Source organism: Caloenas nicobarica, chromosome 1 (genome assembly GCF_036013445.1).
Source record: "Caloenas nicobarica isolate bCalNic1 chromosome 1, bCalNic1.hap1, whole genome shotgun sequence".
Taxonomy (NCBI): Eukaryota; Metazoa; Chordata; class Aves; order Columbiformes; family Columbidae; genus Caloenas; species Caloenas nicobarica.
Genome location: NC_088245.1, coordinates 182,722,579 through 182,794,667, shown reverse-complemented (window position 1 = coordinate 182,794,667; position 72,089 = coordinate 182,722,579). Strand labels below are relative to the sequence as shown.

The following is a 72,089-nucleotide window of genomic DNA, read 5'->3' as shown; positions in this document are numbered from 1 at the left end:
TTCTGTGAGATTCCATTGATCATTTCAGTAGCCCTTATATTTTCTTCCATTTGTCTTGAATATGGTTAACTGCAATTAAAACAGAAATGGCTGCGAAACCTTGTAAAATAATATTAGCACTTTACCCCCACAAAGAACATTTTGTGCAGAATACTCTAGGGTGTATTTGTCTTTTCCATAGCCATATCATAGTTCTGACTGATGGGATGCAGGTCCAGAATTGGACTGCAAAATATAGGTGTCTGTATATGTGTGTCATATTATAGCCAATAGCATCTAGACAGCTATTCATCTCATCCTTAAATGAGTCTCTGCAGACTCCATTTTCTGTAACGACTTGATCTTTGTTGGTTATATTGGGGCCTCAGCAATCCAGCTCACATTGAGGCACATACATTGTAGATGCTTAGATTTAGGTGTCTGAATCCACACTCCCATTTTACACCACATAACTGGCTAATATATCAAGGTCTTTTCTTTCATGAAATCATAGAATCGTACAAATTAGAAAATAATTTGGGTTGGAAGGGACCTTGTGAGATCTTTTGTCCATCTTTCTGTTCAAAATCAGGTCTAATTTGTACTATTTCAGCCATTAGAGCAGTCCAGGCTGCCCAGGGCTTTATCTGGTCATATTTTCTTCATTTCTAACCAATGAGCTTCATTTTACAACAGAAATTCCTGCTAATAGTACCGAAGCAGTGACCTTCACTTTTGTACTGTCAAAACCCATTCCGTTTCTATTTCTCAGTTTCTATCTCCTTGTACGCATTCTGGAAGGCATCCCAGTATTTCCTTCTGTTATGCATGCCCAGCTTCAATTTATCTTCAAAATAAAATACAATTTTAAAAATAAAAATAATATCTTCACCTCCAAATATCCAATTATTAATTCACTGCAAATCTTGGTCAGTTACTTGTTCCTTTTTTAAATTAACTGAGTTTCAGCTTCCAACCCTGTATCTTACCATTTCTTCAACTGAAGGACAGAGGAGCCTTCAAGAAGCAACTTTGCATTCGCTTTTTGAAAACAGGTGTAAATATACTCTATTATGTTACGTTTTTCAAGCAGAACCTCAGTTCACCATTATATTGCCACTCACTGGGAAGCAGCTTCATCAGGTAGGGATGGTGGGTAAAGCACATCCAGGGGGCTATAGCTGAAGAGCAGTAACTCAGCAAGGCATTTCTGGAGCTCTCATTCACACTTAATGAACTTCTGAACAAATTCCTGGAACACAGATGTCACTGCTGTGTATATCACTGCCAAAAATGTCAACAATGGGTGAGCATCCAGGCAAAAAGTACCAGGATGATGAATGATCTGAAGACAAAGATTCGTAGGACAAGTCAGAAGGACTAAACGCAGATGTATAGTTTGGCTAAGTGATATCTAACAGAGGTTGATCGATGACTTCATCTGGCTTCTTCTGGTTATAGCGGTTGAACGGCCTTTCTGTGGCAGGTTTGGATGAAAATAGCCTTTCATATAATGACATTTCTGCTTCTCTGGCAAATATTGACGTATGTGAGAATAAAGTATGTATGTGGGTAGTGACTGGGAGAGGTACAAGAAGTACTACATTTTCCTATTACTGCTTTTGCTTAAATCTCTGCCAGGGCCCTGGGGGCACTGATGGGCTTGGGTGTCCCTGCTCACACCCCTGGGACTCCCCTCACCCTGCCCAGGACCCCATGTCAGCCCCCTGGGGCCATCAGCCCCTGCCCCAGCAATGCCACAGCAGGGCCGGTCTCCAGCTCCCCACAGCCTTGCCCAGCCATGGGCCCAACCAAGCCAGACCCACCCGTGGTCGCACAATCTAGCCCAGTCTCAGCCTGTCCCAGTCCCCGTGGAGGTGCCTGATGCCCAGGGCTGGAGCTGCCCCGGTGCTACCCAGCTGTCCTGCTGCTGGCTGGGGTCGTAGGACAGGACAGGCTGCCAGGCCCTGCCCTGATGGGGAAGCCCCTATGGCGCTCAGCCCCAGGGAGCCACCAGGCTCCACTGCACCCTAGCAACTATACTTCTGCTCCACATATTTAATAAGACAGCCTTCTTCAAAGTCCTCTTTCACTAACATGTATAAAAATCTCTTTAAGACTGGAAGTTCCAGTTCTAATTTCTAAAAATCACACCAAATCGCCTTCTACATTGAAAGGTTTTTTGGTAGAATAAACAGCTGAAGCTTTGAAAACAACAGCTAAAATAATGGGAATAGCCTGATGGAATAAGATAAGGAGCTTGTTATCCCATATACTCATTTGAATTTTATGTATCATACTAATTTTTATCAACAATAGTTATGCTATATTTTTCCTGGTATAATCATCCCAACTTGGCTGTTTCAACTTTCAGGCTGTCACAATAATTTAACAGAGAAATACCTTGCTTAGTTATTCTTAGCTAAGCTGTGGTTCCCTTCAAAACAACCTTTTTTTTTTTTTTTTTTTTAATAAGCTAATTCTACTGGATTCTGCTCTCCCAGGATGGGTGAGGGGGCACTAAGCCATACCCAGGTGACAATACTACACAGCAGCGGTGTGGTCACGAGTCCCACATGGCATGTGGACATGATGTCTTCTTACGTGGTGTTGCATATTCACCCAAGGGGATCCACTCCATGGCAGATTCATTGCAAGGCACACACTCCAAGGATGCCCTATGTAGGTCCCATTAGTTTGAAGTTTTTATCACACATGGTCCTTGAAACAGTTCTTCCATTGCAAGGAAAATCTTGTGTCTTTGGAATAAACTGTGATCAACTGCACTGCAGGGCTTAGCCACCCCGTCACTGATCTTTATTTTGACACTTCAGATAAATATGACAAGGTGTTTTGCCTTCCATCTGAAGCATCTCATTTCTCATCTAATAAGCAATTTGCTGCCAAATTTTTAACTAGGCCTCCATCAGAAAACATTCTCCTTTGTCAGCAAATCATGCAACATCTGCCTAGCAATAGACTTTCCACTGCTCCCTAACACAGATCAACAAATAAAGCTTTTTCTTTTTTTAATCATCCATTTCCTGACTACTCAGAAAAAAATACAACCCTTCTCCAGTCTTGGATTGTCAGATGCATCAGTCCTTCCACTGTCATCCACCTCTTCTGTATGGAGGCTAACAGAGCTTTCCTGAGCAGTAGGTGGCCTGGGAGGAGACCTTCTTTGCTTGGAAGAGTAAAGAGTGTTAAAATTGGCTCTGGTTGCCACGTGGGGCTGGAAAGCCCAGTGGGTAAGAACCTCCCATACGGCACAGGGATGGCAAAGAGGACAGTGTTGTGCAGTGAGGGCATCCACCGTTCCCAATGGACAGGAGCCCATCCAGCTGCACTGCTCTTCCCTGTGACCCCAAGAGCCAGGCACGTCCCCATTTGTATGGCTGGTGTGGGTCCCATCATGGGGAAAGAAGATGCCAAAACCGCAGTTGCTGTCTTGTATGCACTTGAAGCAGCTGGACTAGCAGGGGGATTCAGGGATTCTGCAATAGTCTCATTTTCTCTCCATAAAAACATGCTGTTGGGAACATAACTACGGAAATTCCCGCATATGAGTTCTTGTTGGTATGCATGGAGATCAGAGTGTATCCACAGATGGGTTTATACACATTAAGAAGACTTGTAGCAGCTTCTAAAAATGTATTTTTTTCCTGTCTATGACTGTGAGACCTCAGAGAGGAACAGACTGCCTAGGCTATCAGGCCACCCCGCTGTAAGAGGCAGCTCTGCCTTAACACTGTGCTATGCACAAAGCTGGCCAATGATTCATGTGAGTGAGAAGTTTTACACAGAGGATCCATCAGGAACCCCACATCCTAAGCTCTGCTGATTTATCTTCCAGGAGCAGCATGGGTGTTTGGAGGAATTCTTTGGTCCTTTCTCATCTCTGCCTACAGAAACACAGCACAGCTGTGCATTCATCTTAATTACAGCATTTGCCTTGCAGTGGTTTGTATTTCCAAAGCTGTCTTCCCAAGACAAAGGTGATAGTCTTCTCTATTTTCTTCTAATCAAGAGCTGAGTCACACCATTACAAAGCCTATAGGCCAGATATATTACTAATGCAGTTGCCCAAGTCCCTACAGCTTCACCAAACTAGTTCTGAGAAGCAGATGACTGTTGAATGCTTCTATTTAAATTAACTTGAACATCTTAAAATAATACTGAAAGAAGCTAAACTCTTTTCTTTCTTCTTTGCTTTCCTCATGTTCCTTTAATGTCCAGCATTACCTCCCTGTGACTTTAGCAAATTTTTATTGATCCTAGAAACTGGGCTGCTTTAGCCATATTCAGACAGTTTCCCTATACCTGCCCACTTTGGGTATTGCAGCTTCTTTTCTCACATTAGGATGGTCCTTGAAAACAAGTAGATATTGGTCCCTTTTTTCAGATGCCACAATATTTATGGTGCATAATTTACATGCGCAGATAGGTAGGTCTAGTCCGGATCCTCAGAAATATGCAGGCGATTAGGGAGAATTACATTCCCACACACCTTCAAACAAATGAATTTCCATCCCTGAAAAGTGGTGTTTGCAAGCGAATTCCACATTGCGTAAGTGTTACTGTTAAGTCAATGGTATTTGCTAAAAGCAAAGGCATTGACTTCAGTGGAAACAGGGGTAGAGCTACAAAACACCCATTTGAAAACTGAACCCCAAATACACAAACAGTTAATGTTCACTCACCCAGAGAATCCTGCCTTCTAACTTCGCCTGGAAAATAGGCTGAGATAGAGAATAAATCTCTTTTTATTGCATCAATAATTTTCATTTGGGTATTTCTTTGCCCTAGCATCAATTCCAAACACTACTTAAAAGCAATCTATTCCTTGTCCTGATTTCAGAAAAAGCTGGTTTACTACTGTTTATATAGCAGTGAAATCAAGTTTATATCCCAATGCTATCAATGTTTCTTTTATATCACACATGTACATAGAAAAAACTTCCTGGCAAACTACCATTTCTAAAAGGTTCATTACTGAAAATTCAGTCTCGAATATTGCTTCTTCTCACAATCACCAAGTCCATTCCACTTGGGCAGCATTAATCTGCTATGTAGACAGAGACAAGATGTGTCCATTATTCAGTAAGATAACTAGTTCCTCAGTTTCTGCTGACAAGGTTGTTTTCCAGCTACTCCGATCCAAAAAGCTGGCAAGAGTTTATTAGGAATATGCAGACACAACCCTCAGGATTAGTTACTTCATCCATACAAAATGTTAAGTCTTTTTATTTCTGTTCCTATAGACCTGGAAATATGGTAGATGGTAAAACTGCAGCTTCTATATTTTATACTTGATATAAAAAAAAGCAGTAAGGTTGTGTATGATCAGTTTTCTCCTGCAGGTTGCATGTTCACAAACTGACAAATCCTAGCCCTTTTTTTGCTTAGAGTAATACGTGCTTTGTACCAAATTTTCAGGCCGTTTTAAGATAGTCTCTATAATTAGTGGTCTAATTTTGTCATGCACAAATGACTTTACCCACCCAAGTAAGAACACAAAACTCATATTTGTGAACTCAAATCGGCTGAATGTGTGTCCTCAAACAAATGTACTGTGAGTTTGCTGCATACCTAATATTAAGTATGGTAGGCTCTGAAACTGCAGTCAACAAACTAATATAAAACACTGTAAAATTATTTTGGTGGAAAACAGGTGAAGCTAGGAAACAGTCCAGAAGGAAAACCTTGACTTCCCTAAACTGTCTCCTGTCCAGATCCCCCAAACACAAGCAAATTCTCCCGAGAGACCTGGGAGCACTCAGAAGATTTCGCAGTGTCGACGTGCTGCCCTATAAGGGTGTTAACATTCGTTATTGTGATCTCACCATTGCTTCAGCCTAGCAGGACCTATGACACCATTGCCGGACCTTGTCCTTCAGGATCACATTGAGGCCATGCATGAAGAAGGTCTATAAGCCCCTGTGAACCAGGGGCTTTATAAAACACCAGACAGAATAGATTACTGATAATTCCATTCACAGTCCCAAAATATACTTGCACCACACATGTTCTGCACAGTCTTGGTCTTCATACTGTGCTTGTTTCTATGCTTTATAAGCTGCCTACCAGTACAGCTCAAGTGCTCTACTTTCAGCTTGATCTTTCTTTAACAATTTTGCATTCCTGTTTCAAAGCTTCTCTCTCCCGTTGAAATATCCAAATACGACTAAAGGAATGAATAGTGGCAAAAGCACCAGCTAGTGCAGAGAGTGCTCCAAATCTTCAGGAAAAACAATGAGAAATCATTCTGGCAAATAATGTGTGAACCACCATGGCTTGATTCCATATATGTTTCTTGCAATGTTCTACAGGGAAGGATAGCACAGCAGGAACAATTAATCTTATTCATCTACCAAATATGTGGGGGTTATACACCCTTCTGAGTATATGATTTTATTTTATTCTTTCTGCACCCTTTAGTGCTATCTTTTCTGTATAAGTAGAAATTGTAATAATAGCTATTATTATTATTATATCTAATAGCATATTTTTTAAATTGAGGCTATTTTGAGTTAAACACAAAAAGCTTGAAACAGGTGGAATGATTTTCCTTAAAAATCACAAAATACATAGCAAATTACTCTTTTTTTTAAGTTTGCTTTCGAGCTAAAAACATTGTCAAGTTTCACCCTAGAGCAAATTTCTGTGGATGAGTTATAAATCTCTAAATAATGAGGTTTTTAATGAAAACAAGGCTAACTCAGTGTGAACTGTAGCAGAGCAAATTGTGTATCTATAACTGTAACTTAATGGAAAACTACAGAATATTGAAAATGTTTTCTGATTATTGCTTAATTTATCAAAATCATCATTTACAGCACACTCTAAATGAGGCAAAAGCATATTCAAGGATGTGACAAATATAATTATAAAAAGCACCAAGCAGCCAAGTAATATGTACATAGAAGAGTAAGTCACATGAGAGGAGAAAGTATTATTAAGTCTAATGTAAATCTGGGATTTCAGTGGTTATATCAGGTATACGTATGGGAGATGGTGGGAAGAAGTGAGGATGGGGGATGACTAGACAGAGGGAGGGATACAGAACATGAGCAGAAATGGCTTTGTGACCAGTGAGATAATAACGTTGTCTGTAATGTTTTCTTCCTGGGGTATGGTATAACTGCTGTATATGTAGGCATTTTTAAGTGGAAGCTTGAGGTGCAATTAAGCAAATGAACAGGGTCCCAAAATAAAGGAAAGGTTAGCAAATTAGTTCTGAAGTAAATAGCACTTATCATTTGTGCAGCATTTTATGTTTTTGAGGCATTGTACAAACATTGACTAATGAAGGGGCTTTTTTTGTTGTTGTTCTCCCTGGAGTTCACAGGAATTTATGGCATCTACAAATAAGCAGAAACAAGCCCAGAATGAAGTAGTGCACACTCCGAAGGTAACAGGGGAGAGGATACCAAGCAATAACTGACTATTAGCTAAACACAAACCAGCCATTAATGGTGCAGTGCAGAGCTGCTACAGAGCAAGCTGTCCTGTTACCTGGTGCATTAACTTTGTGCATCTGCATTGTGCTGGAACCAGTTATTGCTCCATGAGCCTCGCCTCTGAGCCTCAGCACCTCTGTGCCTCTGAGCCACACTTCATCACACATGAAAGATGTGCCTGAAGCATCACATAGTGCACCAAGAGGACTACAGACCTAGGACTTGCATCTAACAGAAGCTCATGCCGACTGCAGGGAGAGCCCACAAGCACCACTCTGACAGAATTGCTCTTTCCTCTCTTGAAACTCATCCACCATCCAGGCAAGAATGGAAAATTCATAGAACGGAAAACACTCTAAAGCATAACGCTTGTGGAGTTCACTTGCTAAGGGAACAGCCTGGGCATTAATTTTATGTTACTAACTCTTACAATAAAAATACATAAACTATTGTGGGAACAGGGGAAGAAACACTTGCCAGTGAATGCCCTTATCATAAGATGACTTTGCAAGAGCTCCCTCCAGTCTCACAAATCTTTCAGTTTCAGTTGCAAAAGATCCAGATTTCATCTTTCTCCTGTTCTCCTCCTTGGATTGTGGAAGAAGAAGGTATAACCCCTTTTAGCTGAGGACACCAGAAACTCGGTTTTACCAACTCAGCCAATATTCCAGGAGCCAGCTATTTTACAGAAGGTGGATGCCTCCTTCTTTTATCTGAACAAAAACAGCTTTGATGGCTCACTATCCTGCAAGCTCAATAAATGAAAATGTAGCAGTGGTTCCTCTGCTTCGAACTGAGACCAATCCCCCAATGTGAATTAGGTGTGCTATGAACAAACCTACCAAACCTGACTGCTCAGGCTTTTAGACCCGGGCAGGCTTTTTGGATCCCACAGGGACTTCAGATTAACCCCACACTCAGATGAGAAGGTAGCAGCTCTGAAAACAGATACTAGCAGAACTGTCAAGGCCAGGCAAAAGTGCAAGCACTTGAGTATTCACTTCTACTGAAGGGTTACACACATTACGTGTGCCTCAGTTCCACCTACAGAGTGTCTGAAGGACCTAGGTGTTTTTTTGGATCTGGGCATGAGTGTTAGAGATTATGCTAAAAGCACATAAACAGGAGCCCTACATGTCCTGGAGTGCTAAACATTGAGTCCTTAGCAACAAATATCTTCTGAGCCATGAAAGCTGGATTACAGAAAGAGATGCTGAGAGCGTACAAGTCATTTTGTGACTCTGTAGTGGCTGCTGGTGCAAAGCACATATTTTCAAGTGTTTCCAGGACTACAGGAGCCTTGCAGCTGGTTCTGAGTCATTCTGAGCACCAGAAAAGGTGATGAACATTATAGGAAATGATCTCCAGTTACTTCAAAATATTATTCTGGAATGGAAACTTGTGTGAGCTATTTGCTCCAGGAGGTATTTTGTGGTTATTAGGCTCATTTCTGTTCTGTTTTTACAGAAACGCACTGCCTAGTCCTGCCTAGGACTTTGCAATGATAGGCACAGCTGCATCCCATGAAGACTATCCAAACCATCATTTAAAGAAAGCCAGTAAACAAAACAACGAATTATAGCTCAGTCAGCAGATGCTGAAGATAATGTCTCATGCTGGCACACAGTGGGGTTCTTACTCCTTATGCCACTAGAGTGAGTATTCACCAAAGGTCTCACACATCAGAGACCACATCACCTAAGAGGACCAGCTGCAACTATCATGAACTGAGCCAGCAGATCCCCTTAGCAGCATCACCACCATTCTGCTGGTGGCTGCCAGTTTTCCTCTCTGTCTCCATGTCTGCAGGATGATGATCTGTTCCTTCCTGGTGTAATTTGTCGCCTCAGCTGTTCAGCCAAGGTTCGATATGACACAGACACATGAGGTCCTACTGGAGATGGGGATTGCTCTCAGGTCTAGGAGCTGAGACATACAAGCCAGCAGCTGGGGCTACCTGCTAGAAGTACATGCAGTAAAGACAAAAAACACCAATCTTGCACATTTTCAGAGGAAATTTTCCCAACACTGACTTCTATTCTACCACGGTCTAATATCTCAAAGAAAATGGTAGAAGCTTCCTGACTTTAGGCATTTAAGACTCAACTGCTCGATAAAACTTAATGAAATAGACTGCAGACAGCAGCTTTTCTTTGGCACAAAGACGGCCTCAGCATAAGTGCTTGCCCTCTTACACATCTGTGATTTCTGACAGATTATAGTTAGCCTAGTAATTAAGGTAAAGAAAGTAGTTTAAATGGGAATCTAAAAGGAGAATGATTATAAACAGTGCAGACTATATTAAGGGATTATAGCAAAAAGAAAAAAAAAAAGCCTCAGGAGGATTAAAGTGTTAAATAGTAGTTAAATAGCAGAGAGAGAGAGAACACAGTCTAATGCCTCTTTTTCTTATTTTTTTCTTTCTTTTTTTTTTCTTTTTCTTTGTAATCCATATTTAGCAGCAATTTTCAGATGCCTGATGCCCTGGTGTGTGAAAATTGGATGCATTTTTGTGAGATTAATTTCCTCAACAGGAATGGGGTCAGGTGAGGGAGTTTTGTCACTTCTTATTGCCAGCCAGCCACTAGGACATTGGTGGAGGTCTTGATGCAGGTCTTACGCCTTGTTCTTCCCTTTGCTGAGAAAAAATGGTTGCAGGAGGGAATGGTTGTGCTATCTGGCTCAAGCTGAGCAGCACTGTGAGTACCCCACTTCATTTCAAGGGGGCACGAATTAGTCCTTTTAGCATCTGATATCAACAAAGAAAGTCTTAAAAGAAAGAAACAGAGAGCACTTGTCTGAAAGTGAAGTATAGAGGGCACCTTATATGCCCCTATGGCATGGTAACCCAAAAAAAAAGACAAGACGGATTTCATCAGAAAGCCGTCTACGACCACAGCTGATTTACGAGGTGAGTCACTGAAGCACATACTCTAAAAGAAGGCTGTGCCCAGAAAAATTGGCTACATGTGGCAAACCACACGCCGGCCCTGCCTCAAACTCATCCGTGCTGCCCATGCTCCTGTGTCCAGTCTATGTCCCAAACCTCTCCCAGGGCAAGCCAACTCTCGTCTCAGGCTTGGCAACACCTTTGACAAGATTTTAGCTTAGATTCAGCTAATATATACCAAGCTATTAGCACTCTGTGCGTTTGCCAGTTGAGTGAGGAAAAGAGACCAGCTGAGAATCTGTGTTTAAATATAATTTAGCCTGTCAAGCAAGAGTGCTCCTCAGTCGGGGGTGTTTAAATGGGAATGGAGGCGCTTGTTGTGAAACAGCAAGGTCAAAGACACCCCCGCCCCGCTGCTGTTGGAGCCCGGCTTCCATCTCCAGGCCCTGGAGCGACAAGTGAGCAGCCTCTGAGAGGAGCAGGCCGCAGCTGGGAGAGCGGAGGAAGGCCTGCTGCCGGGGCAGATGCCAGCTCCTGGGGCTTGCGTTTCCCCAGGCCAACATCCCTTCTTGTTTTTCCTTTGCTGCTACCCACCACCAGTGAGCCTTTCTGCCTGTGCGTGTCTGTAGCTCCAAAATCAGCCGCCTCCCGCGGTTTACCCCATCCTCAACTCCCAGGTCTGCCTTGCAGGCGCGGGGATGGGGGCAGCACCAGAGCACCCACCACCTTCGCACACCCTGCTCTGTACACAGCCAGCTTGCAGCAACCTAGCTACGCTAACCCTTAAAAAAATAATTCCAAGAAAAAATAGCAGTGATTTGGGTGATTTTAAAATGCCACCACGCTGCTGCACAGATCTGCTCTCTGTGGCTGAAGTTTACAGTGCTGCCATTCACTTCCCAATAGTACTGAATCTTGCTGCTCCAGCTCCATGTATTACTTTGAAAATTTGCCCATATGTATCTTCCAAGATCCATCAGCTCAGTTTACTGACACAATCAAATGTTTACTGCTTTCAGCACTGCAGAGCCAATATAGCTGAACAGCAAGCTATATCTGCTTCTTGCAGCATCATCAAAATTGCCAGCTAAATTTTGATTTCTGATGCCTTATTATTGCAATGAAGATGTATGGAGAGGGAAAAAAAAAAAAAAAAGTTTCATTTCCAGATACTCATCTCATTCTTGAAACCGTCATTGAAACAAAAATTACCCACCTCTGCCATCCCAAAAAAGGGAATATATTTTTCCTGAGCAGTAAACCAGCATCTAAACACAAGTATAAATTAAATAAGGAATAACTAATAAGTCTTTTTTTATTTTAACTGCATGTGAAACTAAATTCTCAAAAACGACTGTCAGTATTGTGAGCACAAATTTTGGCACACATGACTGTAGGCAGTTAATAACTGAACATCCCGAGGTTACCCATAGTTCGTCTCTTTAGGCATCCTCTATGCATTTAATTGAAAGTACAAATAAGCACGATCACAACTGTTCTTTGCAAAAGCAAGGCAACCCAACAACAGGCACCTCATGTTGAAAAGCAAGGCCCACCCCAATGAAGCAATGACCAGGGCACAACCCAGCACTGTGTTCACACACTGCTGCAAATGTGGCTGGTTTTAAGCAGCAAAGTGTCTTAGTCCTGCACATCTGAGCCCACCGCACTTCCTTCAGATCCACGTTCACGTGGCCCTGAGCAGTAGCAGAGCCAGAAGGGAAGGCGAGCGGGAAATATTATGGACAGGAGGTGAGCAGAAGGGGATGCGGATGGAGGAGAAATAAATTTAGGACAGGGAGGTTGCTGCTAGTGATGAAACCCCATGGAGGTCTGAGGGATCAGAAAGATGTGTATGCAATTGTAGCTATTACCAACTTAGACCTGTGAAGTCTCAAGCTTTATGTCTGAGGGTTATTTGTTCTGCTGCCTCCTGTACTGGCCTTTTGTTTGTCTTTACCTTCATTGACCAGCTATAACCAGTACAAGAGGTACTAGGCCTAGAGAAGGTTCTGGCAAGAGATAGAGGCAATGGAGTTTGTATTGCCATTGGGTCCTCACTGGCTTGCATGTTCTGGTTTCATGTAGTAGTCACTAGTAACATAATGTAGAGCTGGATGGGGAAAATGTGGAGTTAAAACCACTGTATTCAGGTATTCTGATACCTGAAGTTTGTTACCTTGGAAATGGCTGGATGTCAGTGCTAGGTGAAGCGAATCCCATGTTGAGACTGTAAAAAGCTTTAATTTGATAAAATGAGGCACTATCTTTGTTATTATTAGTATTACTAGTGTTATTATTATTACTAGTTATTACTAGTGTTGTTATTATTACTAGTGTTATTATTATTATTGCTTACTTGGCATACCTTCTAGTTTGAACGGCCTGGAGAAACCTGACAGCTGATATGGGGATTAATGTTGTCATTTGCTATGGTTACCAGGAAACCTTTCATTAAATTCATATCTGCAAGGTAAACTGTATTTCCACATTTGCTCTGGTTCTATGGCTGCAGCAAGCTGTTAAGGTAGGACTTGGGATTTGGCTGTTCAAACAGAAATGTGGGCAACTGATTCATTGTAATTTGGCGGTCATGCTATTTGGCATTTGTTGGGTTTTTTTCAGCACATATGGATAATGATTACTGCATAGGCAGAGATGTTTACACTGACTTTCAGGGACCCTCAAGGCAGAACTCTGGTTCTGATACATCTCTTGTCAATAATTCTTTCTCTTTTTAACTAACTGAAGCACATTCTTCAATCGCGAGGCATTAAATGAATGTATGAGATTGAAACATCTACATTGAAAAGACTAGATGGAAATTAAAGGGCAACTACTTGTTAGTTGTAGTATTAGGCAGCATCAATATGCCCATTTCCATTAAAATATTGCACGTTAAAGGTTACAGGAAAGGCCACGCTGCAGCAATAGTTTGATTGGTACCACTTTTCTCTATGGAGTATCTAAGTCCTGTCTTAATTTTGTCAGATGATATGCCTGCCTAGAAGAAGGTATGCAATTAAGAATGAAAAAAAGCACAAATAAACAGTGCCATCTTTTGGACACCGCTTAAACTCCACATTTATTAAATTCCAGATACAGGTAATGTAGGAATGCTATACAGGAATGCACATACACACTTATCTGTGCAGCAGGTGACTTTATTGTCTCTTGAGAGGTAGTGATAGGGACTCCAAGCCTGGAAGTCTCCATCCAGGTCTCTGCAGCTGACCACTTTTCTGCTGTGGCATCCCAGGCTCCTGCAGCATGGGGTGCAGAGCGATGCCTCATTCTGAGGCTGCCTGTGGCACCTCACTGGTGAATGTAAGTCCTAGCAAGAAGCAGATGGATGCCTGAGTATCTCTTGAGAATTTTTGTGTATTGAAACACAAGGAATGTGAAAGTAAGGTGGAAATGCAGTGTTTTCACTTCTGTATGGGGGAAGAACAGCTCCATGTTTTACCAACATGGAGTCCAAATGGACTACATGTAATATCAGACTGTTAACCTCTGGGATAAGTTTGCCAACCAAAGCTGTGTGGGGAACTGTCCCCCTGACTGAAACAGGCTTTCCCACTGTGACACACACTTCCACCACTGCTGGGCTTGACTATTACAATACATTGCAACCATGAGCAGAAATTGGGCCTTAAACAAGATCCAGCCCAATCCAAATGAGTCTCTCAAACCGTAAACACCACCAGCCCTGTGCCTCAGGCACAGCCTTAACACTTTCTGAATTCTACAACAAATTCTACTGGTTAGGAACAGCCTGGGCAAATAATTCCAAACGCAAGCACAGGTTTTCAAGTGTATTCATATGCCCATTTGAACAGCAGCTGGGTACACAAAAATCCTCCGAGAATATGATCCTACCCTGAAAGAAGAGTAGACGTTCCGCCACACTTTACTGAAAAGGTACCCACAGAGTTTATACAAGATTAAGGCTAATTACAGGATATTAGAAACGTATTGCACTTGCCAGTGATACGTGCATTGCAGCAGTCATCACCATTGCTATGGACAGCATCATGGCTGGTGCAAAATAATAATTTGTTCCTGATTTGGGTAGTGTGTGCATCTTTGATCAAAGCTGTGTTTAGTCCTAGGTAATATAACCTCTCAAAGACTTAATATTCAGTGATTCTGCATGAATTGAGTACACTATGAAGATCAGAAGGTAGAGCCCTGGCAACTCCTTCCCTGGCCTCACTCCCTGGAGACATGGCATTAAATCCCACAGTGTTGTGCAGGCACTGGCATGCACCAGAGTCCTGCTCCCAGCTCCACCAGAGTAGCTATGGACCATAAAGCAGAACATTCAGAGACAGAAGAAGTCTTGACCTTTGAAAGAGTAAATATCACAGTTAGGACCAGCAGAAATACAGTCAGGCAGACAAAGCCCATGCTCAAGACGCAGAGGAAAACAAAATAACTTCTTCTGTAGCACAGATTTTTAAAGATTTTTAGGCTCCTAATCCTTGAGAAATCAGTGGGGGTTGGCTGCCTCTGAGATTTGGCTTTACAGCACCCAGGTTTCTTTGACAGACCTGTTTCTGTTCATCTCCTGTCTCTGAGCTCTCTCTCCTTTCTTTCACCTGCCCAGCTCTGTGGTGGAAAGGCAGTTGTACTGCATTGCATTCCCAGATAAAGATACAATTCGGGTCTCAGGAAGACCTACACAGAAAGCAATATTTTGGGGAAAGGAGAATTAGACTATAAAGCACCATGACTTGGACAGGAGTCCAAAACTAACCGATTGAATTTTGACATCTCTGGATTGCCACTGCAGTTCTTTGCCTGAGCTGTGATCTGGGTGATGCTTCTCTCTTCAGATTAGCTTTCTCCAGCTAATACTGTTCTGCTCTGCATTATTCTTCTTGGCATCCCCAGATGCTGAATTTGTTAATATTGCCCCATGAACACAGAGATATTTGAAGCCTGATGTACTCTCCTCACTTCTATAAATTGATACGCTCTGTTGCTTACTCAGAGGAGTTTGGCAGCAGTAGCTACAGCCTGGTTGTGCATGGCACACATTGCACATAGCAGGGAGATCAGCATATAGATCTGTCTACTCTGCTTACCAAGCATATCATTTGCTGCTCTGCAAACAGTGAAAGGCTTGATTAAATTCAGGTTTTGTGTGTTTGCCAAGCTGGCTTGAGGTCGTAGTCGGAGGAATCAAAATCTCATTAGAACTGAAGTGTACACTCAAGAATAAATCATTATCTTTTTCATCTGCAGACTCGTCACTGTCTTACATGCATTGTTTCTGTGTGCAGAGTCCTTTATTTGAATTGGTCCTCAACAATAAACACTATATCCAGTTACTTTTTGGTGACAAGAAGACATGGTTTGACACTGTAGGAGGAGCAAGAACTTGGCGCCCAGAGCTCCAGCAGTCACTGCTCTGGGGCTGCCCGCCTTCCCCTCCTGCCCCGCTAGTTGGAGATGTGCAGGAGCTGAGGAGCTCATTCTTCCCTGCTGGATGCTCATAAATGAGGGAGATGAGCTCAGATACATTTTCAGGTTGTTCTAATCTATATTATCATCACGTTGACGGTACAGGAACAGCAAGGGGGAATGCCACAATGGGCATCTGCTACAGATTGCCTGGTCAATAAGAGGGAGTGTGTAATGATTTCTTTAAACAACTGGAAGAAGTCTCCTGATCTCAGGTCCTGGTTCTCAAGGAGAGGATCTACCCACTCCAGTATCTGCTGGAAGGACAGCATGTGGGGCTCAAGCAAGCCAGGAGATTTCTGGGATGTGTTGAGGGCAATTTTTTACACAGGTACTGGACAGGACAACTAGGGAGGTGCTCGGCCAATTCAGCTGCTCAGGGATAATGAAAAGCTAATCAAGGACATGGTAGCTGATAGCAGCCTTGGCTGTGGGGCCCAGGAGACGGTAGAGCCTAAGATCCTGAGGGAAGTGAGGATTGCAACACAGGCAATATTATTATGAATTTCGGGAGTGTGGACTTCATTTTTTTTCAGGGCATGAGTAGGCAGGGTGCCGTGGGAGGCTGTTTAAAAATCACAGGAGAGCTGGCTGAGCAACCATCCCACTGCACAAGAATAGTCCACCCCAACGTGCAAGACAGAGCAGGAGATAAATAATAGCAAGAGGCCAGCTTGGTTGAATAGGGAAACAAATGCACATGACAAAAAGCTATATAGGGAAGGGGGGACCAAAGACAGAAAAGAATATAAAGACTTAGCCAGAGCATGCTGGAGGGAAGTACAGTTGCAACTGGTGAGGAATGTGAAAGGCAAAAAAGAATGAAACAGCTTGGATGGTCATGACTCTCTGGACATCTACATCCTTGAGAGATTCACCTCACACTGAGTCGTTGCTTCACAGATTATTATGTCAGCCTTGCACCAGTAACACAGAGATAGCTGGAATTATTTTATTGGGAAAAGAACATCATCCTCACAAAAAGGCAATTTTCCATGAGAAAAATTTCAATTTTGCTCAAAAATGTTTTGATTTTCTGTCAAGCAAATTAAGCAGACAGCAGCCCAGCTACAGACTTGGAAAGCTCTTTCAGCCGTGCTTCATAGTGGCAAAAAGTCAAATCAACCAAAGCCTGCCAAGGGGGAAGCTAAAGGCCACATTCATCCTCTTTGGTTTTCAGTTTGCTTGTCTCTCTCATTTACAAGTGTCCAGTAGGGAACAGTGAGCTCTTCAGCCTTCTGCCCCGCCAGCTCCTGCACATCTCCAGCTAGCAGGGCAGGAGGGGAAGGTGGGCAGCCCCAGCGGCAGCTGCTGGAGCTCTGGGCGCCAAGTCCTTGCTTCTCCTACACCCAAACGTTGTGGAAACCACCAGCTGATTTCACCTGGCACCCACTACCAAGAACCTCCAGGTGAGCAGCCAGAAAACTTTCCCCTTGAGGTTACTTTGGTTTTTGACACCCCTTTTGCAATTTTCACTTCTACTCAGCATATTTTGTTGGTTGTTTTGTTTGTTTGTTTGCTTGTTTTTAAATGCAAAGGCTTTCCTTCTAAGGAACCACCAGTCTCCAGGCCAGAACGACCACAAGTTGCTTCTGCTGAGTCCTTCAGGCCACATCTACACTGTTACACGAAAGAGTCCCATGGCTCCTGGCCATCCTGCAGAGACAAATGATCAGTGCAGAGCAAGGATCCTGCAGCAGCTTCGGAGTTCTCCCTGATCCTTTTGACACTGGTGGAGGAGATCTCTCCCTCTGGGCTCTCATCTCCCGGGGAGCTCAGCAGCAGCACATTTTTGCCTGTCACCCTGCTCAGGGAACCGTTTGACTGTTCTGGAAGGCTTCTGTGGGGTGGCCCCAGGAATCTGGGATTTGCCAGTGGTACCAAAAGCTGTGCTCACCAGGAGCAAACAGGTCCGTCTTGATAGCTCTGGTGGGGTGGTCAAGTCTCCTGGAAGTATCTAAAAATTTGATATATAACAGTTAATGCCAAACTAACCATGGAGCCTCCATAAGTCAGAAACATGGACAACTCCACAAGGAGCATCCTCCCACCTTTCCCACCACCTCTTTTATAGAGAATTTTGTCCCCATCTAGGACATCAGCTGTCTTGACTGACTGTTTGGAGAGCCTGGATGTAGGCCTCATTTAGATGGCCGAAACTGAGGTGGCTTTAATACTAAGTCAGTATCATATAGTGCTCTTTACTCTGATTTGTGTTAAAATTCATCTCTTTTTAGAGGGACAGCCTGAGGCCTATTTACCTCTTGAGCCTCACCCACACCTCCTCTTTACATCTTCTGGTCTGGTTTATGCTTTTAAGTGACTTTTAATAAATGTGTCAGAAACCTAATCATTATGTGATTGGGGCTTGAAAGGCCAAGGACCATTGCGTCCTACAGATGGAAGTCCATTTTTTCTAGTCAGTTAATGGCGGTGTTTCTCTGGCGTCTCTATGTTTAAACATTTATTAAGGGATGTGTTTTATCAGACAGCATAAGAACTTTCTTGGACCCATTCTTGCTGATGTGCTTCCAGGGAAACAAACTGAATGTTTAGTTCAAAAGTGAAAATCTCAATTTGTGAGTCTGTATCTAGAAAATATATAGGGACATCCATGTATATATGTGTATTTCATCATAACCCTGCTGCCTAATTTACATTGACACTGAATTTCAGCTCCTAGATGAAAACTGAAAATGGCTTTTTGGAGAAATAACCCACAGATAATAAAGTAGAGCAGAGTGTGCACATCTACACCTTTACTAGGAGAACTTAAATGAATAACAGCTTATCACAACTGAGTTGATTTCAAGGACTAGAAGGCAGGTGATGAGACATTCTAGCATGCACTGAGGTTATACCAGATAACAGCATCATTTGAAACTTTACCAGATAACCCATTTCCTGCTTCAGATTTTTATTATGTATTTCAAACGAAGAGGAAATTCTAGGTAGTGCAGCTGCCTTGCTGTGTTATGTGACTCCAGCCTGCCAATGGCTGATTTCTGGTGCAGTTTTAGCGCTGTGGATGCTGGCTTGCAGTGCAATAAGCAGCACAGGTCCTGCTTAGTGCAGATACTTCCCTGAGTTCTGCAACTGAGGCCAAATCAGATACTGCAAATATCTCAGTATCTACCCCTTGCTTGACAAGAAACAGCTGCCAACACACTACACAGAGAACATCCCTTAATATGGGCCCTTTGTGGTACATCACATTTGGGGAACTTTATGTGTTTTGGGGTGAGGAGAAGATTGGCAGAAAATAGAAGTCTGCTTGGATCTTGGAGGTATTTACATTTTGGACACAAAACAACAGAAGGAGGCAAGGTCTTCCCAGGGACAGTCACTGGAGGAGTGAGGCTAACATCTCCCTAACCACGGGAGACAGGGGGACTCTGGGAGGACATGTGTCCCTTCTTAGTCATCTAAACCACTGCACTAGTGGTGGGGGAGAAGAGGGGAGAATAAGTACCTCTCAGCCTCCCTTGGAGGGTTGTGTGCTGTCCTGAAGAAAGAAAGCATTCCAGTGCATAGATACAGGAGTCAACAACAATAACACAGGAAAAAAAAAAAAAAAAGCCCCTTGTCTCCTCTACTGACCCACTGGGGCAAGTAAGTTAACTTCAGCTCTGTGTAAAAAAATATTTTAGCTTTCATCACAATTTATTACGGTGATGCCTGAGGATTAACTAAGGACCCCACCAGACTAGGGACTGCACTGACATGAGAAAGCAGTCTCTGTCCTTAAAGCCTGTACCCCAAATCGGCAGTGGTGAGGGCAGGTAGGATTCACAGCATATGCAAAACAAGTCATCAAGGCAACAACCGTATCAGTGCCAAATAGATGCAGAGCTTCTGCAGGGTGGGAAGGGCCTTGCAGTGGGACAGGTGAGCTAAGAAAGAGTGAGAGAGATGGACAGGGTACAGAGGGGAGGAGGACTCGATCTGAGCAGAGGTGAAGTGATGGGGCAGCAGAGACACTGTAAGGAGCAGGATGTGAGCAAGTGACCGCCAGCATAGGGAGACGAAAACGAAGGTGGGAAAAGTCCCTGGCATGCTTTCTCAAGACTGCAGGATTTCCCCAGAACCCAGAGCAGAAGCAAGATGTGTGTTGCCATGCAAGTCAGAGAGGATTTTGAGTCAAGAAGGGTCCCCTCACCACCAGCCTGGGGTGGCAGCAGGGAAGGTACCATTTTGGGAAAATGTGGCCCTGTTTTATCTCTCCCCAACAGCCACTCCAGCATTTCTCATCTTCCCTTACAGACACTAAACTTCTCTTTCAATGCAGCAGGCAGGAAGATTCAGAGGAGAAAAGCTTAGCCTGGGTTTTTCTGAGCCAGTGAAGGAATTTCAGTTCTCAGCTCTCAGCAAAATTAGCAGGTAAACCCTTGAGTTCAGCTTCAAAAATATCAGCCAGACTATTCATCGCGGTTGTTATTCTGTATTCATATACTTTTGGCCAGGCGTATTATTTATGATGCTAAACAATGTCCCAGTTACTGTTTGCTATGACGCCGAGTTAGGACACAACAGGAATGTTAAGAAGAACCTGCAGATATAAACTCTTTCTTGCACAGAAATCAATGCTTGCAGGAATCAGCAGAGAGATGTCAAGGTGTCAGAAGAGTTAGTTTTGCTCAGTTGATTCCATGGATGTGGTGGGCATCTGAGGCTGTTTTTCCCATTAGTGAGTTTAAAGACCCTATAGAATATTCTGGGTTTTGATTTATAATTTCTTAGAGCTACCTATTTTGCATGGTAGTGTGAGGACTATTAATGTTAAAATGATTTGTTGATGATTTTAGGAAGTGAAGTTCTAAATTTATTCTCTGACTTCTGCAAATGCAAGTGGGTTTCGAGCTTAGCAAAGCAAACCTCCCCCTTATTTATGCAATTTATAGGAATGGACCCAGAAAAGTCTGTGTTGAATGTTCCTGCTCACAAAACTTTAAATGACTCAGTAGCAGCTTAAACCACAAGCAGCATCAGTGTTTGCACCACCAATTATTTTGAAAGGGAAATACATTTCCATTTTCATGAAGCGGAGGAAGATAAAGTGATGTTTTATGAACTTCCTCTTATGTGTCAGGCTGGTTTGGTTGATTTTTTTGGATAGCACTTAATCATGTTGGGTCTTTTCCAGAAAATGATAATTTACAAGCTTTTGAAACTCATACTCCCCCTCTTCACTAGTCAGAAAGTATGACCTAGTTTAAGTTACAGCTTGAAGATGTGACCTAGTTTTACAGGTAGCCTGCACCCACTGTGCTCAGCTCAGCATTGTAAAATTTGGAAATCTCTTCGTCAAAAGTGAGCTGGACTGTCACCTTGAATCATTGCTCCTTTTTATCTAGCCCCTGGAAAGTTAACAGTATTGCCTCATTTAGAAAGAGTGGGGCAAAAATTTTTTAGAGGGACTTGATCTCATAGATTCAGGTCCTCAGAAATACTTTGCTGCCCAGCTCCAGTGATCAAATAAGGCCTGGGAGGCTCTTCTGTAAACCCCTGCAAAGGATGCTCATCTGGGGACCACACCTGAAGAGCGCTTCACCACAGAAGACACGGCTGGGTTGCCCAGTAGTTGAGGAGCTCAGGCACAATGAATGGTTGGCACCGCTGACATGGAAACAACCTGGGACAAACACAGAGGGACATGGGGAGAGAACAGCTGCCATTTTTTTTCCTTCTCACACAAACAGTATGCAATTATGAAGGAAAATGCTGCTTGCTTGTCTGGTCTCCCGACTTCATGGCTGAGTGTTCAAGCTCCTCTAAACATTGAATGAATGCAGTGTTTTATAAAAGGCCTGGACTTATTCATGGCTTTGTTGTGGTCTTAGTACATCAGTGGGCTTATTTCCTCTGGAGCAGAGAGCACCAGCGTGCTTTCTCTCTGCAGTGGGAGTGTTGATGTGCTGGAGGGTAGGAAGGCCATACAGAGGGATCTGGAACATCTGGATTGATCAGCCAAGGCCAATGGTATGAGGTTCAACAAAGCCAAGTGCCAGGTCCTGCACTTGGGTCACAACAACCCCAGGCAGCGCTACAGGCTCGGGGAAGAGCGGCTGGAAAGCTGCCTGGCAGAGAGGGATCTGGGGGTGTTGATTGACAACTGGCTGAACATGAGCCAGCAGTGTGCCCGGGTGGCCAAAAAGGCCAACAGCATCCTGGCTTGTATCAGGAATAGTGTGGCCAGCAGGACTAGGGCAGTGATTGTCCCCCTGTACTCAGCACTGGTGAGGCCCCACCTCAAATCCTGTGTTCAGTTTTGGGCCCCTCACTATAAGAAAGACATTGAGGTGCTGGAGAGAGTTCAGAGAAGGGCAACAGGGCTGGTGAGGGGCCTGGAGCACAAGTCTGATGAGGAGCGGCTGAGGGAGCTGGGGCTGTTCAGCCTGGAGAAAAGGAGGCTGAGGGGAGACCTGATCGCTGTCTGCAACTACCTGAAAGGAGGTTGTAGCATGGAGGGTGTTGGTCTCTTCTCCCAAGTAACAAGTGATAGGACAAGGGGAAATGGCATCAAGTTGCTCCAGTGGAGGTTTAGATTGGATATTCAGAAAAACTCCTTCACAGAAAGGGTTGTCAGGCATTGGAACAGGCTGCCCAGGGAAGTGGTGGAGTCACCATCCCTGGAGGTGTTTAAAAGACGCATAGATGAGATTCTTAGGGACATGGTTTAGTGGTGGACTTGGCAGTGCTAGATTAATGGTTGGACTAAATGATCTTAAAGGTATTTTCCAACCAAAATGGTTCTATGGCTCTACGATTCTACATCTCTAACTGGATTAGGCAGGAGCTGCTCAGATGGGGGCAGTTCTGACCACGTGCAAAATAAAAAAATTTGCATCCTTAAAGGTAAAGACAGATGGTGATGGTGGGTCCTTCTACATAGAAATGGTCTGGAGCATTTTCTGGAAACAGTTTTCCTCTTAAAAGCTTTGATGCTGGCAGAGCACATCAGAGCTCTAGCAAAGGCATCAAAACCTTAATGACTATGTCTTAACTGTGAACTACCATTTGCAGAGATCTCCACATGGTCTCCTACCACTTTTCCAAACTTTTCACTGCATTAAATAAGCTCCTGCCTTAAACACTGGAAATAACTGAGAGCATTGTTCATTGTCACATCTAAAGAGGTGAACAAGAAGAGGAATAATATTCAAGAGAAAAGTTAGTATTGAATAACAAAGGCAAGCACTGCTGTAATTAAAATGGAGGTTCCTCTATGTGGAAAGCTATACCTGATCACATCTATCACAGCAGGTCTTTAGAGCAATGAGCCAGGCATCTAATGAACCGCTCACTTCCTCAGCAGAAGAAACATCAAAACATGTGGCACTGCAATTTAGGAGAGATGCAGAACTTGAGCATGCAGAGGCACATACTGAGTTAATTTTCCTCTTAAAAAATAATTGCCCTACAAACACGAGTATGGGGGAGTCTTGTGATAGTTATATGTCATCTTCTTTGCACATAAATAGGAATGGGTTAGGTGAACATTGTATTGCAAGGGTTACGTGCACCACCTAAATCTAGGTCACATCAAGAAATTCAAAGAAAATTTCTGAGTTTACTGATACATTTTTAGCAAGTACCGCATTTCCGAGTACGCAGGAGTTGATAATATGAGAAATACCGGTATTTCGTTTAGCCTGGCCTTTTCTCGCTTTAAAATTAGTGCTGTGGTGAACTTTTGGGTAAAGTTTATATGATGCGAAACAAACACGTAGGAAGAGCTTGGGTCTAGCACAAACTCGGCTGCCTGTTTCCATGGCTGAAGCAGCACGACGCTCACTGTCACCTTCACTCCTATTTTACTCTCCATGTGAAGCTGACTGGCGTGTGCTGGTCTTGATGTTCAACCCAAACTACTGACTCCAAACAAAAGACCACGATGAAAGATAGTTCATCGGTAACCATTGGGCAACATCAGCTATAATTACTTCGAGAGGAGGAGCTGGTATTAAACCCATGGTACATTCCTGGTGTTGGTCCTTATTTTAGTGGCTCTTACAGTCTGTTATTTTTTCCTCCCTCTAATGGCCAAGAGGGAGAGGAGATCCTGCCCTGGCAGTGGGAGCTTGCTCCAGCAGACTCTTTGGTAACCGGCCCATTCCCATTGTTGATTCAGACTGTCTCGTGTTGGGAGCAAACCCACATTCATATACTTTTTTTTTTTTTTTTCCCTGCAAGAACTTAAATTACTTTTCACTGAGTGTGTCTCCAGCCCATAATGGTCATAAAGGCCATCTGTGCTCCCGGGCGTTTGGCTCACAAGCAGAGGACAGCAGATGCTGACTGGAGCCTCCTCTGCTGTCCGCCTTTCAGTTTCGTGAGCGTCATCGATACCTGGGAAAAACCAACAAAAATAAACCCAAAAAACCTCGCTACCCCTAAGCCAGAATTTCTGCTTGGGTCATATTTTACGCACACTGCACAAGCAGAGTTGCTAAGGCAACATGAAAGTCTCCGGCAAGTCAGGTGTGTCATGTCGCTTCTCCTTCACCAGATTATGGCCTCAAGAGTTAGGATGGAGCAACTATGAGCCCTCGTTCCTGTTCTTGGCCTGTTCCTGGCTGAGGTGCTGACAAAAGATGGTCAGTCTGGACATTTGGTGAGCAAAGATAGCCTTTCCATCACCTGATCACTTCTTATCAATGCTGCCGAAGTAATTCAGCATCATCCTTTTAATATAGGCACAGAAATGACAAAACAAGTTATAATCTTCCTTCATGGCAGATCTCACAAGAGACACAAAGATGTGTCCCTAATGAGCAAAAATTATTCCCAAGGCTATATTAATATTATTCTCAGTTACATGTAGACTATGTATGCTGTATTTGAAACAGATACAAGTCATGGATCTTACGTAGAAGAAATATTACTTGCATTGTTGCTATGTTTTAAAGCAGTTTATACTGCACAGAGTGACAAAAACCAGCATACATTAAAAGAGCCACCTCCTAAAAAACACTTGAAAAGCAACCGTCTCACATAACACTATTTATAATACTAATCTTATTGATGTCAGCAGCAAAATGTCCACCGGTTTCAAAGCGAGAATCTAAGTCCTTTCTTACCAGTGCAATATTAACCAAGATTAATAAAACGGAATGAATTGTAACAAGCAATTTATGTATTTGGCGGGAAATGTTTGCATTCAGCAAGTCTCACAGCACAGCTGGGCCCATAGAGTTCTCAATTATCTTTTTTTATGTGAGCTGCTTTGTTTCACAGTCTCACAGATCAGCAAAATTCTGCAAGTGTACAGATGGCATTTACCACAGAACAAGAGTAAACTTGAGGAAATTTGTTTGGATTATTTCAAATAAATCATGGGAGCATTTCTATTTGGCTAGTATTTTTGAAAAAAAAAAAAATTAAAGTAATTTTCAGCCAAATTGAAAAGAAGAAAAATAGCCAGAAAAGAAACCAGAAATAGAATAAAGTGCTATTAATCCACAGGCAGCAGAATGCTGGACTGCAGTCCAACACACTTGATATTAACTTACAATATTACTTTTTATATTTATACTAAGGCTAATGAGGTTTAAACAGAATTCTCTCTTCTTATTCATAGTGGTATAATAGGATTGTTAGATTTGAGAGAAAATGCAGATTCACGTGAGCAGTATATCCAACCACATATTTACAGGTGACGATAGATGGTAAAACAGCTGCTTTCAGGAAATGGTAAACAAATTTAAAATGTTTTGTACTACCAGATTATCCTCTAGTTTATTACTCTCTATCAGCAGTGACAGATCAATGAAGAAAAAGGCAGAAGCTCAGGCCTGGACATTTGTTGCCCACATGGGTTTATTTTAGCTCTCTCGCTGGCTCTGTTCTGACCTCCTTGGAGGAGCCCTCTCAGGGCGGGCAGCACATACGCTCAGTTTCATGCGATAAAAACACAACTTAGTGGGTTGCAACTTGGTAGTATCTCCTGCTGAAGAGGGAGGCTGGCAGAAGCTGCAAGGCTGGATGCCATTCGGTGCCTCGAAACTCCAGCCCTCTTCCAGTTAGCAGGACAGAAATAACCTAACTGTCCATTTCCAGAACTGCAGTTGTTTTTCCAGAGCAAAGATCTGGAGCCATGATGAGTGATAAACCATTAAACCAGATGGATCTTGTTTCGTTTAAGCTGTGTTACTGCATGCGATATTGTGCTGCAGAAAAAAAAAAATAATCAGCGAAGCTCACATTGCAAAATGCTGCAGGTAACCAGCAAGCTGGTCAAACTTCTGTGTAACACAGAAAGCATTATATTCAGGAGATGTTTATTTAAAAAAAAAAAAAAAAAAAAAAAGTAAAGAACCTGCAAATTGTTGCTAAATAAAGCAGTGTCAATAGTTATTAATTTCCAGAGGGAAAAATAAGTATGTCCAGGTTATGCCATTTGTTGTACATCAGTCAGCAGGGTGGAGAACCCACACTGGGGTCAGAGCAGGCACAAGAACCTGTAGCAGGCCACCAATAAACCATGGGCCAGCAACGAAGCTCTGCTGCCGGCTATGCCTTCACAGCCAACATCTGTGGCGAACTGATTTTATCTCCCTCCATGGCGAGCTGTGATTCTGGCACCTGGTGGTTTTCTCTGACACAGTAAGGAAAAAATAATTCCAAAAATTTCACTCCATCAGTCCAATTAATAGCAAAGACTAGGTTAAAATCCTTCAAAGCGGCGGGACATGAGGTAAAAATATTGTGTACAAGAGGGTATCTGAACTTCCCAAGCAGTTAACTTCCATATGGTCATGTTCCAGTGCTCCAAAATCCATGACCTGCTGGGAAGAGGACAGATGGAGGAGATCTTCTTTGTGAATCCTCCCCTTATGGAGCCAGGGTCCCCAAAACTGCCCCCAAGGCAGCCTTACTCACACCTACCTGGTAGTCCAGACTTATGGACCAGGGATTTTGGGACCTACAGGATGAGGCAGCAGCTACATCACGGTTATGAAGGCATGATAGCACCTAAAAGGTGAGCTTGGTGGTCAAAGAAAGCATCTGCCATCCTCTGCTAAAAGAACAACCAGGTGAATGAATCAAGAACAACGTGGTGAATGAATCAAGAACCAGAAGGCTGGAAAAATGAATCTATTATCTTGTGACTTGCAGCATGTAAGGAGCTGAAAATAATTGGAATTTCTGCTTTTCTTCTCTCATAGCCAAACATAAATTGATGGGAGTTTGGTGATGTGTGGCCTGGGGAAAAGCCATGTGTTTCACGTAAGAGGGCAGACGATAGAGAGCATGTGGCTCAAATGCTGAAGGAGTGGCAGGAAAATATGCCCTCCCTAAACTTCATTAAATGGATTGTGAACAGATAGCAGTAATTCAAAGATACCCAGCCCCTCACCCACCTCCACCCCAGCATAAATACTTCCATGGAAACACTGCTAGAAACCCCAGCACATTCAGTCTTCAGGCTAAAAAAAAAAATGCGGAAAAATGAAACATCCAAAGCTGCCTAGAAATTTGTGAAATCCGATTTAGATATCCTCAAGCTGACACAGATTGATCAGCTCTTCAGGACCAAGCTTTGCCTTGGAGCTAGTCACAAACGATAACATTAGGCATGGGATCTACAGGGTCAGACCTCAAAACAACAAAACATGACAGTAGGCAAAGTCCCCAGGTTGTGATCCCAAATACCAGCAACCGGGAAATCCTGGACAAGAAATCAATATGGAAAGAGAGAGAAAGAACAAGAAATTGCCTGCGTATACGTATATGAACACTTTCTGCTTCGATGTGAGTTTTCTCAAGCCACCGCAGCAAAATGCTGCATGTGGTCATGTTTGTGAAGTTTTGCTGGACACTTATGACAGCAGAAGTCTAAGCACGTGATAATTGTTTGGAGCCCTCCGAAGCTGGTACATCCAAGCAAAGGGCAGCGTGGATAGTTCATATGTCCGATCTGCTGGTTCCTTATTCCCCAGCTACTCATCTCTGTTCCTATCCAGCTCAGCCCTTGCGTCAACACTTCAAAAATCTTCCTGACAAACATAATTCTTATTGTTTTTCAAGCAAAGGCCACCTGAACTGGGGCCAAATCAGGGGAAGTATACCTAGGTCTGACCCAAGGCTGTCGCTGCCAGCAGGAAAAAGAGCTGTAAGTCAGCGAGAGCAGGGTGAGCAGGAGACACTGGCAGCTGGAAGGAGCCAGAGAAAAGGAAGTGGGATAGACAGAAACAGAAACACACACTGGCTGGGAAGAGCTTGGGAAGGAGGGAGGAGGAGTACCCAGGTGCCAAAATATGCAACTGTAACCCCGTGTATGAAAATCTACTTTTTTAGCAAGAGCACAGTAAGAATATACGGGTGTTTACATGCACGCAAATACACTGAATTCCACATAAACCATTTCCAAGTAGGATTTTTTTAACTCCAAATTTCAGCAAATAATCCTCCTCTGTCCACAGACTGAAATTATCTTTGGAAGATTATGAAATAAGAGTCACATGTACCTTTCTTAGCCAAGAAAGCATTACCTTCTTCTCAAGGTAACTCTCTTCATTACTTGATTAGTCCACTCTCTTCATTAATTGTGTCCTGATGAAGAAATCAAATGAAGCAGACAGAAAAGAACGGAGGCTTCTAGAGGAAGCTTTGGTTTTAGGAAGGCCCGTGCTAGAGCAGGTGGTTTTACTTATCACCTTGGCAAACATGCCCAGGCTGCCTCAAACTACTACCTGAAAGGAGGTTGTAGCATGGAGGGTGTTGGTCTCTTCTTCCAGGTAGCAAGTGACAGGATGAGAGGAAATGGCCTCAAGTTGCGCCAGGGGAAGTTTAGGTTGGATATTAGGAAAGATTTCTTCACGGAAAGTGTTGTCAGGCATTGGAACAGGCTGCCCAGGGAAGTGGTGGAGTCACCATCCCTGGAGGTGTTTAAAAGGCGTTTAGATGAGGTTCTTAGGGACACGGTTTAGTGCTAGAGTTAGGTTATGGTTGGACTCAATGATCCTGAGGGTCTCTTCCAAATGATGCTGCTGAAGCTTTTCAACCTGTGGCTGCTCTGGTATAAAACAAAATCAAACTGCACAAACAGCTACTCGTGGAGTTTCCTAGTTCCTTTTGAACGCACGTAAGAGTGAGAAGGGACCAGGGCCAGGGCAAGAAAGGCAGAACAGGACCTGTCATAGGCTTTCTATTTTGTAGAGATACCGGCCAGAGCACAGCTCCTCATTATAAGCCCCAGGGTAACCTATATAGCCCCATGAGGCCTATTTTATCACATCCCTCCCACCTAGTCCATCACATAGCCAGTTTGCATCCAGGCAAAAAGGAAAAAAAAGCCTCAAATCATTTAGGCCCCAAAGCCATCCCACAAATTTAAAGGCCCACATTGCATAATGAAATTCAGCTTAATTTCTGAGCCTCAGGAGCCCTCTTCTAACCTCTGGTAGCTTAGGATGTGTAGGTAACCAACAAGTGTCTTCACAGGGGCTCAACACACTCTCCAGGTGCTGTGACCTTCTCCAGCACACACTCAGGAGCCCACAGGCACTGCCATTCAGGCAACATTTAGTGCTGGTGGTTCCCCTCCTGCATATAATGCCATAAGTAGAGCATTTGCTAAGGTCAACTACTACATGCTAAGTCTAACTGGACTTTCAAATCATTCAAACACCCATCTCCACCTCCCCAGAGGGCAACTTAACCCTTCAAACAGACATATAGAGTAGATATTTTTCTCCCAGACTGCCATGGACATCTCCATAGTGCAGAAAAAAAAAATTCTTTGAGTGTGACCTGTAGCTCTTGAAATTTTGAAACAATTGACCCAGATTCTTCAGTCATTTCTGGTTTTGAACTGACAACTGTTTGGTGTAAAACATAAATTAGAAGTCCTCATTTCCAGCTAAATTTCCAACCCCTGATGGTATAATCCTACATGAAAGTGATGGATGCATGTTTAGAGCCAAATCAAACCTCTGTAAAATTCATCTATCTCAAAATAGATGATTTGTGCCTCAGTTTTCTTGTGTGAGTTATACAATACCCAGTCTGAGTGTTCTAAAATCTGAACAAAACCATTGAAGCTGCATAAGAAATACACGGATACAGGAAGATAAATAAATCACAAAATTGATTTTTTTCTTAGAAATATATTTTGTAAGAAAACAATATTAACATTAAAAAGAAATGCTTATTATACAGTATAAAATAATTGCTTGAATTCAACTCAGTTCCTTATTAAAAAAAAAAAAGCCTGAGGATTTGTATGAAGCCTCAATTCCTATAGATTTGAGTCTTTCACCTTCTGTGATTCCTACCGCATTAAAGAGCAGGTTTTCCCCACATCCCCCTTAGAGCACCCAGAGAAATGCTCCTAAAACCTCCCTCAGCCCTTCCCCAGCAGTTTGCTGTTCCCTGCCCAGATGTGCTCTAACATCTCACCCATAGGATTTGCAGCTCCACCCTCAGATTCCACCCACCCCCCTCTTTTGGCCAAGCAACTACACAAGCGACAATGCGCGCTGCAGCTAGCGAGGAGCCTCCCCGTATTAATTTGTTGGCTAACATGAACAGTGGCCAGCCACTGACAAAGAACGTGTGATGCCTGAGTTGTTCTCAGCTGTCCGGTCTCATAAAACGTCTACAAACATCTCTTAGCCCTGCCATTCATCTGCCAAAGCCGGCAGAAGCGTGCGGAGCTTTACAAGCTCAAAGGGGAGATGAGGACAGGCAACGCGATGACATGAACTCCACTTTTTCAGGAAACTAAGCTAGAACAGTCATTACTCAATTGCAGAATTTACAACTTGCAGATTCTGTTGTAGGAAAATATGCCTGTTCAGCCACTATAAATACCCCTAATACATTTCTGTGGCTTATTATGTATTTTTTTAATTTCATGTGGGGGGGTTTTAGATAATGTCAGCTTTGTAATGTCAATTACCCTCCAGATTTGAAAGGCGCCCAGTGACCAGCATTCTGGTGTAATATTCATGACATTGGTGTGATTCCCCCCCTCACAATAATACTGACATGTTTAACAGAGATCTATTAAGTTAAAAAGAACAAAGATATATATTACATTTGCTAATTGCAAACAACCTCTTTTAGCTGCAATTTTTCCCATTGGGATTAAAAAGTGCACCAGTTTGACATGTCTGTACATTAAAAACAGTTTAAAACATTAAATATACAAACAGCAAGAGATTTTAAATATTTTGTATCAAATACTATAGGACAATATAATTTACATATTTTTTACACAAAACATTACACCTGAAATAAAACTTTAGATATTACAGAATATAAAAATACATACTTTTTGTCTAAAAAACGTCTTTGCAGGTTCTGGCACAAGGTAATACTTTAAAGGCACACCATATTTTGGCAATCTAGATTTGCAATTAACTGTGCAACAATAATAAAAATGACCTGTAATTAACTTTTTAGAACTGCAAGGCCAGATGATCTCCCTCCTTCCTGGAACAGCCCTTTTAATCAGGTAAAAACTTAAGTTTAGGTGCTCTGCAACTCATTTCTGCCATGGCCTGAGCCCTCCAACCCTAATCCAGCAAAGCAAGAACGGGCTTAACTAAGTCTGTGAAAAGCCACATCAAATGCAATGGGATTAGTCATACTTTCAGTCTTTGCCATCTCTAGGGTCAGAACGCTCAACCTCAAGCAAAATTGAACCCTAAATGCAAGTTGGGAGCCAAGTTCTGCCCTGCCCTATGTTTGAGCCAAAACTAGTAAGAGTAGCATGGGTTAAAAAGTCGGGCAGAACCTGGAAACAGAAGTTCAACAATATTAATTGCTCTGATTTCTACTACACCAATGTAAAAGTCATTAACGACTCTAATGAAGCCAGTGGAGACATGTGATACAAAACCACTATAAGACTGAATCAGGAGAACTATGTAATTTTGCCCTTCTGTGCATTTGTGGGACTCCCTCTGGAGTCAGCACAGGGCAAAAACGTGTCTTTAGAGATATGTTTCTTATACAGATGCAATTGGGTTCAGAAGATTTTCAGTTCTGTCATCAAGTTGTTTCTGGACCACTAAAAACCCCCCAAATTTTTAGCACACTAAAGAAATATTCAGTCTAAATCCCTTACTTTAAATGCCCCAAAATAAGTCGCTTCTTGCGATGAATCCAGTAGCAATGGGTTTGATACCTGGATACTTATCATTTCACCAGATTTTAATTTAAAAAACCCTCCTACATTTACAGAATAAAAATGAAATTCTGAATTCCCTGACCAGTATTTGGTGCTTCCTCCCTTCATCAACACATCAAAGCGCCTCATTTTAAGGTTTGTCTTAGTCATATACACCATCAGCTGGAGCCCTCTTTTGGTCAGGTTTCCTGAGGTTTCATGATGTCTAAAACAAATGTTGGCATAAAGGTAGTAAAATCCATCTTGATTCACAATTAGCTTTCCATCATTGAATGTCATATTTGACAAGTTTGCTTGGCCTTTGTCATGATGCCAGGATGTGAGGTTCACTTTGCGCGTTCCTGAAGAGAGGGGAGAGAAAAAACCCCCCACGATTATTTATAAACATTTAACAAAATTCAACATTTAGAAAGCAATCCCCAGGTTTTTAGAACGAACAGCAATTATAGTTATATAGGTTAAAGTGAATATTAGACAATTATGACAAAAAATCATGAGAAATTTCCTTTTTTCATCACATAATGCCATATTTGGCTTGCTATTTATAACTGTCTGCCCTCCCACCAGAACAGCTGCTGGACCGTGGTACAAAACATTTAATTGGCCAATAGTTTGATTATGTTAAGCAACCATGCAACAAGCTCTGTACAGAATTTGTGTCCCACCTAAAACTCTATTCAAGAAGCAAATACTTGAGAGGAGTCGAAAAGAAAAGTTATTAATGATGATAAAAACCAGTAAATCTTGTTATCAGTCTTCAACCTGTAAGCACTTGAAAGGAATAACTAAACAAAATCTGAAAACAAGTTAAACTGATAATCCCCCAAAGAGAAAGCTTATGAAACCTTCCTGTATTCTATGTTCTTGTTCTTTTCATTTGAGAACACCAAAAAAAAAGGGGGGCAAAAAAAAAAAAATCAGTACAATTGTGCATCTGTAGTACTACGCAGTAAGCTGACTAGACTTCAGATTGCACTTCAAGTATTTATGACAAACTTTTTCATGCAAAAACAATGTTTTGACTTAACTCAGTGGTTGCATATACCAGAAACAAGGCTCCACAATTGGGTTTAGTCACATCCCAGATATCTAGAAGAGTGGCCCATAGCATAATCCTAATTATTTGATAATTGTACAAATTTTGGCTGGGCAGTTACAGCTATGTGGGAGGTTAACTCAGATTCTTTGTCTAATATCTAGTGGAAGGTCTTGGAAAAAGAGGTTTAGGAAGACACACTATTCTGGATGCACTGCTATTTTTTTTCCTTTTCCTATTTTTAATTATTTATTCTAAAGGATCCTAAGTTTCAAACTAGAAACAATGAGCTGATACCCCATGCTGGAAGGAGAACAGCCACCCTCAAGTTGTCTTAAGCTGGAGATCCACATATTATGAAAGAAAATTATAATATTGTCTCTGTCTCTCCATAGAAATCAAAATACATGTATAACAGTTACCAAGTCTCACTACCAAAAAGGACGGATTAATAGAATTCACAGATGTAAACAAGCATTATTAAATTCCTTCTAACAGTTACATATAAGCCTTTTCAGCTCTGCCTGCATGACGGTGGCCTGGTAAACAGGAAGCTGTCCCTTATCTGTTAAGGTGACTGAATGCTCTGTGAAGAGAACAAAAAGGAGCTGAGAGACTGGAGATGTTTTGATTAGTTTGTCAGCCCAGCGCCGTCACTGAAATCTAACCACATAAACGGCTACGAACGTCCTCCAGGAACTCTGGCCTGAAAGGCACCTCCTGAGTGCTATCATCAAATAGCCACATCATATCATCTCTTGGATGTTTCAAGCTGGTCAAATCTCAAGATGTCATTTCATGTAGATCCTGGACATTAGAAAAATGGGGTTTTGTGGAGATAAAAAAAAGGTTATTCACTGAGGGGGTGGTCAGTCCCTGGGGAGACCATTCCAGTGAAGTGGTCATGGCACCAGTCTGTCAGAGTTCAAGGAGTACAACGTTCTTAGTTATATGGGTTAGTTTTAGGTAGTCCTGTGAGGAACAGGGAGTTGGACTCCATGATCCTTATGGGTCCCTTCCAGCTCGACATATTTTATGATTCTACTATTGAGGCTGCGCTAAGAGATGGCCTGGCAGGAGGTCAGAAAGGCAGTGAGAGAGCGCATTTGAGTCTTCCTTCCAAACCTGGTCACATTTGACACCTCAGTTTTGTTTTGGTGGCATGGCGTCAAGAAGCAGCCTGCAACACCAGCCCAGATCGCATTGCTACTACAGTACATATATTGTGTAGAGGTTTATCAACAGCATTTTCATTGAGGAGCATGCCCTGCAGCACACATCCCGCAAACCCACCTCCCCAGCTTCACCACCATCCTACCACAGCACCCACCTCATTTTGCAGCCTCTGCCTGCAAACATAGAGGAATAGGTAACAGTGGGAGGAGAAGGTCCAGCCAAGGCCCACGGGCATGCCCACACAGAGGAAACAGCACTGCCCTGAGAAAGCCACCCCTCCTGATGGGCCCAAGCCCTTAACACTCTACCATTTATTTAGTGTAATACGCAGGGCACAGCACAACAGGGGAGAGTTGGCCAACTTGTCCTCCTAACCACTAGCCATTTTCAGCACACAAGACTCACTCAATTTGCTCCCTCTGAGGCACCCACCACAGTGGGTCCACGCAGCCACCAGAAGACCTTACGCCTTGGGCTTCCAGTGCATCTAAATGCCTGCTTGGAATGTTCAGTACCTTATTCTCCCAACATCAGACCAAAAGTCTATTCCCACAAAAATTTTCACGGCACATGGCAGGGCCCACTGCCCCCTCCCTCCTCCAAGCACGTATCAAGGCATGCCCGAGAACCACCAGTATGCTCACAAGTATGCTGGGGGAGAGCCCCAGGTATATTGGATTAGTTAAAAGGACACATCCTGGATTTGTTAGTGCAGAAAGATGTGAGGGGAAGTTGGGACAAGGCAACTTGAGAGCTATGAGTCTTCCCCAACTGCCAAGGGCAAGCAGCTTCTGCATGTGAGAGGAATACTTTAATAGTCCAGAACAAAAAAAGCTTCTGGCGTTCTTCCACAAAGATCTGTGCAAACCACAGGCTGCCAGAGGCAGATCATGAATAGTTGCTCCCCTATGGCTCCAGTACAGCCAGGTAGAAATTATACAAGGAAAATCATATGGAGAAGCCATCTTCTGCGCAGTGCCTCAAAAAAACCTTCTGGAAACCATAAATTAAGTGAATACTAAGATCTTAAGTCTCTTAGCCTGCAATTATTCACCTGCAAGAGATGCTGAGATGGGGTACAAGAGTACATCTCTGAAGCACTGGGGATAGCTGAGAAAGTTGTAGAACTTCTTGTGCACGGTGTTAAGTCTGCCAGAAATACTGCCCAGGGAGGCAGGATGAGGAGGAGAGGCAAGAAATCACTGCTTGGATTGGAAGAGAGGCACATCAGAGATATGGGACAGGAATATATACATATGACAGAAAAGAAAGGCATACTGGTGTGCTGTGACTGACTGACAGCATACTGGGTAGTTGCTAAGCAGATTTTATTTACCTGGTGAGTAAACTTTTTAGTTGCCATTCTTAATCAAGTAGCAATTTTGAAGAAATCCTTAGTGGGAATGCATGATTGTCTGTCGAAGAAGGGGGAAGAGAGAAAATAGGTGTCACAGTTTCTTCTAATTGAGATGTTGAGAGGGGCTCTGGGTGAAGTTTGTTCACACTCTTTTGGTGTTGAAGGGAATATGCATCAGTCATCCATGGTCAGGTGGAAGGAGAGGCCAAGAAACGATGGAAGATGACCCGATCTGTTTCGAGCAGGGGATTAGCATAGATAACTTCTGGAAGGCCCTTCCAACCTAAATTATAGTGCTGTAATTGTATTAACTGAGGCAGATGGGCACAATTCAGAGCTTCAGAAGAGGCGTGCCCCAGCCAGCAGCACAGCACAAAGATGCATTGCTAGGAGTTATGCCATGCAAACCGGGAGGCTTTCAGCACTTCTGGTGGTAACACGCTCAAATAGGGAGACATCAAAACAATCAGTACCCCAAAACACAGGCAGAGGAGAAAACTGGAGCCTAAGTGCCAAATCAGCTGTACCTGTATAAGAAACTCAAACATAACCCAAGCCATAGGAGTGTCAAAATGCTGTCATAAAATTTACTATGGAAATAAGAAAAAAATAGCACAAGTCATGTTGACAGAGAAGGAAGAGGTCAGGGAGATAATGAGTAAGATAACCTTCCAGATAAGGTAAAAAGCGTTATAAAAAAAAAGCCAAGAAAATACACAGTCTTTCTGGTAACTGAAGACAAACCAAAACAACAGCTTGGATATTTGTGAGCATGAACTAAGACTAATACAAATCAGTTTCAATAAAATTAATTATTAAGAAGGAATATGATGGGAGGGAAACAGAGGAGAAAGTAGCCCTGTATTGACAATTTGTTTGCATCCTCGTAGCCTTCAGGTATAAAAAAAAAAAGCCTGGAGGAAGGACCAAAGCACTGTTTGCTCTGAAAAACTGTTTCTAGAGGAAGAGGGCAGCTGAGCTGAACCTGTACCTGTAAATAGCTCAGAATACTACAGTGTTTCCTTAGACAGCTAAAGGTAACAATTCACATCCCAAATGATATATTTAACATTTATATTTATTTCTGTTAGTGATTTTCTCCTTTAAACTGTGAGTAATTTCTATAATCAATTTATAAACCAAAATTCACTGTTTTCATTTAAAACCTAGGTAGCATTTATAGTGAGCTCTGGTAAAAACCAACCAGCAAGCATCCAGCTTTTAACCTAAGGCAGTAAACCTAAAAATTACATACAGCAAGCCAAACCACTATGGCTTCTGCAGCCAAATGATGGGTGGGGACACCAAGATCTGGGAAGGGTTATTTTCCCCCTCCATTGCACTGCCCCCAGCTGCAAAAGTCCATTTGGGGCTTGATATTATTGTGAACCAGGTAAAAGGAAAATATTCCCTCACAGACACTGCTCAGTGCCCCTTCATGAAGGGCGCTCAGTGGCAAACTACTTAAAATAAAATCCTGTTTGACAGTGATGAAGACAGATGTTTTTATCCTGACATTGTTTAGTCTGGGTCAGAGCGATGACAGTAGAGAACCTTAAAACACTAAGAACAGATCTGTCCAGACTCACAGATGGCATAAAACAATTTAAAAGGATTTCAGGCATGCAGGGTGAGGAATCAGGGGAAGAAAAATTTCCATTTGTATTCAGAAGAAACAGGATGGGAGAGAAAAACTCCCAGTGACCCTCAGGCAAATTCTTCATCCTTTATGCCTGTCATTAACCCCTGTGCCTCCCAGCCAAGAGGGTACTGCCTCAAACCAGTGAGTATGATACTGGAGTGCCTCACAACCAGGAGGTTGAGGGTTCCAGCTACCCATAAGGATGCAGCCCCTCACTGCTGCAATGCCCACAAGGACTGCAGACGCTGAGCTCATGATTAACATCCTGCAACGCTCTTCCAAAGGAGCCAGAAGGCACATGTGCCAGATCAGGAGACACTATGTCCAACTCATCGCATTGGTAAGGGGTTGATCTGCTCCAAGGAGAAACAAAGCAGCTTGTTGTCCCAGGCACTGTATTTCTGAGAGTTCCTGTAGCCTGTACTATTAAAAAAAAAAAAAGTGAAGAGAGCAAGCAAGAACAATGTCTCCCTTGCCATTACCCACAGATGTGCTGCATCACTCCCTAGAAGGTTAATGCAGTGATGCACAATGGTAAAAATGATCAGCTGCAGCCCCGATAAAAATCCAGTTTACAGCAACACCAGGCACACAGAAAATAAATTCCCCACAGGAAAAGGTGGATTTCACAAAGTGTGACACTAACACACTCCACTTCTGTAGATATACGTTATTTGTCTCTACGATAAGCAAATTAATTGAATCCTTCCAAAGACAAAATGCTAAGATTAGTTTACTGATACTGCACCTTCTACTATTGACTTATGTCAAAAGCCAAAATCTGACTGAAATCGAAGCTTGTCAGAAGGCAGCTGAGCTAATAAGAAAGCCTGTAGAAGTTCTGAGTGCCATCTGAAAAACTGCTTAAACTCTCTGCTTATAAAGTTCTGTATCTTGGCAGAGCTAATGCATTTGAAGAGAGAAAGAATCTTACCCCTCCAGGCAAGAAGCTAATCTCTTGTGTACAGAAGTGCTTTGTCTTTAAATAGAACAAGAACAAGGTATTACTATGCAGGCTGCTGAAATCTCAGATTTCAAGCCTCAACACAGCATCACCCTTTGGTTTGGTTATATAAAACAGAAAAGCAATGCACATAGCTTAATTAGCACGTAGTTCAGCACTGCAGAACATACAGATCTTCAGAGGAAAACAGTGGTGATCAATGTCCCCTCCTATCTCACGATCCTCCATCTGATAGTTTCAGAATAAACTCTGGTTTACTTCTACCACACCAATGATGATTGTTGTGTTGAGAATACAGAGAGAAAAATCCCAACTGACAGCACCCCAGGGCAAAAAAGGAAACAGCACTAAGATATCTTAAAACTGTAAGAGTGAATCTTTTCCTCTGGAGAGTGTTCCAAGGCAGATTCATGTCTTGCTCCCTCATATTGTACTAGTGTGGATATGCCCAAAGTCATCCAAAGATACCCATGGGTAGAGAATAAGAGCTCTGATAAAAGAATGCCATCCTCTTACAACAAGGGCAGCTAAAAGCCACAGGAACATTTTTTTCTCCTACTCAATAGCTCAGAAACATACTGCATCCCAATCCACACACTGACCAGAAACCCTGTGACTCAAAGTACAATGCTATAATCTTTGATCTTCCTGCAACTGAATTAGATGGATGAAGATGGACACTTGTGAAGCTTTGGCACGTCTGAACGTCAGGAAGGCCCTGGGAGTCTTGTGAAAAAGTCTATACCAGTCCTGCAGCATAATAACGAATGGAATATGACAAACCATTTTCAACATTCCATTCGCAGAAGGAAACTCTCGCTATAAATTCAGCCCTATGCTATGAGAGTGCAATACGCACACAGAGGGCAGGGAACTAGTAGGCAAGTTATAATGATGACATTGGAACTGCAGTGCTAGGTTTTTGACACCTCAAAATGAAAGATGTGCTTCCTTTATGGCAAGTTCTTACACTGATGGGCACCTGACACATGTGTTGTATATCCATATAAAATTCCCAGCTTCGAGATCCAGTCCGAAGACAAATACTGTGTCAACCAGTACAGACTCAATTACACTTCAGCACACAAAGGGAGTGTTGCTCTGAAGGGTTGAATAGGTGGACATAAGACGTTTTTGAACTTTACAACAGAAAACAACACATTTCTTCATCCAACAACAGGACAAAAAAATACTAGACTCAATGGAAAGGAAACATCTTCCAACCTGCAAGATCTGGATTCTGGCCAATCTTTGTGCTCGTGTATCTTTGTATGCATGTACGCACACATCTGTGTGTATATATACCTATAGTTGATGTCCAGTGTGAGTGAAGAACTGCAGATGGGCCCTACCAGCCAAAGAAAATAAGAAACTTCAGAGGAGAGTATTTAATGCTCATCATCATTTCTCACCTGAAGACACCACAAAGAGGCAGGCCAAGCTCTCAGAGCTTCATCCCAAAAACTGGTCATTTGAAATGGCAGCTATTCAGCCCATAACAGACAGATGTAAGCTACCTGAGACGAAAGGGAGCTATCATCCTCTTAATGTTACCCCTGCTGCCTCTCAAATCCTTTAATGCATCCAATTTATTCTCATTATAAAAAGCCACTTCTGAAATCCCAGTCTGTTGCTGGTATTGCTGAACTATTCTCATACACTTCACTGTTTAATATATTTGTAGTTGCATTGAAAGTATTCACTTAAAACTGAACTTACCAGATGGAATATTCTTATCGTCAATAATGAGATGGGCAAAAGGCTGCTTCTCAGGTTTGTTTCTCCTGTACAGATCCATTCCTAATGCCTCCATTGCAGCTAGAGATAAAACAATTGCGTTACCTCAGAAAGACAAAGTTTAGCAGAACTAAAGTATTTCTTACTCATAAACCAGCACCTACCTTTTTCTGGTCTTGGCAGTGTTCTTCCCATGACACGCTGGACTTCCTAAAATGAGAAAGAGCCATTGCTCTGATGTCGTCGTGTTTTTGTAGTATTATGTATTGCAGGTACTTTGCACAATTACAACACTGTGTGTATATGTGGGAGCTGTTCTATCTACAGCATATTCAGATGTCTGGGATATATGTTCTCTAATTTCACGATGTTTAACATGAACACACAGTTTAGCTGCCACAATCAAATTACTTCCTCTGTCTAATACTTCGGGTAAGGGTGCATAGGAATGATAGTGTGGATGATCACTGCACTATTTATTGAAGAGGTGGTGACAGGACATTTACAACCTTGCCTACTTATAGCACTTGGAATATTTAAGTATAAAGGAACAATGACTGCTAAGAACACATCACATAAAACAATAGAGTTTATGAACTGATTTAACTACTTGGAGTTAAAAGGTAATGAAAGAGGCAGTTGTACAAAGGGACTAGTGTGTAATCACACTAACAACTAAGGAAAGTTAAGCTCTGAATTTCATTCATGATGAGGTAAATTAAAACCTCCACCTTCACACTTGACCACTAACAGGGGAGGTTGCAAGACTACAAAACTTTATAATCATAGCTCATGTCTAACATGTGTGCAGGAACTGAAGAATTAAGCATTTTCTGCATCTGTACTGGGCCAAATGGACTGGGTACCAGAGTTTGGAAGTATGCATTCTTCAAAACTGCAGATTAATTTTAACATGATTGAAACCCATGTTACCCGAAACCAAGAACACCACAAGTAACAGACATCAGGCACCACAAAAATCCTTGCCTTTAATAATCCACTCCTGTTTTCTTGAGAAAACATACAAACAGCAGTTTTCAAAAACCTAAGCAGCCTGTTCTTGTTACGAGCCTGGACTTAGTCTTGGTAATGTTAGGTTCGATCTTCCGTTCTGTCCCCTCTTCCCCCATGACTCTCTTCATCTCTGTTTTCTAAAAAACAGGGCTAATATTCTACTTGCTATTCAGAATACCTCATACCATGGAGCCATCAAGAAGACCTTTAGTAAAACAAAACATGTTGCTGAAGATAGAAAATCCTGTCTCATCTTTGAAACCTAAGAGTGGTCCTTTGTTTTGTCTTTATGTCACACATGTTGCTGGTCATCTGGTTCAATACCGTGTATATAGAATATGCCTCAGATTTGGCCAGATCAGCAATGTTCCACTGTGTTTTCAATCACTGCGGTGGTTTAGAATGTGAAAACCTGCTTTGAAAACACCTAAAGTCCTGCTTTTATGTAACTTTGCAGCCACAGTGAAATCTGTAACGCCTCAGTTGGTGCATTTATTACTCTCACTTTCCTCTTTCAGTAGGTGTTTAAATGTTAAGCTAAAATGAAAAGCCACAGCAGTATGGTAGTTGTAGTATGACTATCAAAGCATAATACTTCAGCAGAGATATGCTGATTTTGTAGATAAGAATCATTAAGGTGCTTTCTGCTGTAGAGACGAGAAGAAAAGCAGAAGAATCGCAACTTCAGAAGAAGCAAAACTCATGTCCACCTCCCCCATTTACATTCACTTCCCCTCTCTGATCTTCCTACTTCAATGTCAGTTCTAAGAGCATGAAAATGAAGCTCAATTCTAGGAGCTGCACACCAACATCAGCCTCTAGCCACACTTGAGCTCTCTTAACTTCATCAGAAGTAGGAAGATGAAAAAAAAATCGCAAGTACTAGATACTCCGAAAAGTTGCAAAAGCCTCTGAAGAGAAGAGGACATAAGGTAAAAGAAACTGGGAGATGGACCACTCTCAGAGATTACTGCACCATATCTACTCCCAACCCTTTCCTTAGAAAGGGGCAACTCTTATTTTCTTGCTTTCTTAATGGAAACCTCTCAGATGTGGAGCCTGTTTTCAGATCTTTTCCTTCTGGGAGATGTGTTAAAGTACTTGTCTGGAGAGCCTATTGGGCAGATCCAAAAAGAGGTATGTACATTTTAATCTCCTATTGTCTAAACTTATACTAAAAAAATATCCCATGGTTGCTAACTGCGCAGCCCTTTAAGTCCCTGAATGGGCAAATCGCTGCCCTCCTCTTAACCTACATTTTTCTTAGGCATATGGTGTTCTGCTTCTGCACATTTACGAAGATGCTCTAGCTTGAGCAACTGGGTACCTCCCCTTCTGAGATCGAGCAGCCTGATTCAGCTCACCTTCCATGCGGAAAGGCTGTGGTCCTCACGAAATGCAGTCTGAGCTGCTTTCTTTCTAACCCTTGGTGGTGCTGTTCATCTGCAAGGTCACCACTTGGTAAGCAGAACAGCTACCCAGGAAGATTTGGGTCCCCAACTCTACTTGTCCTGATAGTCTTGAGCCTACTTTCCTGTTTCCTAGGAGCATCTGTCTGATACAACCACTTTCTTGTACGCCTCTTCAAGCTATGCTACTATGCATTTAGGAATGCAAGTGTCATTACAACAAAAGAGATTATAAGCATGACACCAACACTAACACACTGAGAAAAGCTGGAGACTGGCTCATGTTCACTCTTCTGTGCACTTGTCATTGGATCAGAAGTGGCTAGCCTGTGGCCAGAAAACATCAGCAGAGCTCTCCAAACACTGGACAAGTTCTTTACTTGATTCTGACAAGCCCCACAAATCTTTGACATTCCTTTCTGTTCTGTTGCCCAGGCCTCCAAACGGAAGCTGAAATACATGAACTAGTCCCTAGATAACAGAGATGGAGCTGTGAGTCTCCTGAAGAGCAAGTATTTCAACACTTCTCTTGATTTTTTTACTTCATGTTTCTACGGCTCCAAGGTGCTGGTGATACACGACCTACCTTAGAAAAGCATTTTAGCACATACTTGCTTCTGACTCTGAGGGACTCAAGGACCACATTTTTCAGTGGGTGTCTGAAGATATCCAGATGTCCAAAGATGGCCTCTTAGTGGGATTATAAAAAAACCCTGGTATCCTTTAAGATAAGGCATTAAGAGCTAGGATTTTCCAAATCTGTAAAGTATCAACTGCATTCTTTAGCACCTGAATGTCTTTAAGCATCTCATACTTAACCACAATATACACTAGCATTAAGAAAGTAGAAACAGCTCAACAGAGCCTGTCACTAAGACACTGCTATAATGGCATGAGAACTGCTGACAAAATATTAACAATCACTTCTCTTACTACTTCCACTCACAGAACCATGTGCGCTACCAAGTTGTTGAGTTATTTTTAGAAAAACTGTACACAAAAATCACACCACTCTGTTAGTCTTATGACAAGCTGCACTTCTACACCTTCGCATCATTTGCACCCTGCTCACCAAGTCAACTCTGCTGGCCTGCTTCGCACATTCCAACCTCCTTCATACAGTCACTGTTTAAAAACAGACAAGCAGCCGGTCACGAAAATCAAAAATGTGTCTTCCTTCATCCAAAACACTTAAGAGCCCATTAGGAAGCTGAAAAACTTACACATTTTAAAAGCTAAAATCATGCTTTAAGTGCCTGGAAAGTTGGGAACTGCTCTTTCCTCATCCACAGCAGGCTGCAGGTTTTAACCCTTAGTATCTCAGCACCTTCAAAACAAAAACAACTCCTGCTCTTCAAGTTATGTCCAACGTTGAGGATGCAGAGACAAGGCTACATTTGAACATGTGACATTTGTGAACAGTTTTTCCTCTCCTTTGGCTTTACAACATCTCAGTATCTACTTCGAGCAGCTATAAGCAGCCTGTTGAGACCAATCAGAAGAGAACTCCTCTGGACATTCATGTGTTGCTTCAGCTGTGACCTTAAAGCTCCTTTATGCAGTTGTTTCTTCTACTACCTGAGTGCTTTAAGTCCAGCTAATACCAGGAAGAAGTATCTGATTATCTTGCCGGAAATTCAGCAATTTGAAGAATGTTAATCAGGAAGGAAGTGAAATAAAAAGTACATGAACCAATATTCATCAGAAGACAGTTTAGAGATCAGCACTACAACCTCTACCCAAATGAGTAGTCTATTGTTTGCAGGAAAAAAAAAGGTATGCAACGTTGGAGGACGGACACTGTGAAATTGTAACAACTTACAGCAATCATCCACGAAACCTTGAATTTGTCCGTAACTGTGTGAACTTGAAATGTCTGCTAAGTATATAGATCTCTTTATAAGCGCTTTCCTGGAGGTCTAGCAAAGTACTCTGTTGCCATGTGGGAAACTAGTTTACGCCTGAACTCCACAAGCTGCTAGAAGCTGGGAGTATTGCCAAGGAAAGTTGCTTATGAATTGACCCAAGTCCTTTCTACTTCAGGCTCATAACAGACTTCATAAAAACTGTGGTTAGTGCATCTGGACTGCCAAAAGGTTTTTAGGGTTACATGCAAAAAAATTAAGCAAACAGACAGGCTAGGAAAGTATATTATTTGTCTGCTTTAAAGTTTATATGCAATAACATTGAAAATGTGCTTTCTACTGAGTAAGCTGCTCCCTAAGCAGTATTTTTATCCTGGAATATGTTAGGGAATTCACTATTAGATTTTGATTAAAAGAAAATCTTTAATTATTATTTTTCCAGAAAACAAATGTTTCTACACCTGACCTTGCAGCCCTACTACGCTGGTTTTCGTAAGAGCACTTTCACTTTCAACATTAATCCCTGCTTTAGATTTAAGCACTAGCTCTACAGGTGTGCAAAGAAAACAGATGAGAACCAGTGCAGTAAGCTAAAAGCTGTAACCAGACCATACACTTGAGCAAAAACAAGTTGTCTATTTTCACTTCCTGAACAGCTTGTTTTGCAAAAGACAAAATATTGAAAAATCATAAAACTTAAACGCTATTTTAAAGTGTTCCATTTCAGCCACTTAATATGCTGCCAATTCAAATAAGGATACTGGTTCTTAAAACACACAGGTTAGAATCTCCTTCAGGAAAGTGAAGAACATACAGAAGATAGAAAACCTCTTTCAAGTCCCATTAGCTGCATCCCCACACATAAAGGATTAGCACAACTAGAAGTAAGATTCAGATGCATCTCTGCCCTTCATTGTACCAAAGCAAATGAAAGTAGGAGCTTGCAGAAGTATATTTTTGCCTTTACACTGTTTCTTTCACATCTCAGATATACCAGAAAGATGCAAATATAGACCCAGGCAAGCATTTTTTCTATTTTTCTCTTTTTCTCTGTGTCATCAATATATGATGACAAAGCATCCAGAACACCGATCCAGCTGCTTAATACATTCTGTTGCATCCAAAGGAAATTCAGATTCTGATTACTTTGGCAAGGGAAATTTTATTGTTCTCAAACTAACGGTCATCAGCCAAAAAAGTTATCCCTACACACTACTTATCTTGGCCACGGACATTGCAGCATTTAACCTCCATCCAGAATGGCAGGATATGCAGCCTCGACTCCAGTCAATGCCTTTGTTGAGTAACCAGCAGCGAGTGACCAGAATACAGGGCTTCCCATTCACTTACTGTAACCAGCTCCTTACCCTGTCATGGGAGCTACATGAACGAGCAGTCTAGCACCAGCACACAGAACACAGAAATAGGTGTACTGTGACACAGCCTATAAAATGCTGGAAGATAGAACTGATCCTACAGAGTTAAGCTTTTTTTTTTTCTTAAGCTGTTCAAGGAGGTGGATAGCAAATGAGACAAGACATGAACTTCTAGGTTTAAGTTTTGTTCACAAAAAGATCTGTCACTCAGGGTACTCCATTAAAAGCAAGCATTAGCAGAATTAAAGTACCCTATAATTAACTCAAGTACAATTAACTCTGTAAAGTCTACATGAGTTCAGCTCAAATCTAATATCGTATCCTTTATCAAAAACTGACAGTCCTATGCTGACGTGAAGAGGCAGTAATGGACCTGGTAAGCCAGGAAAACCAAATACCATAGCAGACATTCAGCTTTTAAATAGCCCATAATTAGCACTAAACACTATCATGAACATGCAAAAAGATTAAAGGCAGTAACTGCTGTTAGAGGTGATTATGACATACATCCAGCTTGCCTAGGCTTCTTCATTATGGCAGACTTCTTCAGCTGACTACTTCTGTTATTTGTGTTTGGGAACAAGCTGTCATTCTCAACTGCTGGGCAAAGACTGCCTGGTTATCGTGCTATGGCAAAGCAGCTCTTCTGCCAGCATGGGAATGGTCTGCACAGAACAGAGAACTGGCACAGTGAGCAAAAAAGAGAAAAAAAAAAAAGCTATTTGAATACAGAACTGGTTAACCACTACCAGGTTCATGAACAAGCATAATATGATCTTGGATGCAACTTCACTGTAAAATACTTTCTAGAACTTACCTCTGAATATAGATGTTGGAAAAACTGTTGTAAGTTCAACAGTAGCACAAAATAAAGGAACACTGTCTGCCACTTACCTTCTGCACAGCTCTTTGGAGAGCCTGTTTCATGCTTCTACATGATTCTGGCATTAACTTCACTTCTTGATTTTCAAAGGATGCCTCATGCAAATCCGTATCTTCTTGATGTCCAAAAAGTGTTCTGACACAGTGTGCGTGTTCTTTTGAAATTCTAGTAGGGTCCATCTGAAACAAATATAAAAGTACAACCACAGTTTTAAGTGTCTGTCCAAGAGACATTAAGAGCATTTAAGACAGGGAAAATTTTCAACCATCTATATGTTTGGCACCTAGCTAAGTTTATTATCTAAATTTTCATTGTAAATTATGAGGAGAGAAAAAGTTACCCACATGGAGGTTTATTTCATCCAACAAGTGTATGAGATAGGAGAATTAATTGTCTTCTGGAGCTGCCTAGTTCATTAGGTTAGACTGGATATCTGACTTTCAAAAGTTAAAAGATAAACCCCACTCTTACAGTAAAACCAATAATCCTTTATTCAATTGTTTGATCAGTCTGTGCAATATCACAATTATTTTAACAGGCAACATACACAGCCATCCTATCTGTAAAAACTATGGTTTGCAAGTTGACACACAAATGCCAAGTAGAGGAACCTGGGAAAAGTTTGTACAACATCTAGCACATTATTTCCAAGACACCAAGGAACAGAAGCCAGTTATCACTGAAATTATTTTGTGGGCAAGACATATTGCTGTGTATTACAGTCATTAAGTAATACAGCACAAATTCAGAATAACAAAAAGATGATAAAACCATACCACAAAATGCCTTTACTTCATGGGACAAAGACTGGAAAATCTAGAATATCTGCAAGATATTTTTAGCAGTCTTCATGATTGAATCAAATATACTGTTAAACTGTAAGTTTAGAATACTCCTGAATCTCATTAGTTAGATAAATTGGAAGGACATCACAAGAATTAGGATTGTGCCTTGGCAGAGTTAACTGCATAAACATTATTTAAACCATTTCACCCTCTCTCCCCACACTCCATATACTTTACACTTTCTTTCAGAGATGGCTTAAGAGTCTCAGCGATTGTTCCCAACTTCTATTTATTCCACTTTTATTCAGGCTTTGAGAAGGGCTTGTGCACTCAAAACCTTGTTTAAATTCTCTAACTGTATCAGCTGGTCTAATAAAATACATTTACATCTATTTTTCTACATAAGATGGAAGGAACCATTTTATCTGAGAATTACAAAAGGTAATACATCATTTGTAATCACAATGAGGGAATGCCAAGACGTTATGGATAGCGCCTGACCACGTTCAGCTTCCTTTAACATAGCACTGAACAAAACAGATCATAAAAAGGAAGTTTTGCAGAATACAAAACAGCCAGAGTGAATCAAACATGTTCTATTATTGGTTCACATTAACATAAATTTGACTCTGTAACCCCAAGAAGGAACCAAGTTAACTTAAAAGCATAAGGTTAAGATTACAAAGGTGAATTTAAGTCTACACCAGCCAGGCAGCCGTCCAACAATCACACACTGCAGAGAACATTTGTTGCACAGACAGAGACACCAGATGCTGCCTCCTCCATCACCATCCTTCTGCTGGAGCCTCCAGATGAGACCTGTTTGCTCGATTCATTCAGACCAACACCAGCCCCTGTGACCTGGTTTAGCTGTCTCAGTTATCCCTGCACATTTGGAATGGAACAGGTCAAAAAAGGTTCACCTGAAGATCAAAAGATAGCACAGCTTTGAGCAGAAGGGTAGAGATGAGTTACAGAATAGCTTGGAGGCAGTAACACCTTCCTAGGGTGGCCTGACACGCCTGAATCCAAAATTACCTGTGTGTAGCCATTACAGCTCTATGAATTAAGTACTTAAAACTACCCTAACGACTCCTGAAGTCAGCTAGTGCAGTGTAGCCCCATTAACTGTTTAAGCTAAACTAGCATCTCTGTGCTCTCACCTCCTTCACCACAAAACTTCATTCCTGGTTCTCAATCTCCCCTTCTAAATCAATACCCTGGGAGGAATTTTTGCTGATCTAGCTTCCTGAAAAAATAGTGCCCTGAAACCAACTCACTTCAGGTATCAGACAAGCATCAGAGCCAGTACAGGGACAGGCACAGGAATGAAAGAGCAGGAAGGCAACACTAGCTTTAAAACTGCACCCTAAAAGCATCTCTTCCAGTATCTTTCACTAGTATCCAGAACTCAGAAAATCAACTGTAAACTGAAAGCACGAAAAGTTTACCAAGAGCTGCTAAACAGCAGTTAATACAGAATAACCTAGGCTGGATGTTTCTGGTCCAGACCCCTGCTTAAAGCAGGGCCAACTTGTAACTTAAGTCAGGTTGGTCAAGGCCTCATCTAGACAAGCTTTGTGGAATTTCCATCAATGGAAATTTTCAACCTCTCTGGGCAAACTGGTCTGCAATTTAACCACTTTTATCGTGTAAAAACACTGGTTTTGATGTCCAGCTGCAGTTCTTCTTGCTGCAATTTATGACTGTGCCTCTTGTTTTTGCTGGACACTTCTGAAGAGCCTGGCTCCATCTTTAGGTAGCTAAAAACGGTGATTTGATTCCCTCACCTTAGTCTGTTCTTCAGGTTCAAAAAATCCAGTTCTCCATTTCCAATACACTACAGTCCCTACCTATCACTGGGGACTTCTGCTGGACTCTCTCCAGTTTGTTGATATGCCTCTGGTACTGAGGGACCCACAATAGGACACATTATTCCAGATATAGCCTCTTAAATTGGGATTGTCAGAGACCTGAGGCAAGTAGGGTCTTTGATAGGATCTGGATGTCTTTGCCCCCCTCGACACATACCACAGGATGGAAGACAGAAAGCCACAGCAAACAATTGCCAGTAGATACTCATTTTTATCAGTAATTCTACTAGTGAGAGACTATTATCCCAGTTTCAGATTTCCTTAAACATATCTTCTGAAAAGTAGACAAGAAATCAAGGTTTTACAACATAAAGATCAAGAAATTTGTAAAGGCCTGAGTGTCCAGCATGACAGATTATCCGTAGCATAGACTTTCAGCTATCACCCATCAGCAATCAGTCAAATGTGTCACAGAACACTCTGCTAGAACAGTAACAGCCGATTGTACAGAAGCACTTACTCAGATTATAGTTTATCTGCTGAAGGCTTAAGACAGAAAACTAAAGCGTCTGCACCTACAGTTAAAAGATTGAAGGCTTAATGGAAACACTGTAACTGATAGCTTCAGCAACTTAGAGCTATGCAGCTCATCCTGACGAACTGCAAGTCTCTAGAGATCTAGTGTTTGATAAGGCAAAGCTCTCATCTTTGGGCTAGCTAAGCTACCTGATTGCCCTTGCCTTTTTCACAGAATAGCTAGTCTTCACCACATTTAACCATGGAAATAAGCTCACTTGTCTGAAAAGGCATTCTCGGAAATCCTGCATCTTAGATCTTTATAAAGAACATGCACTGAAAACTGCCATGGTTGTAAACCGTTTGTAAACCGATATTACTGAGTACTGAGACCAAACCTGAGAACAAGAACTGATGCACAGAAAAACTTTGAAGTGTTTTGAGAAGAACTTCTAAAGAGCCAGATGAAATACCAGAATGGTCTACAGGAATCAGCTTGCTAACTTGCAAGGCACAGAGGGTGAGCTTTTGAATAAACAGAGACCTTCAGCGTGAAATCCTGCATATTTAATACCTGGAAGAAACATCAAAATGCAACCAAAAATATTGGTGAAAGCTTCATAACACATTAAGCAAGCTAAATACCCTAGAGGAATTCACCTATTTAAATAGAGGAGTGTCTCTCTTATTTTTCCTGTGTTACTGTTGTATATACATCCATTGTGTCCGACTTTGGAATCAGAGAAAATCTTTTGGTGCCCCTTGATTTTCAGCACGTCTAATCATTTAGTTGCATCTCTGGACTCCTTTCACCTAAATCAGGGCAGTCAAAATGAGCTAACTCCAGCATTGTGGGTGAGACCAGCTGAATTCACAGAATTATGAAACAATTTTCTGATGTTTAAAAAACTCATTTTGATTTTAAAAGATACAACACATTCCAGCCAACTTTACCCATTAAATGTTATCTCAATTATGCAGTGTTACAGTATAATATTCTGTACTTACTCCTTACAATAAATGCTTCCCATTTATACTTGTACTTATTTTCAAACTTAAACCAACTTCCAGATTATCAAAAACCACTTTGCACTCCACAATCTTCCTTAACCTCCAAGGGCTTCTTCCAGGCTTCCAAAAAGTGCTAATGACCCAAGCAAAGAGTTTCTATCAACCACTGCTCTAGCACACTCGCAAAACTTTACATGAAGTCCAAAAGGCAACTGTTTAAACACATACTTTCATTAAAGTCAGAGTTCCCCACATGCATGAAATTACAATAAAAATCTGGCTTCCGGGTCTCCATTTATCCAAGTGTGAATTCTTCAGTGTGGTAGAATACTTAACATTTGTACAAACATTTTTTAAAATGGGAAAAATGGACAAGCTTGGAGCTCCAGGTTGAACTATGAGAGTTAGACATCCAACCCCCACATTTGGATTTGAGCACTTCCATTTTGTTCTACCGCCCTCCAGTTCAGTCAGTGTTGCACCAAATTCCTACTCTTTTACAATCTAAGTACATTAAGGAAATGAGCCCAAAAGAAAACGTTAAAAGCAAAGTTTTTGGAGACTGTACTTCAGCATTTACCAGTCAAAGTTACATAAAATAATTCACTCTCTCACCTTGTGCTATTACATGATGATCTCCAGCTGCTCAAGTATCTAACTAAATTTTCATGGCATTTTCATTGACCATGAGCAAATATTCCTCATGAAGGAAAAATAAAATAAACACTTAAGACCAATACATTTTGTTATTGTTTTCTTTCTTGGATTCAGTACATTGCACAAGACAGTCCAGAAAGAAAAGCCAGCACATCTTAATGTTTTTACATGTCAGAACAATATTACCAGAATATTGGTAAAATTCAATTTTTAGCTTTTTCTTTCTTTTTAGATACACCAGCTCATTGTCTCATTTGCATTGTGCTGCATTATTTCTTGGCCACAACATATGTTTATCTATGAAAATCTAGTGTCAGTCTTAGTTATGTGTCTTGTGAAATTCCAAATGCTCAAGCCACAAAATAAACAAGACTAAGGAAAAACCAAAACCTCAACTATTGTCTCAGCTCATACTGTGTCATGATCCAGCCCAAATGATTTTATGCAAATACAGATAAAATGTGTATGGTAAAACTGAGTCAGAGTTTACTTGATCTCTTAGGTAAACTTTTAAAGACCTTGTAAAACGTATAATTTCTTAATATCAGCCTATACAGTCAAATCTTGCTAATTCACCAACCAAACAATTCAAATCTTTGGATGCACAGCTTCTGCTACTAACTTTTCATTATTTATTGAAATAGACCACAATACTTACGTTCTGTTATTAAAGTACAAATTTAGATAGCTGAAATTTGTACTGAAGAGTAGAAATTGAGATAGCTTAATATGATACAACTAAATTGGGCAGCAGTCTTTTCAAAGGAAAGATGTTGGATCATGTCCCATATAAATAAAAACAATCTGCAAGACAGTTAAATGAGACTTAACTTATCTAGGACCTATTATATTTTTCCATCCGTCTTATTTCACAATAAGAAATTGGTAAATATGGATTACTATATCTTATTATTGTGAATTATGTCCTTACTTCCAAAGTATACTTATTATTTGATTTTTCAGTGATAGCAAAAAAGACATTTTCTCCATCAGAAATTTTTCAGGCAACGACTTCAGTCAAGTCTACATCTAGCTACATTGCCTCTTCTAGATGTTTTAGAAGTTCAAGGTTAGAAAGGACTCCATCCAACAGCATTACTCCAAATCTACAGGAACAGGAAACTGGCAAGAGAATTAAGCTGCCAAATACAGAATTAGACCCGGCCTATAATTTTTTAAATCAAGGAAGAAGAAGAAAAGCAGTCATTATGGTAAGAAAGCTCTTCTTACCCTTTGTTAGGCATGTGTGAAGCACTGACACAAACCTATCAGAAAGAACCCTTAATAACAGGGGAGGAAGGTAAAGAGAATGGAAAAATAGCTTTTTCACAAAGTATACTTTGATTAGTTGTTTTGATTGCAATGGCTCTGTAGCCTACTAATCAACGTATAACTATGCATTTCTGTGAGTTATGTTTCGACAAAGATGTCTTCTCAAGTTCACGCATATCTGGAGTGAAAAACATCTCTCTGCCACAAGCTGAAGGAGGCATTAATTTATTTCACTGTCAGGCAAACAAGTAGCTTTAAGTTACTCTACAGTGAGTCCCAGAAACTAAATGTCACTTTTCTGAAGCATACAGGATATGATCACCTAAGTACCGTATTGCTGCTCCATTTTATTTTTCTAAAAATGGCAAACACAAAGCCATTGTCAGTGAGAAAATACTAATTGGTCTGCATAATAAATGATCGGCAGTGTTACTGTATATTTGACAGCCATTCATCTGTCTAAGTGGGTATACATTTGTGCAACATCTGTTTTCAGAGTGCACTTTGTTAAGAAATCCAGTCTGCTACCTCAAGATCAAGTGCATCTGCCTAGAAAGCAAACCGAAAGAAACGTGTTTCCACTCCCTGCTGACTTCAAATGAAAAGCGCACACAACAGAAGTACCACTGCCATGAAGGCAGCGAGACCCATGCTAACAGAACTGATCGGCATTCGATGAAAAAGTCAACATCGAGTGCCTAGAAGCCACCAGCCCCCCACTTCCTCCGAGAAGGCTCAGGCGTGTGGGGTGAGAGACGCAGCAGCGAGTGAATCCAGCCAGCCAGATGAGCCGTTTCCAAGAAGCGGGCTCCTCTTCTCTCCGAAAACCTAACCACTTGTCACCTCCTCCCCCCCACAGCGATACCTCGCCGCGCTCCTTTCTGCGCGCACCCCGGCCTCCTGAAGCGTCCCCCGGCAGGCGAGGGGCAGCTCTCAGAACCCAGCTCCTGAGGCACAGCGGGCACCACGGCCCATGCCCTGCTCCGCAGTGCCCCTGCGCACTCTGAAGGGCAAACGGTCCCAAGTGGTGGCGTGTGGTGGCTTTTTGTTTCCTCCTTAAAGACGTTTCTCGCACTGCTGAGACTTTCATGGCAGCCAAAGACCTCGGCCACGTCAAACCCTTCTCCAGTGAACAACCAAAAACTGATCACTGAAACCCAAAGCCCCGCAAGACTTGGGGTGAAGGATCACTAAGCTGCCCCCCGAGTCAGACACCCCTCATGTCCGACCTCGCTGAGAAACCCTGCACCCCCATACGCACCCGCAGGCCGCAGCACCACCTGCAGCACCTCGGGCTGAGCAGCTCCACCGGGTAGCACCGGGAGCATCCAGCCCAATCCCCTCTCAAAGCTGGGCCAGCTTCAGGGCCAGATAAAGGTGTTCCCTGAGGTGTGGGTTTTTTTTAATTAATCGGCTCAACCCCACAGACGCGAGGGCTTTTCCCGCTCCTGAAAGGTGCGAGGCGGCGGCTGCCGCCCGGCCCGGCCCGGCCGCTCCCTCACAGCGCCCGCCGCCCAGGCGCGAAGGGGCCGCGCTGCCTCCCTCATCCCGCCACCGCCTCGGGGCGCGGGCGGAGGCGCCGCTTACCTGAGCTCGGAAGTAGAGGAAGAGGGCGACGCTGCAGACCACCTGCCCCAGCCCCAGGAGGACGAGGGCGGCGAGGAGGGAGCGGGAGGCGGCCGGCGGGTGCGGGTGGGCCGGCAGCGGCGGCGGCGGCGGCGGCGGCGGGGCGCTCTCGTGGGCGGCGCCGCTGCCCAGCTCCTCGGAGCCGCGCAAGTACTTGGTGTAGTCTCGGCTGGCGCGTCGCATCGCGCCGCGGGCAAGCTGGGGGCACCGCTCCGCTCGGACGGCTCCACAGGCGGCCAAGCGCAGCTCCCCGGCCTCGGCAAACAACCCCGCCGCCCCGGCCGGGGCACCTCTTATAAACTGGGCGGCCAATCAGCCCCAGGCGGCGTGCCTCTGCTCCCCCCCCTCCCCGCCACACACATCACCACCGCCCCCTCCTCGCCTTCCCTCTCCGAGCAGGGACCGGCCCCCGCCGGCCCGCGGCGGGAGGGTCGGGCCGGGTCGGTTGGGGTCGGGCCCGCCCCTGCCCCCGGAGCCCCGGCCTCCAACGCCGGGCCGGCCGCCCAGCGGTCGCGGTCAGGGCTGCTGCTCCTGGCGGAGCGAAGCTCTTCGCCTCCCCTCCACCATGAGGGAACAGGGCACGGGCAGCCCTGCCTCAGCTGGCTCCTGCCGGCCGCCGTCCCCGTACTCCCGGCTCGCCCTTGCCCTTGCTCACGTTTGCGATGCACCCGGGCAGCCAAAGCCTCACCGAGAGGTGGTCGTGTGCGGAGGGTCCTTGTCCCCCAAATCCCGGGGTACCTGGAGCAGTGGGCCCTCTCGGTCATCCCCTGGGCGCTGCGGTGTGTCCAGGCCCACAGGGGACCAAGGGCATGTCAACCCATCAGTGTCTTCACAGAACCACAGAACGTCAGGGATCGGAAGGGACCTCGAAAGATCATCCAGTCCAATCCCCCCGCCGGAGCAGGGACACCCAGATGAGGTTACACAGAAGGCGTCCAGACGGGTTTTGAATGTCTCCAGAGAAGGAGACTCCACAACCCCCCTGGGCAGCCTGTTCCAGTGCTCTGGCACCCTCACTGAGAAGTTTCTTCCCAAATTTAAATGGAACCTCCTGTGTTCCACTTTGTATCCATTGCCCCTTGTCCTATCATTGGTTGTCACCGAGAAGAGCCTGGCTCCATCCTCGTGACACTCACCCTTTACATATTTATAAACATTAATAAGGTCGCTCTTCGCTCAGGACAGGCTAAAATGAGCACAAGTGGTGTTGACTTGCGCTGTCCAAAACAGGCAACAGAGTTCAGAGTCTTTTTAAAGGACTGGGGTCAAGAAGTAGCAGAAAGCTGTGCTGGCAGCTACCAGTGGAACCAGATTAGAGCCTCCCCATCTCCCTTCACGCAGCCAGTCGGCTATAGAGGCGTTTCCCAACACTTGGTTAGGAGCAGCATCTTCTTGCACTCCCCATGCCTCAGTGTGCATTCAACACAGAAACCTCTTGCTTGTAAAGCAATGCCACAGTTTGTAGGTACTTTATTTTGCATAGTCCTCTGGAGGTCTCGTTTAGATCAAATCTCCCCTTTGTATATTTGCTCATGTAGCGTTTGTCTATTTATAGCCTTTCCTGCCTCCATATAGTCTTTCCTCCCTCTGGACTTTCGCTCATCAGATTATCTACACTTTTGGAGATGTGACTATCTCTTCGGTAGGTTCATCTTATGGGCCTGACCTGCCCACTGTGTGGAAAGCATTCTCCTAAATCCTATGAAAGTGCTTGTTGCAAAGGCAACTTTTACACGTCTGCAGCCCTGTAAAATTCAGTGGGGGAAATGGTCAAGACATAAAAGCTAGTGAGTTGAAGTCGAGCTCAGGCTTTGAAGAACATGGGAGAATGGCACAGATCCATGTAGGTCTTTTTGACTGTAGAAAAACAGTCTGATTTTTGACTCTTCATACATGACAGAATATCCTGTTTAGGTCTGCCTAAGGTAAGAAACCGAGAAACTTTACCTCCCAAAGAGGTTGACTGACCCAGACATGATTACGTGCTCCAGCAAATTAAAGGAAACTGTCTGAAATACGCCAAACCACCATGCAACAAATTACTATCAAAATAAGCTGGTATCATTTAACACTAGACCCAAATAGTGCAATAACAATTACTTCACCAACAATGAGACACATCTGAGAAATGATGGTGAGAGCACCTGCTTCCCAACATCACCCACCAGGAAATCATGGAGCAATACCCTGATCTTGAATGGCAACCTATCTCTTCTGTCCAAATGCTTGCATTTATGCTTGCAAAGATGGGTAGCATTGTGGTCTGTAGAGAATTGGAGGAATTGTTTCTCTAAGTATGTCTCAACTTTTATGAAAACAAAATGAAAGTAAACTAGCCAACATCTTCCGTAAAATAACTATGAAAATAATCTCACATTATACTTAGCTGGACAACCCTGAATGAATTTTATGTTGGTCTACAATAACAATTTTTTCAGAACAGGAGTAACAGTGAAATATTTTTTGAAAGATACAACTGTTTATTTTTAAGAGTCTACATAGTTTTTAAAATCCAGTTACCAATTAGTTATTAAACAATTGATAAAGAAGTTCAGATCACATCAGTGATGCTAGCAGATTATTTTTGATGCTTTCATATAAGAAGGAACTCAAGAAAGACATCTGTTCTTTTCACCTTGGAGCTCGAATCTCCTCCTAATGAAGAAGAAAAAAAAAATGTGTAAACTCTTCTTTTGCCACCTTAAGACTTTAATGTGCTCTTCTAGATTCTTACGGAGGGAAACCCAAGGAGACTATCACTGAAGAGCTATAAGCATCTGCAGACACCGTCTTTAAACACCGTGTTATATATGAAAGCTGCTTTCACCAGGAGCACTGCTTCATAAACTATCTTCTGACTGGCACCTTCTTTCATATTATCATCACTATGCCACACTGGGGAAGCATTACATCTGACCTGCAGGCCTAAGTGTTATCAGCCTCTAACTGGCATCTTATGTATTTCAAACCCAGCTATTTCATCTTTGTCCACAACAATTTCATCCTCACAAGATCACAGATGCAACTATGAGCAGCCAAGTACTCGTATCCAAGCACCAGGATATCGGGCTTTTCAGGAGTCACCTCAAAAAAAAAAAAAAGACTTTAACCTTCCCACAAAACCAGCTTGGATTCCTAGGATACACAAGGATACGTAGATGACATCTGTACCGAGAATTTGGATTCCCTCACTAATTTCTACCACCAATTCAGCAACCAGAATTGTCCATCAAACTATCTCTGGAAAACTTACATCAGCATCAACTTTCTAGACACCAAGGTCAACATAAAAAATAGCAACCTTCAAACTACCATATGCAGAAAATCCACAGACCAACACACCTCCTTCCACAAACCATCAGCTATCCAAAACACAGCAGAAAAACTGATATGCAACCAGCCCACAGACATCACCTCATTTGCTCTGAGGAGGACATTCATGACACGCCCTCACAAAGCTACAGATGATGTTCATCCAATGGTGACACGCCTGTCGGATCACATAGTTGAAGAAGCCTCCTAAACCTTGTACAAACTTAATACAATGCAGAGATAAAATCCCGTACCGGGTGTCACGTACCACAATATGCAAGAAATGTATACTGGAAAATGTTAACAAGTTGCAACTTATGTTGGAAGAAAATCGTACCTTGTAATTATTTTTCCTAGAAACACCCCTCCTTCCCTTCAAACAACACTCGTCATCATTAGCTACATCATTGAAAGCAAATTTCCGGCAGACCAGCATATGCTGGCTAGAACCAGATAGCTCAAGAAAATCACATCCAAGTCTTGCCACAACCCTATGATAAATGCCTGCTACACCAGAACCACCAAAATCCACAGATCCTACACATGTGCATCCCAAAATGTCACAGGCATCAGAGAATACATTCACTGCTCTTAGGGATCTCTGCGGGTGAAACCGAGCAACCGCCATGTGCTGCCTAATTAGGAAAGAACAGAGACACCCATTTACCAGTTGGAAAATTATATTCCCCAAACAACCACTCCATCTCTAACCTAGCAGTCCTGACACTGCAAGATCAAAGATGGGCCAGAAAACTAAAAACTGTAACTTTGTCAGACACCAGACACCATATCAGACGGATTCGAGACAGACCTCTGAGTTTCCCCACATCTCAAGTCTTGCTGATCTTTGTTGGGAATTACTGTTTCCTCTGATCTTTCAGCTTCCGTCACCTCTTATACTCTTAGCAGGGTCAAGATCACACTCTGTTCCCGAAGTAGCAAACACTTTCTCTCAAATATCTGACTAAAACAGTTAAAAGTGCAATTCAGAGCAATTAATTACAAGTACCTTCATATTCTCTCTATGCTTTGGACCCAAAGAGTATTTTATCTACCTGAAAGTGAATCTGATTCATCTAATATCTGCCTTACCCAACTGTATCTGTTGGCCTAATAGAAGATATTCTTTTCCTAAAAAATGTGGCTTTCTTTGGATTGTGTAAGGACTAATGACATAGGTAGAGATTCCTGCGAATGAAGTCCTGGCTCCATGATGTGAACTCTTGGCCCCCAAGAGGAAAATGGCTCTTTGCTATTGTCTGCAAAATATTTGTGTTGCAGGAGACTTGCTCATGAATGTAGTACCTGTTGCGATAAGCCTGCCTAACTGCAAGGATTTTTTCATCATTTTGCTTTGAAGCAAAACAGGAAACATTGTGTTTACATAAAAGGCTGTGCTGAAAGTAGGTTCTCACTGCAAAGTCAATTCTCATTGCAAAGTCGAAAGTCTTGAAAATCTGAAAATGTCAAAGAGCAGCAAGCCTGCATGTCAAAGTAAAACATGAGGGGGAAAAAAGTCCCTTTTTTATTTTAGTTTGTTCTTCAAAATAGGTAAAATCACTAAAAGTTGTTCTTCTGACCTACACTTCAACTGAGACAGCATTTATTAACTCAACAGAGATTATGCAGCTGAAATATTCCATTTCAGTAAAGCAGTAAGTGCATCCCTCCAACTGCATCTTTTTTTTAACATGCTTCATTGAACGAGCATTATATTCTTACGTCAGCAAGATTTTATTCTGTGGAAATAGGTTCATAACTAACTTCTCTGCTATTACTATTGATTGGAATATTGTTGGCAAATTTATTTTATCAACAAAAGGTCGATTCACACCTGGTGCAAATATTTCATTGACATGTATCTGTTTTGAGCATATTTTGGACAGTAAGGTTTCCACGGAACAGAACAGACTCTAGGGGCTGTAAAGAGAATCCTGTACTGAAACTGATCTACTGAGTATGAATAGGGACATTTCAATGCAATCAATGAAAATATGCGGAGAGGTCTTTTCCGTGCATGTTAAGAGGAAATGAAATTCTACACCCTCCAAAATTGTCATGAAATGGACTTACCATTCTTTTCACTTCTCCACACATTATACAGTGATTAATATAAGTAAATTTGTAAGTATGAAAAGAAGGATGGCAAAATATGGCTAATACCACAGAATGCCTCACTGAAAACTTATGGTTTTTTTTAAAAAATAGTATTCTAGAAAAGGCTGGGAAACAGGAATTGATGTACCAGGAAATAATTGTTATATTTGAAAATAGTGGAAAAATGCATTAATATGTCATTTAAGTTTCCCAATGAATTGCCATCCAGCTTCTTTCTAGTCTAGTGGGTACGACAGAGGTCAAAACAATGAAGCTGATTTTGAAATCTCAACAGAAATAATTAGTATATTAAAGTCTTTTATAATTCTGTAAAAACTCTTAAATTTGGCTGGTAGAAATAGGTTTTTTCCCTGTTCAGGAAAAAAATTACTTGAAACAAAATTGTAGGAATATTCTCATATTGTTTTAGAACTGAATGAAGTTTTGGGAAAAATACTGGGCAATAAGAGAACAGCTCATGCCTGTCTACGTTAGGTAAAACCAAAAAAAAGCCCACATTTCTTATTAGTAATTAGAGTCCTCAGGACCTGTTAAAAAGCTCAGAGAAGTTGTCGAATATATTTTTGAGGATTTTAATAGGTTTTGGATCAGGTTTCTCCGGTTGGGAAGCTCGAAGTCACCTTATATGAATTTGGACAATTTATTTCTGCATTGTACAGGCTTCACACGTTGGGCTCAAGGCCTCAAGGCCTCTTGCAGAAGAGGGACTTTCTGGATATTTCTTTAAGCCAGATATGCTGAAACATTTCTGAACAGAAAAGATTTCTTTAGCATCTCTTGGTCATCGTATCACATCTCCTTATAGTGCTAAAGTTCCAAGCGTCCTGTGCTTGGTTTGCATGGGAAGGTTTTGGTGGCAGGGAGGCTACAGGGGTGGCTTCTGTGAGAAGCTGTGAGAAGCTTCCCCCATGTCCCATGGAGCCAATGCCAGCCACCTCCAGGGCAGACCCACCCCTGGCAAGGCTGAGCCCATCAGCAAATGTGGAAGTGCCTCTGTGATAACATGGTTAAGAAGGAGAAAAATCTGTGATGCAGGAGCAGCGAGAAGAGAGGAGTGAGAACATGTGAGAGAAACATCTCTGCAGACACCAAGGTCAGTGAAGAAGAAGGGGCAGGAGGTGCTCCAGGCGCTGGAGCAGAGATTCCCCTGCAGCCCATGGTACAGACCACGGTGAGGGCAACTGTCCTCTGCAACCCAGAGAGGTCCATAGTGGAGCAGATGTCCACCTGCAGCCCATGGAGCACCCCAGGCAAGAGTCCATCCTGGTGATTATAATCCATCCCAGGAGCACAGGCACTGAAGCACTTTGGTCAGGAGAGTGATATTTGATATTGGAGACAGATTTTATCAAGGTCATCTGCCTAGAATTTAAGATTTTAAATTACAATCCGGTTAGGAGCTGTATAACTTCATCTTATTGTGTCCATCTTCTGAGCAACTAATACACGTCCACTGCTTTCAGCACTGCATAGAAATGGTGGAATTGCTTTGATGCCAAGGAAGAACCTGTTGCTGTTATTACTAGTCAGATTTAGTTAAGATACATGCAACTGAAACCAAATCACTTGTTGATAGCGTTTTTGCAGAAGCAGTTTTCTCACACAGGCGGATAAGAAGAGCGGTACTGAGTCAGATGGAGATCCATCCAGCTCACACTCGCCTGTGTGGGTGGCAGCTGCTGCAGAATAGGAATAGCCATGTCCAGCTGTGGCAAGCAGTGTGGCTAGCCCGAGCCCCGCTCTTTGGAAACCAGACTGCAGCTTCTCTGGGGACTGTTTTTCACAGGGACAGCTTTGTTAATCAAGTGGAGTCTGGAAACTCCAGCCACCACGCTGGAATTTTTGGGTCTGAGACTCTCGACCTTGCTGGAAAAGTGGTTCAAGCCAAAAAGAAAAACCCAACCAAAAAAAACCCAGTCCGAGGATCATGCCCTAGAACCTGCAGCTAACCGTCCAGAGTGACAGGGCGTAAAACAGTTGCATGCTCATTCAATATCCAGGCTCTCTTGCTGCCCAAGAAACCAATAGCCGCAAAATCAATATTGAGTAAACCCAACTACGACAAGAGAATAATGTTCTGATTTCAGAAGTAGCAGTGGCCAATAGTCTATGCCCAGGAAAAAAATAAAAGAACAGGGCAAGCATGTAATTAGACTTCCCAGTACACTCCAGCAACTGTGTCCTAAGCCAGCGGTGGTATTTTTTGTGTTTAGGACTATGCCTGAAAATGCTTGAGGATTCTGATGGTGTGTGTACATGTGATGGAGCCTCAGTGGGAGCTGAGTCTTGGATGGGGCACAGGCAAGTGGATGTGACACGAAACAAGACACAACACAGTAGTGATTACAACAGAGAGTATGAGTCAGAAGCTGTCAGACATCCCCAACAGTGCTTGTGGCTCACAGGAGGGCACACAGAGTACCAGATGATGTAGCAAACGTCCCTTAGAGAGGATACTGAACAGGGAAGATCTGGAAACATTAAGTGGTGGACCTGAAAATATTAAGTAGTGGATGAAGAACTATGGGAATAGAACAAGAGTAAAACATTGGAGGCCAAGACAGTAGAGAAGCTTCTTCTTTAAAAGTGACATATGTAAATGTCTGTCATTGTTAGTAGTAAGTACAAAGTGATATTTGAAAGGAGGTTGATTGAGATAAATTAACTGTCCACTTGATGTAAACAAATATTTATCTTACAAATGAGACATGGCATTCCCAGGGCATGTAGGAGGAGGAAAGAGGATCTTTTGGAAGAGAAAAGGCTGTGCCTCTGTTCTTCTCATTTAAGTTTTGACAGTGCTCTCATCTAATTCCGTCAAATTTCAGAAACTATATCTTTTCCATTCGTCGCACTGACACCAGTCATGTCGGTAGGTGCTCTCAGAGCGCTGGACTGAGCTTGGCACAGAACAGCCCCTGGGGAGGAGATGCTGGGCTTTCCCGCAGGCACACAGTTTTATCTACTAGGTCATGGATTAGAGCCCTCCACAGGATGTGGGAGGTCTGCCTTCACATTCCTCTTTTGCCAGTGGGATTCAAGCCCACACATATTCCAGGATCGTCAAGAAGAAATCCTAACCACACATCTGTGTGCTGGGTGAGGGATGGGCTCTCCCAGTTTGTGTGGCAGTTATAAAGATTTGGAAGACGAAAGGAACAGGGAGAAGGAGAATATATGTGTATATGTGTGTGTGTGTATGGTGTGTTCCCATAAAAAGCACAATTTGCCTTACAGATAATATCTATCTATCTATCTAAAACATCCGCCTTCATCTCTCACTTCCTCTTGTCTCCACATATTTCAGTGGTTAAAGCAAGGGACAAGAGCATCTGGATTCAATTCTGCCTCCATGAAGGAAGGCACAGCAGCATGTCCCACTTCCCTGGAAAGTGGTACAATAATCTGTTCTTCTGACGTGGGAGCAAAGGGATTTGCGTTAAGACCACCTGTCAGAGCCATTCCACATTGCTTGGAATAATTAGAAGGAAAGAAAATTGGGGGTTTCTGACTTAGTAGGATGCTCAGTGCAAAAAGGAGACATGACGTGATGTTGAATGTATATCCTGAAAGCAGGGATGCAGGGCTGAGGTGTCTCTTCTTTGTAGATGCCTGCCCATATTATCAGCCTTTCTCTCTTTTTCTGCTTTTCCCCCACAACACAAGGGAACTCGCTACTCAGCACGAGTCCATGAGAGTTTTATTCCAAGTACCTGCTGTGGAGAACACATGCTACAGACTCAGTTCGACAGTATCTGCCAGTGCTTTGGCAAGGATCACATGAAGTTTCGTGTCACAGTGCTCAACATGGCAGCCCCAATGCACTGTGGATGGTCAAAGCCCACGCAGTAGCTGGAGTAATGTGCCAAAAAACACATCCACTGTTTTTTTCCTCCTTTATCACCCCATTTGATCCCGCAGCCAGTGCCACTTACCAGGTCAAATAAAGACCACTGCTCAGGAGCATTACAAAGCAGCAGAATTTACAGAATGAGACCACCTAACACTCCAGCATAGCCAATAGCAAAGAAAAACATTTATACTCCTTACCTTTTATTTGTAATAACCAATTATCAGTAGGTCAGTAGTGCTAAAACTTGTATAACCTCTTCAACAAGTGTACGAAGAGTACACAGAATCAGCCATGGTTTCAGGTGCAGTGGAAATAGAAACCAACTCCCTCAACATCATATAGCATGGAGCCTAAAGAAATAGGATAATTTCTTCCCCAATAACTATTTGCAGGGTTAAGGTCCTAATGACATCTCACAATCTTTCCCAGTCTGGTATTCACATTCAAGAAAGACAAATTCAAACTGGAAGCAAAACAGAGAAATGCTACCAGAATATGGGAGGAACAGAGAGCTTTCAAAGTCAAGGCTGAAGGGGTATAACTGCTAGCCATAAACACATTAGGGGAATAAGAGAGGAAAAAGAGCTTATTTAAACTAAAGGTCTACAGGAAAATGGGTATAAACTGGCAAGGAATATATTTAAGCAGGAAATCAGAAAAAGGCTGTCACAGAATCATAGAAACATTTAGATTGAAGAAGACCCTTAAGATCATTTAGTCCAACTGTAAAACTAACACTACCAAGTCCATCACCAAATTGTGTCCCTAAGTGCCACATCTACACATCTTTTAAACACCTCCAGGGATGGTGACTCCACCACTTCCCTGGGAAGCCTGTTCCAATACTTGACAATGCTTTCAGTGAAGAAATTTTTCCTAATATCCAATCTAAACCTCCCCTGATGCAACTTGAGGCCATTTCATCTTGTTCTGTCACCTGTTATTTGGGAAAAGTGACCAACGTCCACCTTATTACAACCCCCTTTCAGGTAGTTGTAGAGAGCAATAAAGTCTCCTCTAAGCCTCCTTTTCTTCAGACTAAACAGCCCCAGTTGCCTCAGCTGCTTCTCATCAGACTTGTTCTCTAGACCCTTCACCAGCTTCATTGCTCTTCTTTTATCCATGTAAAGAGTGATGTTCTGGACTAAACTTCCAGGTAGAGGGGGCAGGGAACCTCTCTAGAAACCTCACTAGATAGACTTTGTCTGTGAAAGAGATCGTTTAAGTAGTTTATAAATCTTGCAGTAGCAGGGGTCTATCTAAGAAGGTCGTTCTTCTGTGTTGAGTTCTGCATATGTACATTAAACACTTTCTAGTACTAAAGGGAAGATGCTGTCATGTTTGTGCAAGGTGCGTGTACCTTGAAGCACAGTGGAATTATGTGGTTTCTAGCTTAGGGGAGCAGAGTATGTGGATTTATACAACAAGGCTGTGTTTCATGTGATTTTAAAAAGCATAATAGGAAAGAGTTTGTATTGGACAAATGCTCAGCATCTAAGCATTGTTATCAACATGAATGGAGAGGTTTCGAGGCTGAAATGGCAATACAAGACTGCAGCTTCAAGCTCTCTGCAGCTTTCTTTCCTCAGAGACCAGTCCCTAATCTGCCTATAAACGGCACAGAGCTGAATCCCACAAAGAAATGGAGAAGTTTCAGACTCTTGCAGTAAAATAGACACCACTGGTGGAAAGACCTCCAGGTTAATCATTCTGCAAATTGGGAAGTGAATCTGGATAGGAGCACAGGGACAATTCTGCTCCATGCAAATGCTCTGGCATTGGAGCCAACATGCACTGCAAGTCTTGGCCTGTATATGCATATGTATATGGTTATCCCTGCTTTGATAAAGCAATGTCTTTCCCTGGCAAAAGGCAACAACTTAGCCATCTTAGCACTTTTACTTATTTTTGCTCTCCAGACATCCTTTAATGAAAAAAAAAAACACCAACCACCAACAAAAAAAACCCACTTGGTCCAAGGTTCATTTCTAGTTACAAGACTCACCATTAATTAAATGGCAGTTTTTCAATCCCATCGCCGCACTTATGGACAGCAGAGTTCAAGAAGTTCATGAACTGGTTCCCCACAGCTATCTTGAACATGAACTCACTGTTTAGTCAATGGCTTAGAAAAACAAGGCTGGACAGCTGGTCTCTGTGCTACTTACCACAGTCTCAGGGCAGGGACCAAGGAAATTTAGAGAATATTTCCAAATACAGTCTGCCAGATTATTCAGATCTACAACACATCCGCATAGACGTTTGGTATTATTTGTTCTAGATTTTAACATATGCTGTAATGAGCTCTCTGTTTTATGAAGTGTGAAGGCTGACATCTGAAATTAGTTCTGTTCCATCCCCTGGTATCCAGTTGCTACATCTGGCTGTGTCATATAGTCTGGGGAAGTGCCCTACCACAAGGACTTGAGCCACAGAGAATGGTGAGACAGATGAAGCTAGATAATCTTTTTTATGTCCATGAAGGTCAGTCTTTCAACACCAAGAAGAACTAAGACAAACAAACAGAAACGGGACACACTGTAATTAATGGCTCCAGAACACAATAAATCCAAACAGCTCGTTATTTTTGAAGCGTGGCTCGCTTCAGACTAATACAAAAGTTTAGAGGGAAAAAAAGGTAACCTAGTTGTTTCTTTCCTCTTAACTACCGAATTGGATCTTTCTGACAGAACCACTTTCAAACTAAATATGCATGTAGACAGAGCACCCCCACACCTAAGGTCTCTGTATATATATATGCATGCATGTCTGTGCCAGTGTGTCATCTGGGAGGCTTCTTCCACTCCCAGTGTTTCTTCATCCTAAGAAAACATCATGTCCTCATGCTATAACTGTATAAGAGCATTTCAAAGTTTTGCCACGTGGACTTAGATATCCAATACAATTTGATCCTGCTCAGTTTTTTTACATTCTCTGACAATCCAAAATGATTTTCAGTTTAAAGTCCTTAAACATCAGCCTTGAGGAAGAAAAGGAACAAATTACTGCAAAGGTTATTTTCAGCACAGGTTACCAGAGTCACACACGTCAGCTGCAGCTCTGTAATATGACAAGATTTGCCTTGTAATAAACTAAAGATGAATTCAATAGGTTGATAATCATGATTGATTGGTACTGTCCCCAGCCCCTAAACACATGCGCACAAACACATATGAAAATTGTAGTCTCAGCAATCACTTTCATCTTCCTGACTGTATGATTCTGAATCTTACTTTATTGCATGCTGGTCACTTTTAAGTTTGTTAAGTATAACAGGCCTGATTCAAAACACACTGAAGCCAAAAAAGTATTTCTGATTAGAGTCAGAGACTGCCTCCTTCTCTTTTACACCCCATGACATTGTCTCTCCTCCTCTTCTTTGGCTTTGGCACTGGAGAAAGAAGGGAGGAAAAGCGGGAAAGGGGAGGAGGGACAAAGTGAAATTCCCGGGGAAGACTGTGTCACTCGTGCAAGCTTCATGTTCTGATGTCTGTTCAGATCAAGCCTGTGATTCTTCACAGTAGCTGCCAAATATATACTGCATGATTTGAAGAAAAGCTTCTGATTAAACATCACTCCTTGAGGCATGCTCTTAAAAACTTATTTCAAAGTAGTTTATCTCATTTTATTGTCGAAGTTCAGTCAGCACCTCCCTGTGAGATGCATTAAATCCCCCCCATCATTTTTGGTTGTTGGTTTGTTTTTATTTTTTTTTTTCTTTATTTTGAAGTGCTCAACTCATGTGGATTGTCAGTGTGCCAGCCCTTGTTGCAAATAGCACACTGTCCTTCTGTGCCCTGGGCCTCCTGGTTGGTCTGGGAAATGCAGTGTTCTAGGAGTTTCTGGCCTCCTTTGGGGTTAGGTATGATGGTCTCCGTTGTGCGTAAGCAAGTGGTTTCAATCCTTAATTGCAATGGGGAAGTGGTCAGACAACATACAGTCCTGGCAGGATAATGGCAAAATGTCTTGGAGGAAAACCAGAAAATAACAAATACATTACATACGAAGTGAATATGTATTTCTAACATAACCTGGAAAATGTGTAACATATAGGAAAGCAAAATACATTTTTTTTTTTAAGGTGCTTATTTGAAGCCAAAGCATTATCTCATGCTCTTCCCTTATTCCTCTTTACAGAAATTAAAGAAGTGGTTTAAACATTTTCTTCTTACATCACAATTACACAAATCCAAACACTTATTATGAAGAAATGGATGTGGGTTTTGACTATAATTATGAATTCAAAGTGAGCTGTCAGTCATCAGTAGTGAAGCACAAGCTACAGGATTTTGGCTTGGTTTATCTAGGAGAGAGAATTTCTTCATCACAGCAGAACACTAATACCTTGAACTAGACAGCTCACCTCTTCCGAAGAGGCAGGAAATCTTTCACAATATCATTTTGGTAACTCACTACATCCTTCTGAGATATGTTTTACTTTATTCAATTTACAGGGGATTAAACAGGGACATGGAAAACTTAGCAGCTCTAAGTCTCTCTATAATTCAACATGACAGCAGGGAATTACTTCCAGGAATCGTGTTTCCAGTGCTTTCTTACAATCACTTTAGTGATTCTCTTGTAAACGTGCCAGCTGGGATAAAATCCAGCTCACGCTCCCAATCTTGTTTGTGAAGCTGATTATCTGAATAAACACCAGTCATCATGCACATCCCTGAAGGAAAAAAAAAAAAAGCAACAACCTCTCATCTGAGTTTTTCAAAGGAGGCTGCTTGGCCTCACAGCTCTCACTGGTACTTTCAGACAAGGCTGCACATCACTTATGTTTGGGTACTTCTGTGCCTGAACTGGCTTTTTTTGCATTCTCCCTCCTGCTGACCTCACTTTGTATCCGTGATCACTTCGCACTACAAACAGTATGGTGCCAGGACATAATGTGTATAGGGTAATACAGGTAATAAAACCACTAAAGATGTTGGTTCCCATTTCTTAGCTGGCACTCTTCTGACTCCCATGAATCTCCAAGCACATTTATAAACGCATCAGATTCATTGTGGTCATCTAACAGACAAGGAAACTGAGGCATGGCCACTTGAGGGATGGTTGGGACACCTTCGCTACTCTACCAAGAAGCTGGGAAATGAAATTAGATGTCCTATAGACATCCCATTTGGCAGTGCCATCTGCCCATGTAAGTGTTTGAGAGACAAGCCAATGCTAGCTCAATACAATGCATCAAGAATATATATACAGATATTAATAAAGCATCAAGGCACTAATTTACCCTCTGAAGTGATAAACAACAGATTTTTCCTCATCCCGCTCCTCTCACACCTACTTTTCTGCCCGTTACAGAGTTGGACTCATAAACACACATGAGAAATGGTACATCCATGAGCAGCACTGCTGGTTGTAGCTCACAGGCTTTCCTGGCTATGTAGTAAATCCTCTGGCTTGTTCAGTAAAGGTCCAAGCCTATCTCTGATTCTATGTGAGAAATGCACAAATAATACTAACTCCTACTTGATCCCAGTCCAAAATAAAATATCATTTGGAAGATAATCCTGTAAGACTCTTTTTTACAGTAGAAACGATTCCTTTATTGTCTTAGAATATATGGACAGAAAAAGGCACAAGAGTTGTAGTTTAATTCAGCAAACGTGTTAGCTTACATCACCTGAGAAGTAGTGACAATAATTCTTACTGAGCTGGTCAACATCTCATCCTAAATCATTTCTGTCTTCAGAAATGAGAGAGTTGGCCCGTGGTGCCAGTGGGATTGTGGAGTCATCTTGCTCTACCAGAAGAGGTGCATGTTTGCCTCCAGCTTCTCCAGGACGTGTTTTACTCTAAATCTGCCTTGATTCTAGGGGACATGTGTGGATCTTTACAGCTTGAAAAATACATATAGCACCTTGTGTCACTATCTGTTGCTTGTTTAACTATGACAACTTGAACAGCATATTCTGATATATCCAGCATTGCTCCAGCTACTCCAGGAGAAGCCCAAACTTGAAAAGGAGCTTTTCTTAGTCAAATCTGGTGCTAGGTAAAAAATTCTTCCACACTTCCTGCAAGGCAAGAACCCTAAGATATTATAAAACCTGATATATGTGGAAACTGCTACTCCAGGGCTGGTTTGGATCTATTTCACAGTTTCTATATGCACCTGAAGTTTATAATTCACCTGAAGTGCACTAGTTTGTTTGCAGCTTAGTCACCACCATGTGGGGAGAGAGGAAATATCCATTTAAAAGTCATTCAACTCTACCTGCCAGTCCAAATGCCTTTGCTGATATCGAAGAGCTTGTACTTGGAGAATAGCAATTGAATGGATTATAACTGCAGCTGCTGTTTTGTCTACATTTTATAAGGAAAACAGGAGAGGAGAGGTTATTTTACTTCAGAGTTATATTTCTGAATTAAAAATACAGCATTTTAATGAAAATTAGAATTCTTCTAGAAAAAAACCCCAACATTATATACTGTGGGGGGAAAAAAGGAGCAGTTCTACTGAGGACACTGTTTCAGTTGTTTATAATCAGAGCCCTTTTTTCTCTTCTCACTTAGGACTGACCAAGTATTGCACATAAAAATATCTTGGGGAAATGTCACTGCCATTTTTCGATATATTAGAATGGTTTCAGATGGCTAGAGAAAACTGCTAAGGCATTTTCTACCCAAGATGACATTCAGAGCTCTGAAGCATAAGTGAAAACAGCAAATTGGTTTGTGCAGTTTCCATTTGCTCTTTTCGCTTGCTTGCAATACACCATTTTCAGTATTAGACCTCAATACCTGAGGAGTTAGTTATCACAAAACAAGTGTAGCTCTCCATTCTGGCAAGAGTTTCCCAAAGGTCTAGTGTTGTTCACTCTGAAACTGTGCTATAATTTAAGTTTCAGGTATAGTTTTTAAAGGTTGCATTATATGGTCTGGATGGGTGTCACTATTGGTTGAAGTTTTGGGGGGAAGAGGTGGGTCGAACCTTAAATTAACCTGAAAGTATTTTTGCAAAGTAAAATCAATGTGTTTTAAAAAATATATATATACAACACGCCACACAAGAAAGAGTTGGCAATTCACATTTTCTGACACATTTTTAATCACTCGGTTACAGATAACTGGTAATCCCCAGGAGACATTTTAGGAATCTTAAAACCAGACAAGCTTGAAAGCAAAAAAAGAAAATACTTTTTTTGCAGGATTTGCCTTCTGATATTTGTAATGTCCTGTGTATAGCTAGTTTATAGTGGCAAATGAATGTGTGCTCTCCATCCTTTTCTTAGTCTTGAAGATAGTAATAAAAAAAACCCACAAAAAACAAAAGAAAAAGAAGCCAATCAATTTGGCCAAGAATATATGGGGCTAGATACCAAATGCCTGCTTTAAAAATCTTTATTTTTCCATGTTAAAAATACTGACATTTATCACAGAACCCAACCTTTTTTACTAGTGCGGAATATCCATCTGTCAATACGAGGAGATATTACTTAAATGTGAGGAAAGGTAACTTTCCTGAACACCAAGTGGTAGCAAAATTAAAAATTCTGAAAGAAAAACATGATGGAACAACATAAATAAAAACAAGAGCTTAATGTTTTGTTGTTTTAGTTCTTTATAACTCAAGTTCCTATTCTGTAATTAATTGCTTAACCTTCTACTAGATTAACCTTATTTTCACCATTAACCTTGTCCAGTAAAAGTGAAAGCAATGTGGCAGATGCAGGTTAGTCTGTTCCCACAGTAACAGGTATTCTGCTCAAATTTGCATAGTTTCGATGAGTCTGCAACCCAGCGTGTCTTGCAGTACAGCTGCAGGAGTCAGTTTAGAGACAGCTGACAGCAGGGAGGACTACTGTGCCCTGGTGAGGCTGCATCTGGAGTAATGTGTCCAGTTCTGGGCTCCCCAGGTTAAGGACAAGGAATTACTGGAGGGCTTCCAGCGGCAGGCTACGAAGATGAACATCTTTCTTATGAGGAGAGACTGAGCGAGCTGTGTCTGTTCAGCCTGGAGAAGAGAGGGCTGAGAGGGGATCTCATCAATGCTTATAAATATCTCAAGGGTGGGTGTCAAGAGAATGGGACCAGAGTCTTTTCAGTGGTGCCCAACGATAGGATGAGGGGCAACAGGCACAGACCGAAGCATGGGAGGTTCCATCTGAATATGAGGAGGAACTGCTTTACTTTGAGGGTGCCAGAGCCCTGGAACAGGCTGCCCAGAGAGGTTGTGGAATCTCCTTCTCTGGAAACATGCAAAACCCACCTGCACACATTCCTGTGTGATCTGCTCTGGTGAACCTGCTTTAGCAGGTGGGTTGGACTAGATGATGTCCAGAGATCCCTTCCAACCCCAACTATTCTGTGATTCTGTGTAACTGTGTGGAGAAAAGTGCCCATTTCCCAAGCATAAGCCAGAGGGCAAAGAAGGGGTGGTGGGAGGAGAGCTGATTACCTAAAATATTCATATATAGCTTTTCTTCTCGATCTCGCCTTGAGCTTGCTGGTTTATAAGGCAGCAGGGAGAAATCAGCTTTGTCTATAGCAGAGCATGCAAGGACACACAAAGAGCCAAAGAACAATACATGAAGTCTGGCCTGCAGTCTTCTGACTCTCAGTGTGAAGTCAATGCCAACTGGGGTCTGTGCATCATTAGCACCTTCTCTCTGTTTCTTGAATACAAAGTCATAGTTTGTCTTTCTCAGGTAACAGGTAGCCTAAGTCAAATCTCATAGAATCATAGAATCATTTTGGTTGGAAGAG

The 72,089-nt window shown here is 42.3% G+C and overlaps 1 protein-coding gene across 1 annotated transcript; it reads right to left on the bottom strand.

Annotated features, from left to right (window-relative positions):
- Positions 1-31,861: 31,861 nt before the first annotated feature.
- TNFSF11 (TNF superfamily member 11) lies at positions 31,862-54,265 on the bottom strand. The gene is made up of 5 exons (XM_065658282.1): positions 54,044-54,265; positions 46,413-46,580; positions 40,019-40,064; positions 39,837-39,935; positions 31,862-32,283 (listed from the first exon to the last, which is right to left on the bottom strand). Exons 1-5 carry the CDS (start codon positions 54,263-54,265, stop codon positions 31,862-31,864), a joined length of 957 nt encoding a protein of 318 aa, XP_065514354.1.
- Positions 54,266-72,089: the final 17,824 nt, after the last annotated feature.

Coding starts and splice junctions, on each gene's coding strand:
- TNFSF11 (XM_065658282.1), bottom strand. CDS start 54,265: ATGCGACGCGCCAGCCGAGACTACACCAAGTACTTGCGCGGCTCCGAG. Junction 46,581..54,043: donor TCCTCTACTTCCGAGCTCAG/GTAAGCGGCGCC, acceptor TATTTGTTTCAG/ATGGACCCTACTAGAATTTC. Junction 40,065..46,412: donor TCCAAAGAGCTGTGCAGAAG/GTAAGTGGCAGA, acceptor TTCTCATTTTAG/GAAGTCCAGCGTGTCATGGG.